Source organism: Anser cygnoides, chromosome 18 (genome assembly GCF_040182565.1).
Source record: "Anser cygnoides isolate HZ-2024a breed goose chromosome 18, Taihu_goose_T2T_genome, whole genome shotgun sequence".
NCBI classification, from domain to species: Eukaryota; Metazoa; Chordata; class Aves; order Anseriformes; family Anatidae; genus Anser; species Anser cygnoides.
In genome coordinates, this window is record NC_089890.1 from 1,094,991 (window position 1) to 1,155,982 (window position 60,992).

Here is a 60,992-nt window from a genome sequence, read left to right on the forward strand (position 1 = left end):
TGGGGTGGGAACTCAAAGAGATGGGAAATCTTCCCTGGGTTTGAAATCCTTGGGAAGCAAAAGCGTTGGGATGGGAAATCACTCCGGGGATGGGGAAGTATTGGGATGGGAAGTCTTTAATGGGGTGGGTAACATTCACTGGGGAAGGAAGTACTTGGAAAAGTAATCAGAGAGATGGGAATTCTTTGGGATGAGATCTCTTTGGATTAAGAAACGCTTCGTGTCGATGGGAAATATCTCGTATGGGAATCTGTTATCATGTGAAATTGTAAGGATGGGAAATGACCGTTAGGATGCAAAGCTGGTACTGGGACGGGAAATGCTTGGGACGGGGAAGTGTTGGTGTGAAACCGTCCTGGGCATGGCAAATGATGCGTGGGAGGGAAAGCCTGATGGGGATGGAAAAGTCTTGCGATGGGAAGCCTGCTTGGGTCCAAAAGCTGCAGTCCTCACCAAGATGGCGGCGAGGGGCTGGTCAGCCGTTGGGACGGAACGGCCGTTGCCCGCGTTCCCCAACCGACCGCCCCACTCTCCAGCCACCATGGCAGGTACAGCAGCCGGCTCCCGCTCCTCCCGGGGCTGCGGCCCTGCTGGCGAGCCCAGCGCCCCAGATCTCACCCCAGCGCCCTTTTTCCCACAGAGGGTTTCCCCAGACGGCTTCCGCGGCTTCCGCAGACGCAAAACTCCCCCTTCGTCATCCCAGCCGTGCCGCCAACGGTGGCTGCCTGGCTGCTGCCCTCCCTCCCCGGAGCGATGGCGCTGCCCTTGCAGCCCCCGCAGGTACCCACCCTCCCCTACGCGCTGCCCCAGGCCACCGTCTGGCACGTGGTGCCGGGGGTCCAGGGGCAGGTGCTGCAGCTCCCCGCCGGGGTGCAGCTGGCACCTGGGGGGCACCTCCCACCCGAGGGGCACCACCTGCAGCTGGGGCAGCTCCCCGCCGTGGGGCAGCTCCCTGCTGTGGGGCAGCTCCCCCACACCGCTCCTCCCTGGGCCCCCGTCTACCAGTGGGGACAGCCCGTGGGGACGGGGACGGTGCTGCCCCAGGATCCCCTCTGGCTGGGGCCCGGGGCCGTGCTCCATTGGGAGCTCCTGCACCCCGCAGGCACCTGCCTGCTGCAGGCCCCTGCCCACCCCGGCCCCCCACCCCTCCTCGTCCCGGGGCCTCCGCTGCGGGGGCAGGCGCTCCCCACGCCCCGCACCCTGACCAGCAGCCGGGGGCAGCTGCCGGAGCCCTGCGACCACGCCGTGGGGCTCAGCGAGGACCAGGGTCCCCCGCTGCCCGGCCCCACTCCCCCCGAGCCTGCCCAGGCTCCAACGACCGCCAGCACCCAGACGGTGACGCCCGACGGTGAGTTTGGGGCTGGCGCAGCCGGCCGCTGGGCGCCCCACACCCAGGAGCCATGGGAAAGCTGGCATCGCCCATCCTGGGGGATTTGCTTGCTTTTTCCTCAGCGGCGACAGTTGCAGAGGTGCCTGAGGAGCCCCTGGAGCTGCTTGAGCTGGGCCCCGATGCCTTCGCCGAGGCCTTTCCCCACCTGGCAGGGGACAGCCAGCAGCTGCAGCACCTGCAGGACCAGCTCCCGGCCGACCTGGACATCTCCAGCTTGGAGGAGCTGCTCAGCTGGCTCGATGCCGTGGAGCCCCAGGACGCCTTCCCCGGTGTCCCCAGCAGTCCTGTGCTCAGCCGCTTCCTGTCTGAGCTGCCCGACCTCTGCGAGGACATGGAGGAGCCGAGCACACAGGGACTGGCAGCCACCAGAGCGCTGGGTGAGGTACCCTCAACCCCTGGGGTGCACCCCGAGAAGGTGCAGGGTGGGCGGGCGGTGCAGCCCCCTGCTGTGCCGGCAGCGAGCTCCCCCCTCAAGCCTGCAGCCAGTCCCCAGCTCAGTGCCCTCAGGAGACCCCTGCCCAACCCTCCCTTCACTCTCCCCAAAAGGCCCCCCCACCCTGAATTCCCCACTGCCCTTAGCAGACCCCTGCCCAACCCTCCCTCGCGTCCCCTCAAGAGACCCCCCGACCCTGAATTCCTTAATTCCCTTAGGAGACCCCTGCCCAAGCCTCGCCTGAGTCCCCTCAAGAGCCCCCCCGACCCTGAATTTATTAGTGCCCTTAGGAGACCCCTGCCCAATCCCCCTCTGGGTCCCCTCAAGAGCCCCCCCGGCCCTGAATTTATTAGTGCCCTTAGGAGGCCCCTGCCCAATCCCCCTCTGAGTCCCCTCAAGAGCCCCCCGCCTGCCCCTGCGCCCACCGGCACCAAGTGGGGGGCCAAGCGCCCCGCGCCCACCAGCACCCCCAGCACAGCGCAGAGCTCCCAGCACAGGAGGCCGGCGACGGAGAAAACCCCCGGCAAGGAGAAGACGACGCTGCTGGGCCAGGGTGGCCAAGGCCCCAAGACGCTGTGCCAGGGGAAGACGGGTGGCCACAGCGCGGTGGCTGGCAGCAGCGGCCAAGCGGGCGGCGGCAGGCAGCAGCCGGCGAGCGACAGCACCAGGGCGCCCAGCAAGAGGGCCCGAAGCCCAGGGGCTGCTGGGGGGCAAGGAGCAGCGGCACCGCCTCCCCGGAGAGCGCTGCTGCTGCTGGAGCCCCCCCCCATTAAGCCCCGTGCCCGTGCCCGTGCCGTGCGGGCCCAGGACAGGCTCCGTCCCCAAGCCATCGGGGACACGACGCTGCAGCGCCAGCACCCGGGGACAAAGACCCCCAGCGAGACTTTGCAGCCGCTGGGGGCCAGGGCGAAGGCGCTGGGGCCAGTGCGCCAGCCGCCCTGTGTGCAGCCGCAGCCCACCTCCAGCGGCCCCAGCAGCATGCCCAGGGCCCCGCCGACGGTGCCAGGCTCCAGCGCTGTGCCCGCTGCCCCCCGGCCCCCAGCTGGCGACAAGGCCCAGGCGGTGCCGGCACCACCAGGCAGCACGGCGCGAGCGTGGAGAGCTCCCGTGCAGCAGGCGCCCAGAGCGCCGTGCCTGCCAGCCGCGGGGGGCCAAGCGCAGCGGGAGCCTCTGCCCACGCAGCCGCGCACGCTGCAGCGTCCGGCGCAGCCCCGCGTGGACTACGTGCCCTGCGTGGGGCCCTGGGCGGGCGGCGACGCGGCGCCCACGCCGCTGGAGGAGCAGGAGGCGTCGGTGCCCATCACGCCGCAGCAGCGTCCCGAGCGGGAGCGCCTGAAGAAGCTGGCCCAGGAGGAGCGGCAGCGGGCGGCCCACCAGATGAAGATCGGCCCCGTGCAATTCTTCGTGCAGCGGCAGAAGGACCACGCCATAGCCAAGTATTACGGCTACCCGTGACCCTGCGCTCCTCGACGGCCCCCGCAGCACCCGGGCCCGCTCAGCATGCAGGCACAGAGACCTCTGCAGGCGCCTGCTCCAGCTTCAGCCACGCTCCTCAGCCCTTGCCCCTCTCGCTTGCCCTCTCCCTTCTCCAGTGCTGGAGCTAGGCAGTGTTTGCCACTGTCAGGGATGGGCAACTGGGGCAATGGGAAATGCGCGCGTCACGAATGAACATTGCAATGGGAAGCTGTTGGGATGTTGGCAATAGCTGGGGTGGGAAAGGTTGGGCGTGGGAACTGCTTGTTGGGACACCAAATGGCTGAGATCCCAAACTTATTTCTTCGTTCGGGTCATTTCTCTTATTTAGTGCCTTCCTTATTAAATTCCTCTAGTGTAGGTGTTCACTCAGCAAGGCCTCTGCCTGCAGCTGTTCTGGCACTGGGATGCCGAGGGGATTTCATGCAGCCCGCTCCCGCTGCCCATGCTCAGTCCGTGCATGGATGTGGGCATGGCCAGCACGGACGGGAGAAAATGGGTGGACGGCTGGGTGGATGGGAGGGTGATGGGAGTTGGGAATTCAGCCTTGGGATCAGACACGGGAGGTTGTTGGGATAGGAAATGATCAGTGGGATGGGAAGTCACGATGGGGATAGGAATTCATTAGAATGGGAAAAATTGGTTTCATTTTTATTTCATTAAATTTACTTTATTGACTGTGTTGTACAGGATGGCATTTTTTTAGGTTCTCTTCCTTTTCTACCCTATTAAACTCTCTTTATCACAACGCACTGCTTTGTACTTCATTTTTCCTTCCGAGTCGTTCTGGATTCACTCAGGGTGGGGGGGACATTAGTGAACGCCTGTGTGCTTCAGATCCAAGGTCACCTTTGCCCTCAACTCAAGATACATATTTGCATCTGTTGTCATGATACAAAATTAACAACAACAAAATAAAAGTTAACTACTTCCAAGCACCAGCTGTACGTTTGCTGGGTCTGCTCTATGCATTTGAAGACCATTCAATACTATTCAGCACCTTCAGGAGGAAATGTGTGGTTCTAGGGAAATGCGTCTTGATCTGATGCAAACCTGCGACACACCCTGCAGCCCCTCCAACAACTGTGATTTTACCTGCAGCCCCTCCAACAACTGTGATTTTACCTGCAGCCCCTCCAACCCCTGTGATTTTTCCTGCAGCCACTCCAACCCTGGGACAGGCCCTACAGCTGGCTCCGGGGACTACCCCGTTGCCGTATCAGTCGCCAATACACACAAGATGAAGGAATGGATGCAGAAGTCATCTCGTTTAGGCAGGGAAGAAAGTCCTCCGAAGACGGGGAAGGAGCAATAGGCAGGCGAGGCAGGCGACCCCAATGTAGGGCCATCCCAGGGAAGAGGAGGCTGTTATAAAATAGAAAAGAGAGAAAAGCAGCAGTAAGCAGGTGATCCCCATCCCTGGGCGAGCTGCGAGACATGGGACAAGATTTCAGCTGTCATGCAGGCGAGCACATTGTCACCTGGCTGCTGCGATGCTGGGATAACAGCTCCGGGAGCCTGGAATCGGAGGGCAGGGAAGCCAAGCAGCTGGGATCCTTTTCTGGGGAAGGGGGCACTGAGAAAGCGATCGGAAACGGGGCACAAGCCTCTGGAGGCGGCGCCTGTCAGGCGTGAAGGAAAGGGATCCCTTCCAGGAAGATGCTGTGGGGTTGCTGAGGGTCGAAGAACAGCAGGTGTGGTGTTTTTCCTCAGCTGGGCAGCTGAGCTCCACCTCAACCGCTCTCTCCCTGCCCCTCCTCAAACGGAAAGGGGAGAAAATAGGATGGAAGGGGCTCAAGGGCTGAGAGAAGGACAGGGAGATCACTCCACAATGATCGTCACGGGCAAAAGAGGCTCAGCAGAGCCTGTTCCAGTCCAGGCCGGGCCTGCTCCTGCGGGGGCTCTCCACAGGCCGCGGCCTCCTCCAGGCCACATCCACCTGCTCCACCGGGGGCTCCTCCACGGGCTGCAGCGTGGAGATCTGCTCCGTGTGGGACCCGTGGGCTGCAGGGGGACAGCCTGCTCCACCAGGGGCCTCTCCCCAGGCCGCAGGGGAACTGCTGCTGTGAGCCTGGAGCACCTCCTGCCTCCTGCTGCACTCACCTTGGGGGCTGCAGAGAGGTTTCTCACTCCTCCCTGACCCAGACGCTGCTGTGCAGCAGGTTTCTTTCCCTTTCTTAGATGGGCTCTCACACAGGCGCAAACATCATCCGTTTTGTCTCAGTTCTGGGCAGCAGCGGGTCCCTCTGGAGCCTCCTGGAACCGGCCCTTATCTAACATGGGGCAGCTGATGCATTCTCCTCACAGAGGACACCCCTGCAGCCCCCCGCTACCAGAACCTGTCCTCGTAAACCCAACACAAGACACCGACCGAGCCTCCCTGATTCCCAGCAGGTGGGTCAGGCTGGGAACCCAGGCCAGTGCCCGGCAGACCCTCCTGGGCCTTGAAAAGAAAGCTTTATGGGGACGTAGCACCCAGAAAGAACGGAGTCACACAACAGGATTCATTTCCAAAACCGTCTCACAGACACCTGGGCCAAAGTGCAGGGCCTTGAGCGGGTATATCACAATGACAGAGTTCATTTCCTTCCCAGTAGCTGGCACGTGCCGTTTTTTGGGATTTCGGGGCTACAGTGTGCTGCTAAGAGGGATGTCTTAGCTCTTGCAGGGCAGTGCTTCCACTAAGGCCAGGACTTCTCTGCATCTTCTACTGCCCTGCAAGCGAGGATGCTTGGGGCACACAGGAAGCTGGGAGCGGACACAGCTGCAGGGATTCCATAAGGCACAAGCAAATGCAGCCTTGGCTTGGTGACACTTTCTCTTGATTACTGCTCAACACAAATTACCTCGAGCAAGTCTACTGTGAGGACTAAAGGAAAGAGACGTATGGATGCTGCTAAGCTCTTCTAGCTTGTACCAGGTAGGAAAGATACCTCTGTAGCAGGCGTGAAGAGGATAGCACTAATTAATTAGATGAGAAGCGGAGGAAAGGCACTTAGAGGTAGTGAAAAGCAGTTAATGTGATGTTCCGGGGAAGCTTCAGTCTGCTTAAGGAGTAGCAAGAACAAGCCTAAAGTCATAGCCAAATACAAGAAAGAGAGGAGGACACGCAGCATGAGAAGCTCCCGAGAGAAAGGAGCTCTGTTTTGGGTAAAAATCAGTCCCTTTTTCTATCATGGAGACATCCAAGGGCATAGGACACGTGCACTTCAGGGAACCAAGAGATGCTGTGCATTTCTCTCGTCCCCCTGACACAGCCACTAGGTGACGATGCTTCCAATTCTCTCTAAAGAAACCTTGCTTTCTCAGGCCCAGGTGTCCAGCTGCACACCAAGGACGTCCCTGGCTCCCAGGCACAGTTCCCAGGCCCAAGGCCGAGCTCCCCTCCGAACCCCCATTCCAGCAGACCTTGCTCCTGGCATTGTGGAGCAGCCATTTCATGTCAGCCTTTTCTCCTGGCAGTCAGCTTAGCGCCGTAACCTCTGCCATCGGGGCGCCCGAGAGCCGTGTGAGGTCAGCAGAGAGTCACTGTCAGCCTTTGACCTCACAAAGGTGGGTGGCCATAAGTGCCCTGAGCGTCCAGCTCGCATTGAGTACTGCTGGTGGCACTCGAGGCGTGGAGGTCTGCATGGTGCAATGGGAGACGCCGATGTCCTGCTGCTGGAACAAGAGACGCTGATGTGCTGCTGGTGCAGGAGGAGACGTGAAGGTGCTGCTGCTTAGAGGTGCTGAGGAGCGGGCAGCCTCAGCGGGCAGCTGAATCAGAGGGCAGGGAAGCCAAGCAGCTTCCTTCTCTGGGGAAGGGGGCACAGAGAAAGTGACTGGGAATGGGGTACAAGCCCTCAGCCTCTAAAAGCAATCCCTCAGATGTTTAGGCATAGTAAAGTTAGGTATATCTATTTGACTCTAGACCCCAACATGTTTGTTAGTGTTCTGGTTTGTCCACTGCTTTCTTGTGGGGGATTTGAGTTGGCCATTACTGTTTAGGTGAATGCTGACTTCGTATCTATGGTGCACTTTATTCTTAAAATGGGAAGTTTCTACCAATTTCCCGTCCAAACTTGCTCATAAGCCAACTGCAGTCATCATTTCAGATGTGTCTCCCAACTTACACATTTCCTATTTCTCCTTGATATTTACTCAAGAAATTCATATACGTAGAGACAACATATTCTTCTCTCAACTGGCATCTGGCTGGGCAGAATGATGTCCTTTCGTTCCCTTCCAGGCAATAGGCAACTTGTTCCTTCTGTCTTGTGAACTCTTCCTCCTAAGTTCAATGTGAATACAAGTGGCAGAACTGTGCCTCATGTCCCAAATGAGTGTCAGGGCTGCCTTTTCCAGTGTATTAATACTGGAGGGAAAAAAAAAATGAATAGCCATACACACTATATAACCACTAAACTTTTTCAGTCCTCCTTGTGCTAACAGTGCATGAACGTGAGGTTTTGTTGTCATTTTTGTTTGTTTGTTTGTTTGCTTGCTTTAAACTCCTGACTGCCATATAGCAAACATGACAAAAAAACACCCTTTTTTGAGAATCTCTGAGAATGGCTCTGCTTTGTATTATCACCTGTCACTTCACCTGAACCATTTCAATCACAAGCGATATCCTTCTGTCAGGTTTGGTAGGACTTCCCAACCTTATGTCCCCTGCAAATCTCAAAGCTCATGTGTAATTTTTAATCTTCAGCCACCATGTCCATACTGAACATATCTAACTTTGAAGTCAGCTCTGCCCTGAATAGGAGGTTGGGTTTTCAGAGGTCCCTTCCAGCCTACATTTCTCCATGAGTCTTTGCCTCCTTAGCAGCTGCAGTTTCAGAACTGTCTCTGAGAATTACCATAGGTAACGACTCCTTTGCTGGTAAGTCCCTCTTCAGTGTGAACAATTGTAAATTCCCTTTATTCACTTGCAGCCCCAAAGCCCAAATCCGTAGATAATGTATCAGAAGCTCACAGAAAGTGAAATAGATGTAATTCATCCCCTGTGTAGGGAAGAACTGGTCCTAGAAAGGAAAGCTATTAAATTATCTGGAAACAATTTAGCTCTGATAAATTATTTTGTAAATTACACATTACCCCCTCCTTCCCTGGTCTTAGCTGTTCTTGCTACAAAACTTTGCACGGTGTTGATGTCAAACTAACAGGCCCACACTTGTCTGGATGACTCTTTACCCTCTTCTGGACAGAAGTATATTTATTACTCTCCCATTCTGGGGACTATCCCCGATTTGCACAATTGTTATGCATTTTTCCTACTTGACTTGTTGTTCTGTGTGCCAATGCTGTTAATAGGCTAGGTAGATATCAGCTTTTCATTTTTCACTTGAATCACTATAGATTTTTATTTCACCCCAGATGATGTTGCGCCTAGTGCCCTACCCTCCTTTTCAGTGGGAGTCCTGTCACTGCCCTTAATATCACATTGTTGTTGCTGTTAGATGCAGGAAATCAGATTTGCAGCATTTGAGACATCAGTAACTTTTGACCTATTTTTGCCTCAAGTGTGCAACTGTCCTAATTTGTTCTCTTTCTTCCCCCTGGTTTCTGTGGCTTAAGTACCACTTACTATTATTGTTTAATTTCCTATGTGAAGGAGGTTTTTGGTCATTCTTACTTTATTTCTGCAGTTTTTAACCTCTGAAACATACCTTTTCTCATCGCTTTTTTCCTCTTTGAATTTTGAATTTTAACTATGCCTTCTCTGCACTCAAGTCCCAGAGCTGCTTAGTCAGACTCAATTATTCATTTCCTTAGATTTCAAGGTTTGCATTTCTAAGCCTCAGAACCTTCATTCTAAACCTGGTTTTGTCTGTCTTGAAATGTAAAATGAGAAAAGTCAGTTCATGATCACACTTTATTCAAATTTTACTACATTTAAACCCATACAGGAGCCAAGTCTAAAACGGTCTTGTATTTTTTCACTTTTGGGAAGAAAGCCATCACATAGTATACCTGGATGAACATAAGTGGTAATTATCTTTCAATCTTTTGCTGGGAAGTTAAAGTCTCCCATAATTCCCATTATTGTTTACGTGTCTGATAACTGTACAGAGATAATTCACTATTAGACTGGAGCTAAGAGCAAAGAGCAGGCTAGCAAGGCTGTCTATCTTTAGCAGTGATTTGCACAAAACCACTCTTTTGCTGACCCATAACATTTAATTTCTCTATCCTCTGCTTCTTGCTAACACAAAGCACCATCTTATTCCATCCATTTGCCTTGGTTTCCAGCCTTCCTGAGATTTATCGGTCCTTGTATGACATTCATGCCTTTGTTTCACCCTTCCTGTGTTGACACTTGTCATAACAGTTTTAGATCCTGAACATGATCATCTCAAAGTTTGCCTGACAGTTAGGTCTTCCTCACATTGTCATAGAGTATCAGGTCTCCACCACTTGAAATAGATCGTATTGGATTAGATTATTGGCACCGTCTCTTGTGCTGGTAGTCCATTATCTTCACAGTCCATACAACTGGCCATCAGTGAACATGAAGCGGCCTTATCCTGCCCGTTTACCTTTCTGGAAATCAGCCACTCTCTCTGCCTAGAGCAGGGAATGGATTTTCCTCACCTTTCTTCAAAAGCTCTGAAGTTTTCTGTGATCTTTCCAATTTTATGGTATGATAAGCTTTTGCTTCCACCGAAGGGTAGAAGTCATTATGAATAGTGCCAACAAAACAGAAACATAACAATGAAAACGACATTTTAATTCAGAATAGGTATTTGAAAAGTTCACCTTTTCTAGCACAAATGGGGAAAAGAAAAAAAAAAAAAAAAAGCAGTCCTAAAACATCAAAACTGTGGCCAAAGAATTAGAAGAAACACTATTTTTCCAAAGCTGCAATGTTTTCCATTCATCTGGCTGGGCCAGCAGAGCACTGGAGACCTGGATGCACTGCACTCATGGCTGGTTACCCTAAATGACCTGCAGGGAGATCTTCTTATCTCTATCCCTCTGTTTCTCCTTTCAATCTCTGTTTTGTCTGTTTGTATCACTAGCTCTCAAATCGCCACTGATATATGCACGTGCAGCACCCAGCACAACCTTGTTTCAGGCTCCAGCGGGACCTTTAGGCATTACCATCCTGTAAACAAATAACAATGATAGTGAGTGTAATTACAATCGTCAAACTATTCCAGCTCCACATCATTAGCCATGTCCTGAGCTAAATAACATTTCAATCAGTTCGATGTCATCTGTGGCTTTCTTCACTGTCACTTGCAATCCAGCAAACTCCTTCCTTCACGTTTCTAGATTAGACAGAGGGTTCTCAACTGCAGACATCCAATTCCCTGTTCAGGAAGCAGTGAGACCTTTCCTCTTCTCACAGATTTAAGATGATATCCAAGCATCATGAGACACAGTGCATATGTCTCCTAGGCCCATCCCATGAGAGCAGGACATTTACCACACATGAGAAGAAGACTTAATGCAGTGGCAAAGCAAAATACTCAGTGTCAAAGCCATGTCGAGATGATCATTAAAGACAGATCAAAATTACCCAATGCAGGAGGAAAATCTATCGTTTGTAGAAGATTATGTTCTCTGATTATTAGTTTCAAAATTAGTTTTTCCTTTGGATTTGCTCTGAACTTAAACTTAGTTTGGAATGCCTTTGGTTTTGAATATTTCTGAAATCGTATTACTTCTCCTAAGTAAGTTGCTAGTCTGTTCTATTTACGTGAAATTCAAATAATATTGTGAAGTATCTGCCATCAGTTTTACTGTGTGCCAGGCTGAGTTCCCTGATGAATTTCAAATTTCAGATATGAAACGGTAAATGTTAAAAAAAACATTTTTGTCGCCTGGAGCGACAGGACAAGGAGTAACCGCTTTAAACTGAAAAGTTAGATTTAGAATATATATTAGGAACAAATTCTCTACTGATAGTACCTCACATCCTGTGCATCTGCCAACTCCTGCATTTTATGGTTGCCTCCCCTACTTAAGAGAGGATATTGGAGTGCTGTGTGAAACACTCAGATCTTACAGGAACAAAACAATACCTTACCTTTTGCGTTCAAATACGTGCCCAGTACGTTCAGCTAAAACAACTTCTAACCTACAGCGTTTGGTCGAAAGTTCCAATTTCTGTCTCAGTTTCATGTACACCAAATTTTCAAGCAGGATTTCTGGGCCAGTGTCGTCTGTCTGTGATAGACTGCTTTGCTAGATCATCATTTACTGCTCCCTCTGCCAGGCACAGGCCTTTCTCTCTTAATCCCTTGTAAGAAAACTTGCAGAGGTATATGGGGTAGCAGTCAGCAGTGTAAAAGAATAAGAGACATACTGCCTTCGCACATATATATACAACACAATATCAAAGATCTCATCAAGGTCCACCAAGGAAAGGAAGTAATGCAGGAGAAAGAAGACAGGACAACAGGGGGAATGGAGAGCATAAGGGAGGAGGCAGCCAGTGGCCTTAAAAACAAAGCATAAAAATAACTTCCAGTAGTGGGACATAGTGAATTGGAGCTCTAAGGTCTGCATCTAGAGATGTCTTTTATCTTTATCATGCAGTTGTGGAGATGGGTCCTCTGGTTTTGGTCATGTTTTTGGGTCGAACCCCAGGGGTCGACCTCGAGTTTCCCCAGGTTCTTTCTGCCAGAGGCTCCAGGTGGGACCATTCTCTCCGGCTGCGGTGTAGAGCACATTCTTTACATCTGGTCCTGTTCGCACTGGCCCGAGGGCTACTGCATGAACTATTTCCTGCTTAATTTGTTCAAAGGCTTGTCGTTGCTCAGGGCCCCATTCAAAAGCATTCTTCTTACGGGTTACTTGGTAGAGCGGGTTTACAATCAGACATGTAATTTGGAATATGCATTCTCCAAAACCCCACGACACCTAGGAAAGTTTGTGTTTCTTTTTTGCTAGTTGGTGGAGACATAGCTGTTATCTTGTTGATCACATCCATTGGGATTTGACGACGTCCATCTTGCCATTTAATTCCTAAAAACTGGATCTCTCGTGCAGGTCCTTTAACTTTATTCTGTTTTATGGCAAAACCGGCCTTCAGAAGGATTTGGACTATTTTCTTCCCTTTCTCGAAAACTTCTTCTGCAGTGTCACCCCACACAATGATGTCATCGATGTACTGCAGGTGTTCAGGAGCTTCCCCCTGCTCCAGCGCAGACTGGATCAGTCCATGGCAAATGGTAGGGCTGTGTTTCCACCCCTGGGGCAGCCGATTCCAAGTATATTGGACTCCCCTCCAAGTGAAAGCAAACTGTGGCCTGCACTGTGCTGCTAGAGGGATGGAGAAAAATGCATTAGCGATATCAATTGTGGCATACCACTTGGCTGCCTTTGATTCCAGTTCATACTGGAGTTCTAGCATGTCCGGCACTGCAGCACTCAGTGGTGGCGTGACTTCGTTCAGGCCACGATAGTCCACTGTTAGTCTCCACTCACCATTAGACTTTCGCACTGGCCATATGGGACTATTAAAAGGTGAATGAGTCTTGCTGATCACTCCTGGGCTCTCCAGTTGACGAATTAGCTTATGGATGGGACTCAGGGAGTCTCGGTTGGTGCGATATTGCCGCCGGTGCACAGTTGTGGTAGCGATCGGCACTTGCTGTTCTTCAACCCTCAGCAACCCCACAACAGAAGGGTCCTCTGAGAGACCGGGCAAGGTAGACAACTGTTTAATGTCCTCTGTCTCCAAAGCAGCTATGCCAAAAGCCCAGCGGAACCCTTTTGGGTCCTTGAAATATCCTCTTCTAAGATAGTCTATGCCAAGGATGCACGGAGCATCTGGGCCAGTCACAATACGGTGCTTTTGCCACTCATTACCGGTTAGACTCACTTCAGCCTCCAATACAGTTAACTGCTGGGATCCCCCCGTCACACCATAAATACAGATGGGCTCTGGCCCTGTATAGCTTGATGGCATTAGAGTACATTGTGCACCGGTGTCTACCAAAGCCTTATACTTCTGTGCGTCTGACGTGCCAGGCCATCGAATCCACACAGTCCAATAAACTCGATTGTCCCTTTCCTCCCCCTGGCTGGAGGCAGGGCCCCTCTAGTCCTGGTCAGAATCTTCATTTCTGTGTTTAAAGGACTGCCTGCTGGAAGTTGGAGCAGCAAACCTTTCAGAGAACTCCTTTTTCCCAATTGTTTTCCTTTGCAATTCACGTACCCGTGCCTCTAGGGTCGCAGTAGATTTTCCATCCCATTTTCTCATGTCCTCTCCATGGTCACGTAGGTAAAACCACAGGGTGGCGCGGTGTGTGTGCCCACCATATTGTCTTCCTTGCATAGATGAACGTTTACCCCTAATAGCTGAGACACTGGTTTGTACAGGTGGGGAGGAAAATAATCTCTCTTCAAGTTGGTGGATCTTTTCAGAAAGTTTCTCCAAGGTATTCTCTTTTAGCTGGTGGACACTGGTTCGTTCAGGTGAAGGGGAAGATAATCTTTCTTCAAGTTGGTGGATCTTTTCAGAAAGTTTCTCCAAAGCATTCTCTTTTAGCTGGTGGACACTGGTTCGTTCAGGTGGAGGGGAAGATAAATTCTCTTTAAGTTGGTGGACCTCTTCAGAGAGTTTCTCCACAGCTGAGACACAGGCCTTTAGGGAAGAGGAGAGATTTCCTTCGTACTGCCGGAGTATTTTAGTCACTTCATTCACTGTGGGATTCTCCTCCGCTTTCCAGGCTAGTATTGCCAATGAGCTGGCATATGATGATGGGGCACTCTGTACAAACTTCCGCCACATGGGTAGTGTACACCGGACTGCATCTGGATCTGCGGATGTTTGTGCGTCGTCTAGGTCCTTATAAATTACATCCCGTACGGCCAATTCCCTCAGGTACTGAATTCCCTTCTCCATGGTGGTCCATTTGCTTGGTAAACATACAAGTTCTTCCTTGAAGGGATACCTTTCCTTCACAGCTGACAGGAGACGCCTCCAGAGGCTGCGAGATTGTGCTCCATCTCCAATTGCTTTGTCAATGCATGCGTCCCTAGCAAGGGATCCCAGCCGCCTGGCTTCCTTGCCCTCCAATTCCACATAATTGGCTCCCGTGTCCCAGCACCGGAGCAGCCAGGTGACAAGCTGCTCGCCTATACAGCGACCAAAATCTTTTCGCACATCTCATAGCTCACGCTGGTATAGAGTCCGGGTAATTACTGTTGATTTTTCGACATCCTCATCCTCATCTTCAGTCTTCTGCACCTTTGATGGCCGGTGTAGAGTCCGGGTAGTTACTGTTGATTTTCCGACATCCTCATCCTCATCTTCAGTCTCCTGCACCTTTGATGGCTGGTATGGAGTCCGGGTAGTTACTGTTGATTTTTCGCCATCCTCATCCTCATCTTCAGTCTCCTGCACCTTTGATGGCCCAGCCTCGTCTTCACTACGCCCAGACTTAGCAGAAGACTGTCTGCGTTTTAAACGACCTGAGCCTCTATACCATTTTTTCACCTTGTCTACAGGGGCAACTTGCACTGCTACAGCTCGTTTCTCTGACCCAGACACAGGGTCTGCCACAGGGGTTGGAATACCCTCTGCGGGGTCAGCTTGCACTGCTACAGCTCGTTTCTCTGACCCAGACACAGGGTCTGCCACAGGGGTTGGAATACCCTCTGCGGGGTCAACTTGCACTGCTACAGCTCGTTTCTCTGACCCAGCCACAGGAGTGGGAGCAGCTGCACGAGCTGGGGCAGCTGCAGGAGCTGGAGCGGCTGCAGGGGCTGGAGCTGGAGCGGCTGCAGGAGCTGGAGCCGGAACGGCTGCAGGAGCCGGAGCGGCTGCAGGAGCTGGAGCGGCTGCAGGAGCTGGAGCTGGAGTAGCTGCAGGAGCTGGAGCGGCTGCAGGAGCTGGAGCTGGAGTGGCTGCAGGGGCTGGAGCTGGAGCGGCTGCAGGAGCTGGAGCGGCTGCAGGGGCTGGAGCTGGAGTGGCTGCAGGGGCTGGAGCTGGAGCGGCTGCAGGAGCCGGAACGGCTGCAGGAGCTGGAGCGGCTGCAGGAGCTGGAGCTGGAGTAGCTGCAGGAGCTGGAGCTGGAACGGCTGCAGGAGCTGGAGCGGCTGCAGGAGCTGGAACTGGAACGGCTGCAGGAGCTGGAGCTGGAGCGGCTGCAGGAGCTGGAGCTGGAGTAGCTGCAGGAGCTGGAGCGGCTGCAGGAGCTGCAGCTGGAGTGGCTGCAGGAGCTGGAGCTGGAACGGCTGCAGGAGCTGGAGCTAGGTTGCTAGTAGCATCAATTGCAGCTCGATAGGCACAAGCCAGACCCCAGCACGCTACAGTGATTTGTGTCACTTTGGAACTGCCAGAGTCATGACACCTTTTTTTCAAGCATTCTGCCAGCTTTTTAGGATTTTGCAGTTGTTCAGGGGTGAATGTCCAAAACACTGGAGGTGACCACTGCTCTAGAAACCTGCCCATATCCTCCCACACTCCCTGCCACTCGCAACTATCCCGCCTCAAGACAGATCTCCGGATGAGATTCCTAAGTAGTTGTTTAACCCTCCACAAAATCTGAAGCGCATTCAGGAGACATAACAACAAGAGCAGGCTGGTCTGAGTATCCCAAGGATATTCAACATCTCGGAGAACCACCGTAACTAACTCGGGGGATAAGAGGGTGGTGGTGAAGGAGAAAGGGAGAGTGAACAGGTAGGGAAACATGTCTTCCCCTGTCCCCTTCACAGATTGGTTCCCTAACGAAAACAGGCAATAGGTGTAATTGCTAATAGTTTCCGAGATATGGGTTCCAAAGTATAGAGCCGACGTCAGTGCTGAGTACAAATACCAGGTTAAAGTCGTGACCAGATATTTCATCATTTCATAAGCCATTGCTACACCGCACAGTACCATAACAATCTTAAACCAGGGCCCGGAAAGGATAAACAGTGCAACAGGGAGCACATACAGAAAGTAACGCACCATAAAACTCAATTTGGAATACAGGTACAGCAGACTGGAGATTAAGGCAATCAACATCGTGACTAGCAACTATTAAGCAGGTCCAATACTTATACCAATTTTAGTTTAACACACTCTGGTCAGATTTGTCGATATCTCAACCCTTCGGGCCCCACGTTGGGCGCCAAAAGGACTGTTGTGGTTTAACCCGGCTGGCAGCTAAACACCACACAGCCGTTCGCTCACCCTCCCCCCTCCCTCTCTGGGATGGGGGAGAGAAACGGGAAAGTGAAGCCTGTGAGTTGAGATAAAGACAGTTTATTAAGACAGGAAAATAATAATAACAATAATAATAATAATAGTGATAATGGTAATAGTATTAACAATAATAATGTGTAAGAAAACAAGTGATGCACAATGCAATTGCTCACCACCCGCTGACCGATGCCCAGCCTATCCCCGAGCAGCCGGCCCCCCCACCCCGGCCAGCCACCCCTATATATTGTTTAGCATGACGTCAGATGGTATGGAATACCCCTTTGGCCAGTTTGGGTCAGCTGTCCTGGGTCTGTCCCCTCCCAGCTCCTGCTGCACCCCCAGCCTGCTCGCTGGCAGGACAGAGCAAGAAGCCGAAAAGTCCTTGGCCTGGTGTAAACACTGCTCTGCAACAATTAAAACATCAGCATGTTATCAGCGCTCTTCTCATCCTAATCCAAAACACAGCACCCTACCAGCTACTATGAGCTACTTAACTCTGTCCTAACTGGAACCAGGACAGATCAGTAGGAAAAAATCCACTGTTGCAATCAGTAGAGTTAAGAAGTTTTTCAAGTACATTAGAAACAAAAATTAGAGTAATGACACAGATCCAATACGGGATGGGTATTGCTTCAGTGAGAAATGATGAAAAAAAAAAACCAACATCACGTACATGTGTATGTGTTGTTGTGTATTTGGAAAAAAAACAGGTTAATGAAAACTGCATGCTCAATTAGACGATTTTTTTTGTTGTCATTGGTAGGGAATTGTGTGCTTTATAACACAATATGTGTTATATGTTTTTTATATATTTTTTAATAAATAGACTTTATTAGATAACTCATTTTGAATGTATAGCCTAGACGTTAGAAGAATTAACAACATGCAATATTACTTGTAAAAATTAACAACATGTGGTATCTAAATAATATTTAGAGATGTAAAGGTGTTTGGCATTTCAAAGTCTACTTCTCCAATGAAAAATGTGTTAGAGCTTCTGTTGGATGTAACGTAGCCTGCTCACTTCCTGCCCACCTCAGCAGGACAGGGGATAAAATCGGGGAAAAAAAAGGAACGAGAAAGCTCATGGGCTTTGATAAAGACAGGGATATTGCTTATCAATGATTGTTGTGGAAAAATCTCTCTTAACTTGAGGAAATTAATTTAATGCCAATTAATTTGTATAAATTTAATTACTAGTTCAGGTGTTGGGAAGCAAAAGGACAAACATCAAACCACATAGGGGTAACAAACACTTCTCCTCCTCTACTGGGCTCAACTTCACTCCAAGCACCTGTCTTCCACCTGCTGATCTCGCTCAGTCCATTCACTGGGGAAATGGGCAGCACAGGAGGAGGCTGTGGTTAATATGCAGCAGTTCTTCTCTGCCTATCCTTTCTTCTCGTTTCTACTTTGCTCCAGTGTGGGTCCTCCACAGGCTGCAGTCCCTGTCAGGAATATTCATCTGTTCTGGCATGGATCCTCCACAGGTTTCAAAGAATATCTGCTCCACCATGGAGCATCTACTTCTCCTCCTCCTATGACCTTGATGTTCCCTCTGTTGTTCCTCATTCTTTTTGTTCTCTCCAACTCTCTCCATCCAATATTTTCTGTGCATTCTCAGAGGCAACACACCTTGGCTTATTGTCTGAGTCTGGCCTATGGTGCATCTGTTGCTGTGTCCAGCACAGTGCAGCCCCTGACCTTGCTACCAAAACCTTGCCACAAATCTCAATACACCTGTTAAAAGAGACCCTCCTGTTTGTTGCCCTTCTTTGGACACTCTCGAACAGTTTTATATCTTTTTCTCATACTGTGGTGCCCAAAACCGCACACAGTACTCACAGTACGTGGAATAACAACAGAGACTGCCTGTAATTTTCTCTTCCCTGCAGAAGCTCTGTTGCTACCACTGTCCAGAAATCATCACTATCACAGACAGGAGTAGCATTCCCTCCTCCCACAGTTGGTTCTTTTTCCCCCAGACTTAGACACCATCCACAAAAGCAAAAACAAAACAAAACAAAACAAACAAACAAACAAAAAAGAGTCAAAAGCCCTCAGGAAGGCAGTGGTGCAGAGTGTGGAGAGCCTGAGTTCAAATCCTTCTTCTGCGAGGCTCTGAACCTATACCCCACCACAAGCTGTCCGCTAACGTATGGCAGGGCAAGGAGGAAGAAAGAACATTCCTCCTGCACTTTCCATTTATTGTTGGCTGACAATTCTGTAGAGTTATAAAGCCTCAATCAGTGCGATACAGGGTTCTTCTCACATTGTCTCACTGTGCCCTAAGGGGAACAGCTCTAATTTAATAGATGCTTCACCAGAAAATCATGAGTCATCTGCAGTTTTGAAGTTTTCTGGGATCAAGTCCCTTCAGACAGTTGAGGAATTTGCTCTATCACCTATGAAAACTGGTGCTCTAATAAGCTAGTGAGTGAACAAGAGAGAAATCCTCTGCTAGATGACTTGACAAATTTGGTCTGAAAACAGTGTTGAGGCAGAACAATCCACGATTTTTGCCTTGGATGCACAGAGAGATTGGGGGTAGTAGAATTCTTTTATTCTTCATTGATATAAACATTTTCAAAACAGGTGTTTGCTCAACCTTGCTTCCACTGAGTGCATGGGAGGGAGATAACTGAAAGTGGGGAGTGTTGCTTGAAACCTGCAAGTGGCTGAGGTCCAGTGGGGTTGGAGGCTTTCTTACTCCTTTTGGAAATGCAAAGCAACCTTGCGCCTACCCTGCACTTGCAGAAGGATCACGACAGCCCAAAGCACAGAGGCTTTGTAATTACTGCACAGGGATTGGGAGCAGGGGGCTGCAGGCGTGGCCTCTGTGAGAACAGTGCGGAAGCTGCCCGTGTCAGATCAGAGCCAGCTCCAGCCAACTCCAGAAGGGCCACGACGCTTGCCAGAGCTGAGCCTATAAGCGATGCTGTTTGCACCTCCGGGAGAGCAGATTTAAGAAGGGGGAAATACTGCTGTGCAACAGAAGCTGGAAGAGCAAGGAGAGAGAACCAGCCCTGCAGCCCCCAAGGTGAGTGCAGCAGGAGGCAGGAGGTGCTCCAGGCTCACAGCAGCAGTTCCCCTGCGGCCTGGGGAGAGGCCCCTGGTGGAGCAGGCTGTCCCCCTGCAGCCCACGGGTCCCACACGGAGCAGATGACACCTTTGACACCTTTGGTGGAGGCCTTGAAGGAACACACAAAGTGTGAAAACACCTTGTACTTATTAGGCCAAGGTAATTCCTCCCCACATGGATGGGCACATATCATCTCCAAGAAAGGGGCTCCCACCTCCACGACTCCCGTCCATCCTCCACCTCTCTATGTCCTTGGGGGCACTGAGAAAGCGATCGGAAAGGGGCACAAGCCTCTGGAGGCGGCGCCTGTCAGGCGTGAAGGAAAGGGCTCCCTTCCAGGAAGATGCTGTGGGGTTGCTGAGGGTCGAAGAACAGCAGGTGTTGGCTGCTCCCACCGTGCTGCAGCAGCGGCAAGGGAGAGACGTGGTGGTTTTCCTCAGCTGGGCAGCTGAGCTCCACCTCAACCGCTCTCTCCCTGCCCCTCCTCAAACGGAAAGGGGAGAAAATAGGATGGAAAGGGCTCAAGGGCTGAGAGAAGGACAGGGAGATCACTCCACAATGATCGTCACGGGCAAAAGAGGCTCAGCAGAGCCTGTTCCAGTCCAGCCCGGGCCTGCTCCTGCGGGGGCTCTCCACAGGCTGCGGCCTCCTCCAGGCCACATCCACCTGCTCCACCGGGGGCTCCTCCACGGGCTGCAGCGTGGAGATCTGCTCCGTGTGGGACCCGTGGGCTGCAGGGGGACAGCCTGCTCCACCAGGGGCCTCTCCCCAGGCCGCAGGGGAACTGCTGCTGCGTGCCTGGAGCACCTCCTGCCCTCCTGCTGCACTGACCTTGGGGTCTGCAGGGATGTTTCTCACTCCTCACTCTCCCAGCTGCTGTTGTGCTGTTGTTCCCTTTTTAAACTATGGTCTCACAGAGGCATGAACAACATCACTTATTGGCTCAACTCTGGCCAGCAGTGGGTCCCTTTTGCTGATATGAGGCAGCTTCTGGGCTCTTCTCACAGAGGTCAGCCCTGCAGCTCCCTGCTACCAAAACCTTGCCACGTAAACCCAATACGTGCATCAGAGCAACTCTAAATCCCAGCTGGGGTTACATGAGACCAAATTCCCCTCCAGTTCCCCAGACTGACACCCCCACATTCAAAGACAACCCCACTGCTCACAAGCATAGCAACATTTTTTGGCTGCCAAAGGGTTAGCATCAACCTGGTCCTAGGGAATAAGTATCATAGGACAGCCTGGACTGGGGCATGGGGCAGAGGAATACAGGTGTCCCCATAACCTTCTGCCACAGACCTCCATCTTGATCTACGTCTACATTGGGCCCTCTACCCCTGTGCCTCATCTTGGCTGCCAAATTTCATCTGGGACACCTGAGTCCCCTCCAAGCAAAGACCAGAGACAGGGAAAGGGATGGGGACAGCATAAGGGACTTCAGTGACCCCAAAGAATACTTATTTCAGTGACTGCAAAGAAGAGTATGAAGGTATTCGTGGGATGGGATAAGGAGAAACCAAAAGGAGGACCCTTGAGTGGTTTTCAATGGATGGGAACTGGAGACTGACAGCGACTGGATTGAGGGTGCTGAACGGATAAGATTATAGGAGATGAAGTGGGGGGAATTAGACATTCAAATACAGGTAATTTGGGGGTACCAAATAAAATGATTGGTGGGGAATGAAGGCAAAGAATTTGGGGAGACCAAAATGAGGGTACTGGGAGCCCCTTCTGCATCCCCAAACCCCCAGGGGACCAACATGTCTGGGTATCCCCAATCCCCATAGGAGGGGACCTCCCCCGAGGAGGGGACCCAACCACCAGGGCCCCGCCTAGGAACCCTCGTGTTCCCTGGAGACCCAAGCAGCTGGGCCCCATCTAGGAACCCACCTGTTCCCCGAGGACCTAGGCATATAGGTGCTATGGTTTGGGGACATGGGGTGGTGGGTTTCCCTCCTGCTGGTGCTGGCCCCCTGGCTCCCTGGACACCCAGGCATCCAACCAGTGGAACCTGGCCTGTGGCAGTGGGTAGTCCTGGTGCCCTGGCTTCCTGGGGTTTGCCCCTGCCTGCTCTGCTTTGGGCCTCCCATGCAGTGGACCCGTCTCTGCCATGACATCACCAGGACCTCCCTCAAGGGTCCCCAGCAGCAACACTGCCTGGAGGCACTTGCTGAGGCTGCTGTGCCACTTGCTCCTGTCACTGTAGGTGCGTGGTGGGACCCCCAGGGACACCCACCTCCCTGGGTACCCCATCCTGACTGGCATCCTCGGAACAAACATCTCAGTGGAGATCTCCACACTGAACAGGATCCCAGAGCCCTCTGCAGACTCCCCCATAAACCAAGGCCCTCACTCTGACACTGAACAGGACCCTTGGTAGCTGGTGACCCCTTTCCTAAAGAGGGACCCCACTTAGACAAGCATCCTGGGGACCTTCAACCATGCCAAGGTCTCCCCAGTCCTGACCTGGAACCCAGGGACCATGCTCTGGCACCCCTAAACTCTGTCTGGCACTCCCCCAACTATGACCTGGACCCCAAGTATCTCTGGGATTCCCAGCCTTGCCTGGAACACTGATGATCACCCAGCCCTGACCAGGAACACACTAGGGAATTTCAACTCCCAGCCCTATTGAAGAGACTGGGGACCCCCAGGGATACCTGACCCTTCCCAGAACCCCTAAACCCTGATCAGGATCCCAGCCCTTAGTGGAACCCTCCATCCCTGAACCTCCAATCCTGACCCTGTAGAGGTCCCAGTGCCTTGTACTGGTCTCAGGGTCAGGTCAGCGTGAGGCACTTCGGGAGATCATCATGGATGCCCTGCATTTTCTGGAGAAGCAGAAGGAAATAAGTAAGCAGCAACTTGTATGGGGATGAGACGTGAGAGGTTAGGGGCATGAGGGAGGGGATATGGAGGACATGAATGGGGATCTGGGAATATAGGATTTATGGAGGTCTGGGGTGGTGTAAAGGGATATTTGGGAAATCCTGGGGGCATACAAGCTTCAGCAGATAGAGAGTCTGGGGCTTTAAGGGGATATTTAGGGATGCATGAAACTCCAGGATGGGTATATTGGATCCAGGTGTGTTGTACAGGGAATCTGGGGAGTTGGGGGTGGAGGAGTGTGGGGTTGAGATTGGGGGATTGGGGGGGAACATTGTCTCACCTGGACATCTGGGAGCCTCCAGAGCCTTTTGAGGTGTCTCTGCAGGAAGCCATCAATATAATCTGGGTGAAGCTGAGCCAACTGGAAGAAGGTACGGGCCCAGCAGGGATTCCCACTCAGGAGTCCCACCTGGGTGAACCTTGGGACTCCTATCCCTGCTTCCATCTACCATTCCATCTACCATTCCATCTACCATTCCATCTACCCCTGCTACCCGTCCCATGCCAGGGACTGACACTCCCCCTCCCCTGGACATCTACAACCCTCGGACGCCCACCCTGGGCTTACCCTTCCTGGAGATGCCTCCAGGGTTGCTAAACCAGGGCTGGGTAAGGGCTGAGCTCATCACAGGGATATGGACCCCTAATGATCTCAAGTTTAACTATGCTTCCACCCACCAGCTCCAGCCTGCATCCCCCCCTGCGGTGAGTGCCTATCCCTCTGTCTTGCCACCCCCTTTCCCCTATTACACCTCCTGTCCCTCTGGGACCACCAAACATCTCCCTCCCAGGGTACCAGCCAGCTGCCCGCATCTTCCAGTGTGCAACCTGCCGCCTTGTGGACTGCCAGTTCCCCCTGGACTGTCCAGGTAGGGGGGCCGTTGTTGACCCAGATCATCCAGGCTGGGCTAAGAATTACCCCAGAGCTGGGCGCCTCAAGGGCCCTTGGGACAACCTGCCTTTCTGACATGTGGGCATGCCTGCTAGGCCCATCATGGGTGCATGAGAATGTTCTAGGATGCATGCCAGCCCATGCCCACTGTGAATGTATAAGCATGTGCATTCATACAGGAGTGCAATCATTTCTGTGAATGCATGAGCATATGTGAGTTAACATGCCTGCCAATGTTCCCAGTTCAAGATGTGTGGGTCCATGAAGATGAAGCCATCACTCTGCACTGTGATGTGCCCTTTGCCGTCCCTCCAGACCTGCCCATTACCTGGATGTTTGCCAAGGATGTGAGTAACTTATGCATGTGCAAGAGTATGTATAGACATTCATGAGAGGAGTGGGCATAGCAAGACCACTTCTGTGCTTGGCATGAGAACTATCAATAGATGGAAGTATTGCTTATACTGTAGATATGAATGCGCTATAAGTAGCACATGTGAGAGTATGCACAGGATGGAAGCAAGCTAGCACCCATAATGAAGGGTGAGTGAGCAGGAGGTGGAGCAGTCGTGTGTACAGATTCCTCTCCACTCATGAAGGAAGTAACTTGTGCATATGTTATGCTTATGCATCCCCATGTGGTACACACAAAGGCACGAAGAGCATGTGGGGGGCAAGGTGCAATGCACATGCATGAGACAACGGGCACAAGGAGCATAAGCGGGACATGACAAGCACGCACATGACACAGGTGCTTTTGCACAGCACATGTGCTATTGCATGATCCTGATGGAAGAGGCAATGTTGACATGTTCCCCCATGTCCAGATACGCACGCAGGACCTAGCACTGTTTGAGGAACTTCAGGAGAGTTTGGGGGAACCTCCCAGCCTGACCCTCCAGGACCCCACTCTAGGAACCATTGCCTGTCGCCTGGGGGCCCCGTCTGAGACCCTGGCCCGCAAGTACTTCTACCTCAATGGTGCGCACAGAAACCTGAGTCCCCCAAGGGCAGTGAGCAGTGTGGGATGGAGCAGGACCCCCAGACACCTGGGTCAACAGAAGAGGAATTGGGGTGTGTGTGCGCAGGGTGCCTGAACATTTGGATCCATGGTAGAGAGGTTGGAGTGGAGCAGGTGTTCGCCGATGCCTGGCTCCTCTCAGGGGCAATGGGGCACGTGGAGTGGGGCAGGAACCCTCAGATACCTGCGTCCGTGGGGGCTGTTATGTCTGTGACTGGAGCAGGGGCTGCCCGGGCACCTGGTTCCTGGGGAGGAGTACCCTTTGACCCTAGGTGCCTGCATCCCCACAGTATCAGGGGGAAGTGTGGAGGCAGAGCAGGGACTCCAGGCCCACTTCAGAGCTGTGCTGCGCTGGCCCCACAGCAGTACCCCCCTGCAGCCCACAGTGTCACTGGAGCTGGGGCTGGCACTTGGCCTCATGGGGCTAGTGCTGCTACTGGTGTGAGTACTCCTGACCTTATAAACTCAACCCTCAAAATCCCCATGCTTCTGGAGACCCTCACAGACCAGCATGGCATTCCTGCATCCCCCTGATCTCCCAGTCCCTAAGCAGGAATCCCTACAAATGTGAGGAAGAAGGGGGAGGGTGGGGGGGGTGGAGAGAGCATAGACTGTCGTGACTCATAAACTGACAGGGCATCATTCATATTTTCCCCTGGAACTCCCATCATCCTCAGGCCCATTCTGGGACTCCTTACTTGCCCAGGACTACCTCAGACCACTTTGCCATCTTGCTTCCCCAAGACTTAGGTCTTCCTAATTGCCCTTGAGACCCAGTCACTTTCACCCATATTCCCCAGAACTCCCATAATCCCTTTGACCCCTCACCCCCCCACACACACTTACATTTGGGGGACCCAGCTGCCCAAGACCCCCCAAGACCCCATACTTTCACCCTGAGACACCTCAGTGGCTCCCAGTACCCCCAGCTGCCCCATGATCCCCTTCCCCCCCCAGAAAATGGTGATATAGGGCCTCCTACTCTTTCTCCATTCTTCCTTCCTCCTCCCAGGGCCTCTTGGCGGTGTTTCCGGAAACCTCCAGAGCCTCCCAGACCCCTGTGACTCCCAGGCATCCCAAAGACCCAGACAGCAGGGACCCCAAGGAGAGTTCAGATTCACTTGGATTTACACCACAGGAGCTTGACACATGGATCAAATCCTGAGGATCAAAATATTTACAGCTGCTCTTCTTGCACATGGCTCATTCCCACTCTTTTCCTCTGTGGAGAGGTAGAGAACTTGACTCTGTTACAAAATTATAATTTATTACCTGTTAGCTGTTATAAGTCTGGTTGCATTCATGGTACCGTACTGTCATGATTACAAATTCACAAACAATGTAATACACCCTCAGTCTAGTCACATACCATGAACTACCATGGCCACACTTAGAAAGAGTTTGGTTGTGTTCAGTGAGAACTATTACGGCTAGATTTAATGAGCAGTGCAATTTATTGAAGCAACAGATATACAGGTTCTTTGGTTTGCTAGTGATAAATTCACTGTCTGAAAACCACGTGCAAATACCACAAGTATGAGTAATACAGCCTGGCTACAAACATGTTAAAAGACATGAAGCAACTCTATAGAGATTTCTAAGTTTCCTGATGAGGCACTTGGTATAACCAAGTGTTCAAATCTTACCCAAAGTCATCCCAATGTGGGGAAGAGAGGCTCAGTCCGTCAACTGATCCCAGAAGTCAGAAGATATCTTTCAAGATAATATCTTTTCTTTCGCAATGATATCTTCCCCAACACCCTCTCTCCCTTAAGCTAATTTATATCATTTTTTATCAATCAGGTGCAGCTTGAGTGACTCTAGTCATACATACCTTTGTTACACTTGGTGTTTATCTTATAAAAAAAAGTTACCAAAAAGATATGAAAAAAACAGGCAACAAACTCAGAAGAGTATGCCCATATCCTTTTGATTCTTATGGTCTCAAATAATTAGTAAAAAATCTTTCATCATCTGGATTCCTATCTGAATTCCTCCAAAGCCACAGGACACTGACAGCACAGCAGTCCTGAGCAAGGAAGGAGGAATTTCTCATCTTGCAGCTATCTGGTAACACAATGGGGCCACCTAGAGGCTGCACCTCATATTTCTGATTAATAATAATAATAATAATAATAATAATAATAATAATAACAATAATAATAATGCTTCCCATTAAGAACTCAGTGTATTTTTGTGATGCTTGCCTATTTCTTGTGCTGTTAAGAAGTGGACTGGGGAAAAAAGGAATTGCAATCTTTTCAATCACTGTTTTCCCTCAGATGGACAGCCAGGTAGTGTGAAGGGGCTATTCTGATCCTAAATACTGATGACAGGAACATACACAAGAAATGGAGGGTAACAGGAAGAGACAGCCATGGGGCATGGGCTTTCCCGTACTCTCAGACCTCTCAGGCTCTTTTCTTGTCTCTGTCCCATGCCACAGCAAGCATAGAAGGGGCTCAACATGTCATGGAGCAGCTGGGGGCAGAAAGAAGACTGGTTTGCTGCAGCCCCACAGCAGAGGACACCAAAGACAGGGACACCAAAGGCACAACCAGGGCAGTACAGGGAGCAGTCTGAGAAACATGGGGTAAAATATTTCTGACAACACCCAGGGAGATGTCTCCAGTGGGAGGCACAAACCACAGGCATGACCATGCCCACATACACACGGACAGAGCCTTCAGCTCTCCTGTTGCCCTCACACGATCAAAGGATGTCAGAAGCTTCTCAGCCAGCTGCAAAGTGATGGGACCAACCCTCTTCTGCCCCATGAGAGGGAACATGTTCCTGAGTACAATGGGGGCTCATGTGCTGATGCCTTTGTCAGCATCCTGCAGCTGCTTCATGACATCTGGCAGCAGATACTCCTTTTTCTTGCCTGTATTAAACAAAGGCAAACAAAATTTCCTTTTTGTGATGTAAGAAAGGATCACATTGGCAGAAATGCTCTAGTTATTAGACATCAATTTCCCCTCTGGCTTCCTAACAGCTGGCATAGGAATTATTGCAGCAGCCTCTTGACATGCAAAGATTCCTGGCACGGCCTTGAAGGTGTGGGGTGGTGGGGAGTATGGAGAGAAGAGAGGACAGCCTAGGCTCCTCATCACCTGATTGCCAACCGCTTTTCTGGCAGACATGAATAGGCAGCTCAATTAGTGATCAGCACTGTCTGAACAACTGCCCATGTAGTAACCAGTCCCCTTTGTGGTAGATTTGTATCCCATCAGGGCTCAGTATGCCAGTGCCAGCACTCTGTGAGTAATCACAGTTTGTGCATAGAGGATGCAGTGCAGAGCAGGGATCTCCATGCCAACACAGAGCATGTTGCAGGCCCTGGGTGGCACACAGCTGCTGTCTCAGGGCCCAGAAGCAGCATGTCATGTTAGCCTGGCCCTGTGCTTGGGCTCGTTGTCCTCATGATAACCTGTCAACATTGCTGAGCCACTCCAAACACCCTCCCTTCACCTGACCAGGCACTCTGGAAAAGGTATTTCTTCACAAGAAGTTTGGTTCAATATGAAATCCAGTTATCACATCACCAGCTTCTGGTCTAATGCTTCAGATAGTTTTCAACAGCTTTTCTGCCTTTTTTTCCCAAGAAAGAGCAAAATATTGGTTTTGACTGACGGAAAAGAGAATGCCAGGCATACTCAGAAACCACAGAGGGTTCCAGGACACCTCAGAACCATATGCAGAAGGCAAAGGCAGGCACTAGGAGAATGAAGAATTGCCTACTGTAGGAGAAGATCAAGTTTGAGACCAGGTAAGGAACCTAAGGAGGAGTCCAGAGTGTGGAGTGCAGAGGAGTCCAGGAAGGCTGGGCACTCTTCAGGAAGGAAATCTTAAAGGCTCAGGAGCAGACCGCCCCCACGTGCCCAAAGATGAGCCGGCGCGGAAGAAGACCTGAACAGAAATCTGTGGCTAGAGCTCCGGAAGAAAAAGAGGGTTTATGACCTTTGGAAAAGAGAGAGGACTATAAGGATGTTGCAAGGCTGTGTAGGGACAATATTAGAAAGGCCAAAGCTCATCTGGAGCTCAACCTGACTACTGCTGTTAAAGATAACAAAAAATGTTTTTATAAATACATAAACACAAAAAGGAGAACTAAGGAGAATCTCCATCCTTTACTGGATGCAGGGGGGAACTTAGTTACAAGAGATGAGGAAAAGGCTGAGGTGCTTAATGCCTTCTTTGCCTCAGTCTTTAGCAGCAAGACCAGTTATTCTCTGGATACCCAGTCCCCTGAGCTGGTGGAAGGGGACAGGGAACAGAATGTGGCCCTCATAATCCACGAGGAAATGGTTGGTGGCCTGCTACAGCACTTAGATGTACGCAAATCGATGGGGCCAGATGGGATCCACCCGAGGGTACTGAGAGAACTGGCGGAAGAGCTGGCCAAGCCGCTTTCCATCATTTATCAGCAGTCCTGGCTATCAGGGGAGGTCCCAGTCGACTGGCAGCTAGTAAACGTGATGCCCATCTACAAGAAGGGCCGGAGGGTGGACCCAGGAAACTATAGGCCTGTTAGTTTGACTTTGGTGCTGGAGAACCTCAGGGAGTGGATTATCTTGAGTGTCATCATGTGGCACTTGCAGGGCAACCAGGAGATCAGGCCCAGTCAGCATGGGTTTATGAAAGGCAGGTCCTGCTTGACAAACCTCATCTACTTCTATGACAAAGTGATACGCTTAGTGGGTGAGGGAAAGGCTGTGGGTGTGGTGTACCTTGATTTCAGTAAGGCTTTTGACACTGTTTCCCACAACATTCTCCTCAAGAAACTGGCTGCTCATGGCTTGGACTGGTGTATGCTTCGTTGGGTTAGAAACTGACTGGATAGCCGGGCCCAAAGAGTTGTGGTAAATGGATTTAAATCCAGTTGGAGGCCGGTCACTAGTGGAGTCCCCCAGGGCTCAGTATTAGGGCCAGTTCTCTTTAGTATCTTTATCAGTGATCTGGATGAGGGGATCGAGTGCACCCTCAGTAAGTTTGCAGATGACACCAAGTTAGGTGCATGTGTCGATCTGCTTGAGGGTAGGAAGGCTCTGCAGGAGGATCTGGATAGGCTGGACCGATGGGCTGAGGCCAAATGTATGAAGTTCAATAAGGCCAAGGTCTGGGTTCTGCACTTGGGGCACAACAACCCCAAGCAGCGCTACAGGCTGAGAGATGAGTGGTTGGAAAGCTGCCTGGCAGAGAAGGACCTGGGAGTATTGGTTGATAGTCAGCTGAATATGAGCCAGCAGTGTGCTCAGGTGGCCAAGGTGGCCAACAGCATCCTGACTTGTATCAGAAAGAGTGTGGCCACCAGGACTAGTGAAGTGATTGTCCCCTTGTACTCAGCTCTGGTGAGTACTGTGAGGCTGGAAGTTTGTACAGCACGCTGGCAGCAATAATTTGGGAAGAGGGGCTGGGGCCAACAGTGGATGCTGTGTCCAACCAGCTTCATAAATATGAAAAAAATCTCTCTCCCCCAGTATGGGCCCGCATTTCAGCCGTGGAGAAACTGTCCCAGCAGTTAGAACACATAACTTCCTCCTCATCTAGATGGAAGAATCTTTCAGCCATTAAGTGCCAGCATTCTCCAGCTCAAGCAAGGGAGAATCCAGGACGCAAACCACGGGGCACCTTGTGGTTTTATTTATGTGACCATGGGGAAGATATGAGGAAGTGGGACAGTGAACCGACCTCGGCCCTGGCTGCTCGGGTACGTGAACTGCAGAAAGATACAGCAGCAAGAAAAGAGGCCCCTAGGAGGATTGCTGCCCCAGTTTCTGTTGGGCAGTCCCACAGAGGCAGTAGAAGGGCTAGTATTACTCCTGAACCTGATGAAGAGACCTCTGCTTCACATTTGGAAGAATTGACAGATGCTCCAACTAGGACTAGTGGTGCCCTGCCTCTGGCCAGGTAGGGGAGAGGGACAACTGGATTTACTGGACTGTGTGGATTCGATGGCCTGGCACACCGGAACCGCAGAAATATAAAACTCTAGTGGACACAGGTGCACAGTGTACCCTAATGCCATTAGGCCACCAAGGGGCAGAACTCATCTGTATCTCTGGAGTGACAGGGGGATCCCAAGAGCTAACTGTATTGGAAGCTGAAGTGAGTCACCAGAGCCAGCGTGCTGGCATGTGATAAGGGTGCAGCCCGTACAAAATTCCGCCACATGGATGCTGTGCACTGGACTTCATCAGCGTCTTTAGGTGTCTGTTCATGGTTCAAATTACTATAAATCTTCTCCAGCACAGCTAATTCCCTGAGTTGCTGGAGACCTTTCTCTATGGTGGTCCACTTGCCTACTTGATATACAATATCTTCCTTGTGGGGATACCTTTCTTTCACAGCTGCCAGGAGTCGCCTCCAGAGGCTGAGAACCTGTGCCTCTCTTCCAATTACTCTGTCAATGATCCTTTCTCTAGAGAGGGATCCCAGCTGCTTGGCTTCATTGCCTTCTAGTTGTTGGCTATTGGCCCCAGTGTCCCAGCACTGAAGCAGCCAGGTGAGGATGTGCTCACCTGGATGACGACTGAAATCCTTTCATATTTCTCACAACTCACTCAAGGATAGAGATCAGGTGGTTTCTGATTCGTTTATGATTTCTGTCTCTTCTCCCTGATGTTGTTGTGATGACGCTGCTTTAGAGCTGCCTGCCTTTTCCTCTTCTCCCTCCTCCTTAGGGGGAGCTTCTTCCCTTACTAAACAAGCTGACTTCTGTTTCCATTGTTTTGTCTTGACTATAGGGGTGACTGGTACCATAGATGGTTGGTCCTCCGGGGTGGTCACAGTGTGTCTTATCTCGTCATCGAATTCAGAAACTTCCCCATCCCCTTGAGGGTGCTGGGCAGTGTTAATTACCATTTGATAGGTGTAAACCAGACCCCAGCAGAGTGCAGAAAGCTGGCGGAGTTCTCTGGTATTGCCAGGGTCAGGGCATAAGTCTTTCAAATATTCTACCAGTTTTTTTGGATTTCGCACTTGTTCAGGGGTGAAGTGAAAAACCATTGGAGGAGACAACTGTGACAGGTACCTGCCCATATCCCCCCACACACCTTGCCACCCACAACTACTTTGTCTCGGGGCAGGTTCTTGGATGATATTCTTAATGAATTGTTTGACCTTAGGGAGGAAGAAAAACACTAGAACTAGTAATAGGAGGATGACATCCGACCAAGGGTATTCAAGATACTTAAGGCAGTGTAATTCTTAATATTTCCAAAAAGATAATCTCCAGGAGACCAGAATGATAACAATGCAGGGCCTGAGTACCAGGCGAAACTGAAGGCCAGTATGTTACAGCACAGTGTGGTAAAGAAACCAAAAACAGATTTTTAACACATTCTCTGGTTGGATATAGAGGAGAAAAGAGAACAGAGTACGGATTACATACCACATAGTCACACAGAAAAATATTAACAGCAAACCTAACATTGTGACTAGCAAGTATGTTAGTTGTAAATACTTTAATCAATTTTACTGTTATCTCAACCCTCGAGCCCCACATTGGGCACCAAAAAGGACTGTAGTGGTTTTACTCAGGTGGGCAGCCGAGTTCCACCACGGCCGCCCTCTCACTCCCCCCTCCTCAAAGAGGAAGGGGGAGAAAATATGACACAAAGAGCTCGAGGTTTGAGATCAGAATGATTTAATTAAAGGGAAAGGGGTTGGGAAAAAAAAAAAAAAAAAAAAAAACAAGGCCGCGCGGAAGCACAGAGAGAAAGGGAAAAAAAAAAGTTATTCTCTACTTCCCATCAATGAGCAATGTTCGGCCACATCCTGGGAAGCAGGGCCTCAAAACGCGTAATGGTTGTTCAGGAGGACAGCCCCCTCCCCTACGGGAGTCCCCCTTTTATTGCTGAGTGTGACATCATGTGTTATGGACTACCCCTTTGGTTGGTTTAGGTCAGCTGCCCTGACGATGTCCCATCTCCATCACTTGCCCACCCCCAGCTTGCTGGCTCTTGGGGGCTTGGAGGGAGTCCTGATGCTGTGCCAGTACTTTGCAGCAATAGACACAACACTGGAGTGATACCAATGCTGTCCCAGCTACGAGTGCAGAGCACAGCACTGTGTGGGCTGCTGCAGGGAAAGGTGACTCCACCCCAGACAGACCCAGCAGAGGAGCAGCTGAGGGAGCTGGGGTTGTTTAGCCTGGAGAAGAGGAGGCTCAGGGGCAACCTTATCGCTCTCTACAGGTACCTTAAAGGAGGCTGTAGCAAGGTGGGCATTGGTCTATTCTCCCACATGCCTGGTGATAGGATGAGGGGGAATGGGCTAAAATTGCGCCAGGGGAGGTTTAGGTTGGATATTTGGAAGAACTTCTTTACCAAAAGGGTTGTTAGGCATTGGAATGGGCTGCCCAGGGAAGTGGTTGAGTCACCATCCCTGGAGGTCTTTAAAACACGTTTAGATGTAGAGCTTAGTGATATGGTTTAGTGGAGGACTTGTTAGTGTTAGGTCAGAACTTGGACTAGGTGATCTTGAAGGTCTCTTTCAACCTAAATGAGTCTGTGATTCTGCGATTCTGCGATTCTACGGGTACACAAGTACATGGGACCTGATGAGATACATCCACAAGTCCTGAATGAGCTGGCATATGTAATTGGTAAGCCACTATCCATCATATTTGAGAAGTCATGGCAGTCCAGTGAAGTTCTCACTGACTGGAAGAGGGAAAACGAAACCTCCATTTTTAAAATGGAAAGAAAGGAAGACCCAGGGAACTACAGGCCAGTCAGTCTCATCTCTGTGCCCGGCAAGATCAAGGAGCAGATCCTCCTGGAAACAATGCTAAGGTACATGGAAAATAAGAAGGTGATTGGTGACAGCCAACTAAGGGCAGATTGTACCTGACAAATATGGTGTCGTTCTATGATGAGGTTCCAACATTGGTGAATAAGGGAAGAGCAACTGATGTCATCTACCTGGACTTGTGCAAAACATTTTACACTGTCCCCCATGATATCTTTGTCTCTAAATTGGAGAGACGTGGATTTGAAGGACGGACCGCTCAGTGGGTAAGGAATTGTCTGTATGGTCACACTGAAAGTGTTGCGGTCAACAGCTCAATGTACAAGTAAGAGATCAGTAATGAGTGGTCAGTATTGGGACAGGCACTGTTTAACATCTTTGTCAGTGACACGGACAGTGGGATCAAGTGCACCCTCAGCAAATTTGCCGATGATACCAAGCTGTGTGGTGTGGTTGAGACACTGGAGGGAAGGGACAGGATGCCATCCAGAGAGACCTGGGAAGGCCTGAGGGGTGGGCCTGTGTGAGCCTCATGAGATTCAACAACGCCAAGTGCAAGGTCTTGCATCTGGGCCAGGGCAATCCCAAGCACAAATACAGGCTGGGCAGAGAATGGATTGAGAGCAGCTCTGAGGAAAAGGACCTGGGAGTGTTGGTTGACGAGAAGCTTGACATGAGCTGGCAATGTGTGCTTACAGCCTAGAAAGCCAACTCTACCCTGATCCGCATCAAAAGCAGCATGGCCAGCAGGGCGAGGGAGGTGATTCTCCCCCTCTGCTCTGCTCTTGTGAGACCTCACCTAGGTTACTGTTTACAGCTCTGGGGTCCCATGCACAGGAAAGACACGGAAGTATTAGAATGAGTCCAGAAGAGGGCCACAAAAAATGATCAAGGGGCTGGAGCACCTCTCCTTCAAAGACAAGCTGAGGGAGTTGGGGCTGTTCACTCTGGGGAAGTGAAGGCTCCAGGGAGACCTTATATCAGTCTTTCAGTACCTAAAGGGGGCCTACAGGAAAGCTGGGGAGGGACTCTTTGTCTGGGAGTGTAGTGATAGGACAAGGCGTAATGGCTTTAAACTATAAGAGGGTAGATTTAGATTAGATATTAGGAAGAAATTCTTTACTATAACGGTGGTGAGCTGAAGGGATGAAAGACACAGACTCCAGATGGCTCTTGAACAGAAGGCCTTTATTGCCATTTTTCTCCACTACATATACTTTCCCCGTAGCCCCATGCGCTGTCCACATGCCCAAATCTGTCATACAATTGGTTAGAGACCCTCAGACATGCACCTCAAGCCAGCCAGCAATTGGCCACTGCCCAAAGTTCATCTTTAACACTGCAGCCAAATTATTTATCTCGACCTTGCTCAAGTTTTTGTTTCTACCGTTTACTTCCTCATTACAGGGATGTGTGAAACAGCGCAAAGCCACCTGCAAATTCCTTCCCCTCAGCGAGTGTGGTGGTTTTAACCTACTGGGTAACTAAACTCCAACACAACCGCTCTGTCATTCCCCCTCCTCAGAAGAAGAGAGGAAGAAGAAAGCATGATGGAAATTTTAAAAAAGGCTTGTGGGTTGAGATAAGGATAATTTAGTTAAAAAGAAAAGCGGGGGGGGGGGGGGGGAGGGGAAGAGAGAGGGAAACAAGCAAAGGCCAAGTGGAAGCACAAAGAGAGAAAAAAAAAATCGCTACTTCTCATCAATGAGATAGCCACATGTTTGGCCACATCCTGGGAAGCAGGGCCTCAGTAGGCATAGTGGTTGTTTGAAAGGACAGACGTCTCCATAACAAGAGCCCCCTTTCTCCTTCTCCTTCCACACGTTTTATTGGTGAGTGTGACACCATACAGTATGGAATATCCCTTTGGTCAGTTTAGGTCAGCTGACCTGGTGATCTCCCCTCCCCACGTCTTGCCCACCCCCGGCCTACTGGCTGTGGAAGGTTTGGAGAAGTCTTGATGTTGTGCCAGCACTGGTCAGCAACAGACAGAACATTGGTGTGATATCAGTGCTGTTCTCACTACAAGTGCAGAGCACAACGCTATAAGGGCCGCTACAGGGAAGGTTAACTCCATCCCTGACAGAACCAGTACAGTGAGACACTCAAACACGTTGCCCAGAGAAGCTGTGGATGCCCCATCCCTGGAAGTGTTCAAGGCCAAGTTTGATAGCGCTTTGAGCAACCCGGTATAGTGGAAGGTGATCCTGCCCATGGCAGTGGGATTGGAATTAGATGATCTTTAAAGTCCCTTTGAATCCAAACCATTCTATGATTCTTTGCATTTTTTCTTTAATATCTTTTGCAGCTGTTGCTACCTCTTTACTGAAGGCAGAAGTGGTAATAAGGACATTTGCCCAGTGAGAGCACAGCAGACAGCAGGCACAGATAATGCTGAGCTTCTGTAAAGTGTCTGATAACACAAAACCAGCTGCTGTTAGACTGAGGAACTAATTGATGACTGCCTGTATGATGTGTTGAAACCTATGAATCCCCAGGACTTGTGGGTGCTGATACACCAACAGAAGAGCATCAGCCAGGAGCTTTGGGCCTCATAAGGTGAAGCAAACCCACTCTCGGTGAGGGAGTGCAGGGACCTCTTCCCAAGAGCTAGGGCAGAGAGGGACACCCCATCTGTCACCCACATAGTCAGCAGTGCACAGCAGGACCTGGGCAAGCTAGGCATGGAGTGCCCTTATTCACGGTCCTGAGTGCCTTCCCCACCTCCAGGAGTTTGTTGGTTATGTCAAGAAGTTTAGCTGGTGAGTCTGCAGGCAATACTATGTATGAGTATTTATTTGTCAGACCTGCTAATCTTTGCCACATTGTTGTGGTTTTATCCCGGCTGGCAGCTAAGCACCACACAGGCATTTGCTCACCCTCCCCCCTCCCTCTCTGGGATGGGGGAAAGAAACGGGAAAGTGAAGCCTGTGGGTTGAGATAAAGACAGCTTATTAAGACAGGAAAATAATAATAGTACTACTAATAATAATGTGTACAAAACAAGCGATGCACAATGCAATTGCTCACCACCCGCTGACCGATGCCCAGCCTAACCCCGAGCAGCCAGCCCCCCCACCCCGGCCAGCCACCCCTATATATTGTTTAGCATGACACCAGATGGTATGGAATACCCCTGTGGCCAGTTTGGGTCAGCTGTCCTGGGTCTGTCCCCTCCCAGCTCCTGCTGCACCCCTAGCCTGCCCGCTGGCAGGACAGAGCGAGAAGCTGGAAAGTCCTTGGCTTAGTGTAAGCACTGCTCTGCAACAATTAAAACGTCAGCATGTTATCAACACTCTTCTCATCCTAATCCAAAACATAGCACCCTACCAGCTACTAGGAGGAAAATTAACTCTATCCTAGTTGAAACCAGGACACACATGCTGGGGGCTAACGCAACAGTTATCAGGCATCCAGCAGTACCAGTACCCTGATGCAGGGCTGGCCCTAGATCAAGTGCAGTAACCCTGTCCTACAGGACTCTGATTCCTTATTCCATGCTCTGGAGCCATTTTTGTGTGGGGACCTCAGCTATACAGCAGCTGATGAGGCAGCCTTGCTACAGCTCTGGCACAGAAGCCATCAGCTGGCAAGCACAAATTCCAGTTCCTGAGTCTGGCCAAAGGGACTGACCCAGGGGAACAGTATCTCATGGCTCACAAAGGTTAGGACTGACTGAGGCTCTCAGTGATGAGCTGGTCAGGGTGGACCCTCCCAAGAGACCTGGGTAGCTCTCAGGCTTGGCTACCACTCTAGGGAAGAGGATGTCAGTGCATCAGAGGGTGTACCTGCAACCCCAGAGGTGCTGCGCCATGCTCTGCACCATCTCCCTTGCCAACCAAAGTAGAGGAATCCACAGAGGTGGATTCCTACCAGCCCACGTTCCTCACCCCACAAACAAAAACATAGATAAAAACAGGGGACATGCTTTTATTATATATATTATGTTTTTATTTTTACTATGAACAAGAAGGAAATCAAGCAAAAGCAGTGGAAAGTTTGCACAAATGTGCAAGGAGTACCTGCCTGAAATCAGACATACAAAGGAAGTGTACAAGAGGAGAAAGGAGTTGGTGACCCTGAAGGAATAAAGAGATACTAATCAATTACTCAAGGATGGGATTAGAAAAGCCAAGGCTGGCTTGCAGTTAAATCTATCAACAGATATGAAGGGCAGAAAGAAAGATTTCTACAGTACATGAACAGAAAAAAGAAGACTAGGTAAAATGCAGGCCTGCACGAGTGCTGAGGGGAGTGGCAGATGTCATTGAGAGGCCACTCTTGATAAACTTTGATTGATAAAGGTGACTGGCAGAAGTTTCCAAAAACTGGAGGAAAGTAAATATCAATCCTATCTTCAAGAAGGGCAAAAAGGAGAACCCCGGGGAGCTACAAGCTAGTCAACCTCACCTCAATCCCTGGGAAGCTGGTAGAGCAGCTAATCTTGGATACCATGTCCAGGCACATGAAGGACAAGAAAGTCATTATTAATAGTTCACTCACACACACATCTTATCTTGCACTTATACCATGCAGCACAAACACATGGGATAGAGTGTGATTATGCAGAGAAAGAGAATTAAGACAAGATTTAATAAGAAAATATACGAAGCTGATATAGACTGCGGTGATCAGGTGCAGCACTCAGCCAGATAATCATACTGATACAGATAATCATACCAGCCCTGTATTACATGTAACCAACCCCTTTTATACTGTTTTCTACCTACCTTTGTTCCTCCCTGCTCTCCTTACCCTTGCACATTCCCTCACAGGTTTGCTGAGCTCTACTGATTCCCACACCACTTCCAGTCCAGGCCCCCCTGACTTAGCTTGATTCTCCTCGAAGTGGGGCCTATAGTTTCTCTATAGTCCATCAATCAGTATGATTGAGAGTTGTGTTTCTTGTCACTGTCTCCATGTTTGCTTGGTCGGCTCTGTATCTCGGTATATTTTGGTTTCTGGCTTCCCCCGTTTTTCCTTTCCTGATTGGCAGGGTCTCCAATCAGATAACCATGCTGGAATACTCGTTCTCATACTTTCACATGCCCTCATCAGTTAATATGACTGACTAGGCTTGGTCTCCATCTCTGCCTCCCTTATCATTTCTTGGTCACATTTTGGTTCTTGCATGTTCTTGTTTATGGCCTCCTTCGTTTCTTATTAGCCCTTGCTGTAATGAACAAGGTTCTTGACCAGATACCCTTAAAGGAACACTGTCCTTCTACATACCTGTGCAGATGCACTCCTCAGCAGCTTGGTTTAGCCAACCTTACTTGAGGAATGCCAGAAAACACTTTACCCAAATGGAAGCAATGAGGCTTCACATGACAATGAGTTTTCACAGCACACTTACAAGGTGCCACCTCACAGCACCCCTTCCTCTGACCCTTCTGGATGGTCACACCCTCCAAAACAATCCTCTAGTAAACTCCAGGACCTCCCATAGTTTCGTGGCTTCTGAATTTCCCTGGAGCAACCAGACCCTTACCCTAACCCAACCACTCTCACTATTGCAGATGGGAGGAGGACCCATGGGAGGGCAGTAACCCAAGAGACCTTAGAGTAACCATGGCACCTGAGCACCCAGAGAATCTATCCTTCTGTCCTAGTTATGGAAACACAAAGCTGTAATTGATTGGCAGTTGAGAACCTTGTGCTTCCCTGTAGGAAGGGAAGACCCAAGGCAGTTGCTGGCCCCAGTAGCCATCCAGGCTTGCTCCCCCTACCACAGGTTGTTCTGAAGATTCCCATGCTACTGGTTGTGAGGGTGAGCTGCTGCCAGTGTCCTGAGTCCTTTCCCCCTTCTAGGAGTGTACTTGTCTGAGTTAAGGTGTTGAGCTGGCCAAGTTCAAGCTCAGCTACTTCACTGAAACAAGCTGTTCTGAAAAAAAAAAAAAAAGAAAAAAAAAAAGAAAAGTTAGATGTGAGGGCCTTCCCCTTTTTTCCCTTGAAAGCCACTTTTAAGCTGAGGCTTTGCCACTGGCCCCCACCAGTGCTACACAGCAGCTATGAAGCAGCTATGTCTGTGCTGCGTCTCCTACTCAGAGTTCTGGTCCTGATAGCACCTGCTGGCTTGGCCTCCATCCTGTACAAAGAGGTCCCTCCCAGGGCCTCTGGGATGATAAGTTTTGCAAAGGGAAGCAGAGTGCATGAGAAGGCAATAGAGGGATTGAAGAGCACCTGAGGGCAGGCAGAGGACTCTGGCATTAAAAGGAATGCAAATGTAGGCCACTAGGATGCAGTGCAAAGAAAATGAGGGGGCTCTGTGCTGCACCAGAAGGCAAATGGAGGAGAGTCTGACATGTGTAGGAGGGAAAATGGAGGCCTCTGGATGGGTGCAGCCAAAGTAAATGGGGTGAATCTTAGAGGACCAAATGCAAGCCTCTGCATTGCACCAGATGGCAAATAAAAGACCCTGCCCTGGGGAGCATGAGAGAGAATATTACAACTATTCATTAATCTCCATGTTCAGTCAGATGCTCTCCATTTCCCCCTGTACATGTCCAGATCCCCCTCCCTTTTCCTCAGGGCACTCTCTATTCCCCCAATTGTGGTCTCTTCCATTTTTCTCTGTGCATGCTCAGGTTCCCACCGTTCTTCTCTGTAGGCCCTCAATTAGCCTCCATTCCCTTTTCAATGCTCATAGCTCCTCTCTGCTCCCTTACCCAGGCCTCAGAACACGACAGTTCCCATCCATGAATGCTCAGATCTTCTCTGCTTCCCCCTTGCACGCTCCAGTCCCCGTCAGTCATTTCTTAGTGCCTTACATCCAAACCATGCACCCTCAAATTCAAACCATGCACCATATACCCTCAAATTCCCTCTGTTCCCTTCTGAGTGCTCTTAATATTCCCTCTATCTTACTCCATTCACCCTCAGATTCATTCAGTTCCAACATTTTTAGATGACCTCCATTCCCCATCATGACCTTCCACACCTCTCCAATTCCCCACCATGCACAGTCAAAACTCCTTCGTTCCCTTCCAGCCACCTTCACATCCTTCCAAGTTCCCTCCTCACGCTTGCTTAGAACCCCTCTGTTGTCATCCTTGCACAAACAGATCCCTTGTATGGTTAGGTTTCCTCCATTTCCATCTGCATGCACTTCTGCTCCCCTCATGATGAGATTTCCTCTGTTCCTTTCGCTGTGTGTTCAGTACTGCCCACTCCCCTCTGTGCAGGCTCATGTCTCCCTTTTCCATGACAAGTGCCCTCAGATTCCCACCACTGCCCTCCAGCAACTTTCAGATCCCCTCTTTAGGCACTCAGTACCTAGGTTCAACCCCCCACCCCACCCCCCACCCCTTTAGATCTCCTCCATTGTTCTCTGTGCATGCTCAAATTTTCTCCATTACCCTCCGTGCACGGTCAGGTTTTCTCCTTTCCCCCTTGCACGTTGAGACCACGCCCTCCCATTTCCTTCTGCACATGCTCAGAACCCCAGTGCTGCTCTCCATTACACCCTCATACTCTCCATTCCTGGGCAGAAGCTTGCTTTCCTCTGTAGCCGTCCATTCTGAATGACTGGTCTCCCAAACCCAGTGCCCCAGAGACCACAGCTGTCTTGACTAATCAACAGTAACCTTTAAGTCAGTCTCTTTCAGCAGGCTCCTTGCAGCTCAGGACCATTGCCCACTGGGGAATAGAGGGCTCTCCTGCTTTCCCCTGACCACCTCCACCACACCCCTCTGTCTGCTGTCATGCAGTGCAGAAACCATCAGATACTTCAAAACTCTGTCCCACAACAGCCAGTCTCTCTGGGAGCCTTGAGGCTGCTGAAAATTCCTCACCAAGAGCTAGACTGGGCCTGATAAAAGCACATTAAACAAGAACCACTTGACTTGGCAGTACCTTTGCTGAAATGGTGGGGGGTGGGGGCATCCTCAGTGTTTGCTTTCCATGCTGAATGATGACTGTCATCCAAGCACTTATTTACTGAGCAGCGCTCTTCAAAGCTCCCAGATACACTGCTCCCAACAGAAATCTCATCCAAGGAGCAAAGCACTCACAGAAGAGAACATTCCAAGGACTCTTACTGGCACAGGTACTATTTTCTTTCCAGCTCAGAAAGCTATGTACCAAGAACCACAGTCACCTTCTTCTCAGGTCGTGTTTTCTAAGTGGGAAAAAAAAAAAAAAAAAAAAAACAGTCTGATTTCCTCCTCCAGGAGAAAAGAAGCTGAGAAGGGGTTGGACCCACTCACCCCTCCCACTGCACAGGACACTACAAAGGCCTCTGTGAGACCTGCAGCTCCACATCTGTGTGCTTCAGAAGGCATTCCCACACCGACGCCATGGGTGAGTGAGGGACTGGGAAGAGGGGGAACACCTTGCTATCAATGGGAGCAGCCCATTTGCTGGGAGCAGCAATAGGGCAGCCCAACAACAGGGAAACACTCTGTGCACTGTGCCTTTCATAAATCGGTGCATGGTGGCACCAGTGCCCTCTTAGGGCACTGCTCACCTGACATCCCTTCATATACCAGCACCCCGCTGTCCGACTCACCCCAGCCAGTTCCCTGTTTTGGAGGCTAGGAATGTTTCCCTGTGAGAACTTGGCTCGTTCAGCTGTTGGGTGCTTTGCTCCAACTGAGACCGTCTCATACATGGCTTTTTGAGAGCTGGCAAAGGAAAAAAAGGTGAGGATACTTACCCCTTGGGTAAAAGAGATTAGGCCTTTTGGCATGCTCTCCAGCTTGCACAGACCAGTCTGATGCTACAAGCATACGTGGTGCATTCCAGCATCTCAGATGGTCATGATACACTGTGCAGTGCTGGAGCTACGGGATTTACCACTTCTGTGGAGGGAGGGTCACATTTCATCTTTTCTACATCTTTTCCCTTTCTAGTAATGCAGTGCCTTCTACCTCTTGCTTGTGTTCTGGTCTTGGCTGCCCCAGGTCTCTCCATGCCTATACAAACCCTAAACATCTTCAAGACAACTCTCTCCAACACTTCGGCAAGTGCTCTGAAGAAAACCAGTACGTAGCATCCCATGGGCCTCACAGTGCTCTCACCAATCCCATTTCAGTTCTTTGGTATGGGCCAGCCCAGCTGGCACAAACAGTGCCCTCAGTCAGTGGTTGCTTGATAAAGTAACACATGGGGGAAAGTGCGTGACAATGCCTCAGATCCATAAAACTCGTCCATAGTATATACAGGTAGGCAGGATGCGGAGAGGCAGCATCAGCCCCAGGCTTTCCTTCTTTAAGGAGAAGATTTCTGCCCATCTTGCAGGACAATCTTAACTGCATTGGGAGGGTGCAATCCTAAACCAAGTGAGTTGAAGACAAGGGGAGATCACACGAGCCAGCACAGGGTGGATCCAGTATTGCGTGCTCATGTACTGCCAGGTCTGGCTGGAGAAGAGCCTTATATCATCCCTAGCCCTGACCCTGCTCCAGGATAAAGGGCGGTGGATATGAGGAAGCATACCCAGTGCAGGCTGCAGTACTCTGTGTGTGTTTGTGTGCACATACATCGTGCAGGCTGATGAAGGTGTATGTGTGCTGGAAGGGGCCATTCCTCAGTTCCCTAAGTTGCTGGCAGGGGCAAGATCTTCTTTGCCTCCCTGCCCAGCATGACCCCGTTTTAGCCACACAGCCTCTTTTTCAGGAGACCCAGAGGAGCTCACCAGTGTCCCTATCAGTCTCCTGGCCTAATACCAACGTAGCCCAGTGGGACTAGGGCCTTTCTATTAGGTATCCTGTTAGGGAAAAGGAGCAAAGGGCTGAGGTCAACCCACTCTCACCCCCAGCGAAGCACATTGACCTTTAAGGACTGGGGCAGCTGAGCATCTCCAGGGTATTCTGGCCATGTGTCCATCCTGCCATAGGGTGAAGCATGGTCTTGTTCTCTTGCACAGGTTTTTGTTAAAGCACTCTCTCTCCTGTCCCAGGTTGGCCCAAAGACTGCAGCGAGCTTGTCTCTGGCAGCCCCAGTGGCATCTACATAATCCAGCCCACAGGTCTCCACCCCATCATGGTGTACTGTGAAATGAATGTGACAAATGGGGGCTGGACGGTCATCCAGAGGAACCAGAAAGACACAGCTGTCACCTGGGCTGAGTCCTGGAGCACCTATAAATACGGCTTTGGGAATGTGCGCAGCGAGTACTGGCTGGGCACCGAGTACATCCATCAGATCACCAAGCAGAAAGTCTACCAGGTCAGATTTGTCATCTGGGATGCCTCAAACAACATCAAGTTTGCAGACTACAACCTCTTCAGTCTGGATGATGAGTCTCATGGCTACCGGCTGAGGCTGGGCTCCTACACAGGGACAGCAGGGGATGCCATGGACTCAAACAATCCCAGTAAGGTGCACAACAACATGAAATTCTCCACAAAAGACATGGATCAAGACACTTCAAGAAAGAACTGTGCATCCCACTCTGGGGGTGGGTGGTGGTACTCGGCATGTTATTCTGTACGGCTGAATTTCAAAGGTGGCATGACATGGGGTAGCCTGTGTAAAGGGGACTGCAAATCCTCCCTTATCCTCATCAAACCATCTCCTTACCGCTAGCATTCTTCTGCACTGGACATGGCCAGATCAGTGCTCTGCTGGGCCACTCTTTATTGGCTGGGGGGCTGGGGGTGAATAGGGGTGTTCCAGCATATCAAAAGCTCTTTTCTTTTCCTCTTCTCCTGAAAAGTAGTGATGTTCCCTGCTTTATCTATGGCCTGTCATCTGTGATGCATTTTTAGGATCATTAGTAGAATAAGACTTTATAAACAGTTCAGTTTCCGAGTATGCTGCTTCTGGGGAGAAAACTGTGCTAAAACTGTCCTGATCCAGCAAGGGCTCATTCTCTTTCTCCTTTGAAGTTAGACATGATGACCACTGACTTAAGCAGAAAAATATCATTCATTACTTAGTAACCTGTCCTAAGGTGCTCTGAGGCCAGGCAGGCCATACCTCTCCTGTAGCCTGTGTTCATCTTGCAGAATAAAATTGTTTTCAGAACCTGCACAGATGCGAAAATGTCCTTCGTCTGATGCCTGCTTCTGCCAGGAGGCTCCTGGTGCAGTAAGAAAGCAAAAGGGAAATTTTTCACAAGATTCAAAAGGGGAATTAAAAATAAAACTTGCACTTAAGAGAGCTGAGTTTCAAGGTATGGATCGTTCAAATAGGGGATGCAGTACCACATGGCCAACAGCTAGAGGTGAGGGTAGGAGGAAGCACCATCTCAGTTCAGCCATACCCATGTTGACCTGGAGACCTAAACAGGGCTGCCAGGCCAGCATCATCTTGCCTTGTAAGGTTTGTAAATAATGGTCCTGACAAATGAAGACAGAGAACTGGTAACAACAGATGTGGAGAGAAGGCAGAGGTACTTAACTTCTTTGCCTCAGTCTTGACTAGTGGTCAGGCTTCCCACGTCTCATGTCCCCGAACCTCTAGGAAGGGCTGGAGGAGCAGAGTCCCTCCTACTCCAAGCAAAGAGCAAGTTCAGGACCTCCTGACGCAACTTAAGAACTACAAGTCTATGGGCCCTGATGACATCCATCCCAGGATCCTGAGGGAATTGGCTGATGTACTCACCAAGCCACTCTCCATCATATTTGAAAAATCATGGCAGTCAGGCGAAGTCACCAGTGACTGAAAATGGGAAACATCACTCCCATTTTTTAAAAGGGTAGAAAGAAAGACCCGGGGAACTACAGACCAGTGAGCCTCACCTCTGGGCCTGGGAAGATTGTGGAACAAATCCTCCTGGAGGCAGTGTTAAGGCACATGCAGTACGAGGAGGTGATGTGGGACAGCCAGCATGACTTCACCAAGGGTAAGTCATGCTTGAACAATTTGCTGGCCTTCTATGATGGAATGACTGCATCAGTCAACAAGGGAAGACCGACCAATGACATCTACTTGGACTTCTGTAAAGCCTTTGACACAGTCCCACATGACATCCTGGTCTCTAAATTGGAGAGATATGGATTTGATGGGTGGACCATCTGGTAGATAAGGAATTGGCTCGATGGCCACACCCAGAGAGTGGTGGTCAATGGCTCTATGTCCAAGTGGAGACAGGTGATGAGCAGCATCCCTCAGGGATCTGTCTTGGGACCGGTGCTTTTCAATATCTTCATCAATGACATAGATGATGGGATCGAGTACACCCTCAGCAAGTTTGCAAATGACACCAAGCTGAGTGGTGCAGTTGATACGATAGAAGACCATTCAAAGATAGATGCCATTCAAAGGGACCCGGACAGGCTGGAGAAGTGGACCCCTGTGAACTGAATGAGTGTAAGTTCAACAAGTGTAAGCACAAGATGCTGCAGCTGGGTTGGGGCAATCCCAGATAGGAGTACAGACTGGGTAAAAAACTCATTGAGAGCAGCCCTGTAGAGAAGGACTTGGGGGTTCTGGTGGACAAAAAGTTCAACATGAGCCAGCATTGCGTGCTTGCAGCCCAGAAGGCCAACTGCATCCTGAGCTGCATCAAAAGAAGAGTGGCCAGCAGCAGGTCAAGGGAGGGGATTGTCCCCCTCTACTCTGCCCTCATGAGGTCCCACCTGGAGTACTGTGTCCAGGTTTGGGGCCCAAGCACAAGAAAGATGTGGACCTGTTACAGCGAGTCCAGAGGAGGGCTACAAAGATGATCAGAGGGCTGGAGCACCTCTCCTGTGAAGAAAGGCTGAGGGAGCTGGGCATATTCAGCCTGCAGAAGACGAGGCTCTGGGAAGACCTCATTGAGACCTTTTAATACTTAAAGAGGTCTTACAAAAAGATGGAGAAGGACTCTTTACTCGGGTAGATAATGATAGGACAAGGGGGAATGGTCTTAAACAAAAAGAGGATAATTTTTTACTAGACATTAAGAGGAAATTCTTCACTGTAAGGGTAGTGAGGCACTGGAACAGGTTGCCAAGAAAAGTTGTGGATGCCCCATCCCTGGAGGTGTTCAAGGCCAGGCTGGATGGGGTCTTGACCAACCTGATCTAGTGGGTGGCATCCTTGCCTGTGGCAGTGGGGTTGGAGTTAGATGATCTTTAAGGTCCCTTCCAACCCAAGCAATTCTATGATTCTATGATTCTTTCTCAGCCAGCACCACCCTCATGTGTTCATCTTCCCATACATGGGGGCTGCAGGCCCACCGATGACCCCAGGACAGCTAAGGCTGCCTGTGCTGCCACCTCAGAAACACAGTGCTGCCATAGCTCTGCTGGCTGCCCTGAGAACTCATGCAGAGATCTTGGCCTGAGAGTCCAAAGCTGTTCAGAGTTCACAATTGCAAACCTTCCCAGAGCTCAGCTTTTATTTCAAAGACACAGGAGAACAGTGGCTTCTTTCAGGCCTTAAGTTCAAACTTTCCCCCATTGCAAAGGAGATCCATAGCCACATTCACCCTCTGCAGTACAATGGGACTGACTTACCCATGCCACCTGTCCTGCCCTCATGCTCTCAGAGAGCCAACCACCTGCTCCACAACCCAGTCGGGGGGTGTGTATGTGTCTTCCCATTCCCAGCATGGAGCAACCACCCAGCCATGGACGGGGCAGATGTGGGGCAAGGGTTTTGTGATACCATGGGTTTTGCTGGCCCTGTTGACTGATAATAGCCTTACAGCCACAGTCCTGTGCACAGTGGCTGGAACAAGTCATTGGAAGCATCCAGAGACCCGAGAACCAAACCACAGACAGAACAACAGCGAGGTACGACAGCTGTACCTAGCTGTGTACAACAACCACACCAGAGGGACAAATGTTTATGTTACAGGCTGGTGCTGGGGAGAGTCAGTAGCAGGGAGAATTGCCATCAGGCCTTTCACTGAGGAACATTCAAGCATTTCATAAAAAGAGAAACATCAACACAAAAGCTCTGCAAAGCACACCAGCTCTTCACTGGCTCAGCTGAGGAGGAAAATCAGCTCCACAGCTGACCTGGCCCAGCACTGCCTGAAAAAATCATCTTGAAATGAGCAGCCACCATGCTAGCCCTGGGGAACGTGTGCGCTCTATGTTCCAGGGAAATTTGGAATCCCTTAGGCAGGTGTATGTCCTTGCCTAGGAGGGGATCTATGGCAACACATGTGCATAATGAACCCACTATCCCCCAGGTCCACCATACTGAAGGACTAGACAAAACCATCCCCACACGCACACTTATGCACATTTCTGACGCAACAGGGAGACAGAAGGCAGTGAAGTCTGGCTCCAGGGTTTATTGTAGCTGATTTCTTCCACCATGGTTAGCAGAGCTGAGGGGCTGATGGGGCCTGAGGAGTGAGCAGGCTCTGAGCAAAGCAGGGATATACCAATTGCACAGGGAATGGAACTTGCACTTCTCCCCTTCATCCACCCCAAACCAGTGCCCCTGTTTCAGTGCTGGCCAGCACAGTAGCACTGGGTAAAGCTGCCCACATGCTCAGGGCTCCAGGGGATGGCTCCTGAGCCCCAGAGCTGTGGTGTTTCAGCTGATTACAGTGCAGGAGCTGCAGGCAGTGCAAGACAAGCATTAGGGCTGGCACAGAGCTGCTGACAGGCACAGGAACAGGGCACTGGACTGCTGGCACTCCTGCAGCCTCCTGGGAGGCTGGCCCCTTCAATACAGGTAACACACATCTGTGGGTTTGACCAGGATGAGGGAGGATGCACAGTCACCACTATCGCAGAATCCTGGCCAGAGGATGTGGTTTTTGGCATTGAGCAGGACATTCTGGCATCTGTCATACCACCAGCCCCCGTAGCTGCTGGCACAGTTCCCACTGTACTGGTCCTGATCTCTGTCGGTTGTGCTGAACTTCATGTTGTCGTGTATTCCCCCCTTCTTGGGGTAGTAGCTGGTCAGATAGTCATCCCCATCACCAGAAAACCGACCCAGCCTCAGTGGGTATCCAGTGGCCTCGCTCTCCACACTGAAGATGTCATATTCAGCATAATGGGTAACATTGGCTTTATTCCGCACAACGAAGCGGACCTTGTAGGTGCCTTGCTGTGTGAGCAGGTGCAGGTACTCGGTGCCCAGCCAGTGATCACCCTGCACATTCCCGAAGCCATACTTGTAGGTGGTCCAGGATTGCTTCCAAGTGAGCTCAGTGTCATGAGAGTTTCTCTGGACAACAGTCCATCCCTTGCCTTCGGTGTCCATGTCACACCACACCACCCGTGGGGGAGACTTTGCTGGCTGGATGACATACACCCCACTGGGGCTGGTCTTGCGGAGATGGCTGCAGTCTGCGGGGAAACCTGCAAAAGCAGCTGTGGTAAACAGAGAGTAGGGTGGGAAAGAGAAGGGCCATATGAGTCTGTCAGGGCAACAAGGAGCTCCTACAACAGGGAGTAAGGACCCAGAACAAAAAGGGCTGTTTTTATCTGTGGTCTGTTCTGCATAGGTGCTTCCACTGGCTCATCCACAGGGAGACTGAAGGCCTCTAAGAAAGTAAAGTGATATTATGTGCCCTGGGATCTGTTGCTCATGACTTGATATTTCATTTGGAGCCTGCTGATGCATCTGGACAAGAAGGGAGGGGGAAAAAATCTTCCAGATACCAGTCACATCTTAGAAGCATAGCTGACCTGCACACTGAGCCCTTGATATATTGAGCTGCAGTTCCTGCAAAGATCAGAAGTGTGCAAAATGCTCCACTGGATGAGGACATTTATGAAAATTTATGTTTTCCCTGGAGGTCATGGCATTGCAAAAGGAGACTAAGAACTAAGAGGTTTTACCTAGATCTGGTGGGGATGTCTCCCCCCAACTTGTTGCAGTTTATCTGTTAGCAGGACTGATCTGTCATTATTAACTTACCAAATTAGTTAGCCATCTAATTTGTTTTTATTGTTTTGTGTCTGATGATGGGCAATTTTCTGTGGGTACTTCAGCCTGCGAAATTCTGCTTATCTTGGGCACAAAGGTCTTGCATGGAATGTTACCGTCCCTTCAGGAAGGAAGGGAAGACTCCTAATCAACAAGAGCTACAAAAATAAATGGATGGATGGATGGATGGATGGATGGATAGATAGATAGATAGATAGATAGATAGATAGATAGATAGATAGATAGATAGATATGCTGTGAGGATCTCTGATGGAGCTGAGGTGTAAAAAGAAAAAAGCACTGCAGAGCAATCCTGCCAAGTTACAGTGTTTAGGCAGAAACACCTTGGTTTCAGCCTGGAGCCACCAAGGGTTCTAGGGTGGCTTAATGGGTGTCAGGCTTCTTACCTTACAAGATATGGTCCAGGGGTTAGTGCGCATGAGGAGTTGTTGTGTTGTGCCTAAGCCTGACTGCATGATGGCCTATCTGGCACTTAGCAGACGCATGGGTCAGTGCTGAGCCAAGCAGATACTTTCCCGCCTTGGTGCCCAGCCATTGCCCCCAGTCTAGTCCATCCATACTTACCAGTCCGGGAGCTGGCAGTGGGTACTGCTGGGCCTGCACTCACACAGAGGAGAAGCATCACCATCACCACAGGCAGGAGGACAAGGTTCCTGCGGAGCAGGCGTGTCCCAGCCTGAAGCCCTGGGGATGGGAAGGCCCAGCACTGTCAGGATCCCTGGGCAGCCCTCCCAGCCCCTGCCAATGTCCCCCAGAAAGCCCTGACCAGAGAAGGCAGAATCACAGGACCCAGATCCAGAGGATGGGTCCTACCGTACACGTACCACCACCCAAGCAGACATGAGGAAGTCTCCTGGTCCCACACACTGACATGAGCCCAAGCCCTCTGTTGCTGGCCACCAGCACACCCCTAAGCCCTGCACCATCTCAGTACTGGGGGAGATGCCAGTCCTGCCTGGGGAAGGACCCCTGTGCAGCCATAAGTGCCACATGCATCGACCAGGAAGGAAAAGAAACAGGTTGGAATTCAGGGCTCCACACTAACCTCCCCTGACAGGACAGGGGAATACAGGGCATAGGTAGCCTGGAAAAAGCATAACCTGGCACCATGAATGTGTGTTGTCTGGTGCTTTGGTTTTGTATTCCTTCCGCTACCATGGTGCCTGGCCTTGCATCACTCAGGCAAGATCATGGTCGCAGTCCTGACAGTCATCTTGCGCCTTTGTATACTCACCCTTTGCAGGTCTCATTTGAGCCCAGCACCACATATGAATGCAGTGTGCCTCTGGGAAGGTAACTCACCCATCACAAAAGCACAGCTGAGCAGAGAGCAGGAACTCAGTGATGCAGCCTCCCATGCCAAGCTTTGCATGGTGATTTTATAGGCACTGCACCCACTTGTGGTCACAGTTGTTATTTGTAGAGGTACTAGGAGACACTTATAGACTGTGACTCAAGCAGCTTTCAGATCCCATGACAGCATAAGTAAGCTCACTGGAGGGAGGGAGTCATGCCCTTCCATCCAGAGAAGTACAAAATAATCCCCTCCATAAGGAGGGATTTCAGTTATTGACTCTTTCAGCTACACAAACACTACATGTGAATTGCCCACTTGGAGCAATTTCTGGAGAGCCATGATCAAACTCAAGTGGAGAGAGCCAGCTTTTTAAGGACACAGACTATCAAGGGAGGGGAGGTTAGGTTTCCATTTGTCCAGTTCCAAAGGTGACCTTGGAAAAATAAGTACACATCTTCAAGAGACCCTCCTGCTTGCTAACTCTCCACTGGCAGGTTTCAGGATCAATGAGTTAAGTCATTGGGCTGGAGCCAGTGTCCAGCAGCCAGAAGTTATTGCATACAGAATGTCCCAAGGCACCACAATCTGCATGATCTAAGCAGAGGGCATGGCTCCAGGTGACAAACAGGTGTCTGTGGTTCCCTTTTCCATTCTCCTTCCAAAACCCTGTCTTTGGCCTGGCAAGGCCCTTCAGAGCCCCCAGCCCCAGTAATGTTGACCAAGGGTTGCTCCCTGTGGCAAAACGCTCTCAAAACAAGTGGTTTGGGAGAGCTGCTTTTTAGGCCAGAAGGTGCAGACAATTCCATCACTTTGTCAAGCCAATTCTAAGAGTGTAAAGATATGGCCCTTCTGCTTTCTTCTCCTGGCAGACAGGCACTGTTTTCAGCAGTGTATAGAGCAGATCTATTGTCTTCTCGTCACAGCTTTAAACCCGGTGTGCAAACCAAGCCATCAAGCTGAGGCTCCCACTGAACTTTCCATACTGCAGGAACCCATGTCAAGTAATGCAACTTGCAGGTCTGGATGGACACTGGCATCCAGCCTTCTCTGAGGTAAGGGCTCCTTGGATCAAATTCCATCTGCACCCTTACATCTCACCCCTTCTTGCTTGGTTAGAGAGTGGGAGTCTGAACATCCCAATCCCCTTGCCCCTAGCCTTCTTTAGTTTGAGAGAAGAATAAAAGCAGCAATTCCAAGTCCATAGGTGGAGGAAGGCCCAGGTTACCCTGAGAAGAAGGACCCCAGGTAGAATGGCTATGCTTCCGTTCTGTGTAGGCAGGGGAGGGAAGTGGGTGACTTAGGGGCTCCCATGAGCCACCTTGTGTCAGAGGCCATTGGAGGTGAGAAATGCAAGGCCTTGGGGTGCCTGTGCCGGGGCTGGCAGGCGAGCTGCTGCTTTGACTACTGCTCACAACAGGATTGCCCAATGCAGAGGGAACACGAGCCCCGTGGGGCATGGAGAGAAAGTCCTCCCCTGCTCCTCTGCATAGCAGGCTCCACTAGGCTGTGCCAGATGAATGCATATGGTATTTCTTTCAAAGAAGCAGTGTGTCAACAGGACAGCTTATCTGCAACTCAGCAAATAACAGACAACTCTGTTGTAACTTTAGCTCAAATATTCCAGTCAATGGTGTCTTCAAGGCTATAAAACAAGGGTTTTCTAAATCACTCTGAAGTGGGATCTGTTTCTAAGAAAGATGCAAGAGAAACTCTGAGAAGATAAAAGTTGGAAGCAGAGCTGAGGTCAACGTCCAAACACTGCGCTCCAGAGAGGGAGAGCACACAGCACTGTGCAGGACTTGAGAATGAGCTACATCTCTGGGAGAAGCAAAGGCTGGCTGCTCCTTAAGGGCAGGCAAGTCAGGAGCTCTGTCAAGAAAAGAGTACCCTCACCAAAGGGGCTCTGTGTTGCAAGGGCTGAGCACAGCAGACAGCTGAGTGTTGGCGACACCCCTAGGCAAGGCAAACCTGGTTGATTAACCAGGTCCAGGATACTGGACAAAAGGACAAAAGGCAAGAGACAGGTCTGGAGATAAGCTACAACATGGATCTGAGTGGTCAATCTAGGAGACAAACTACCTACAGTATAGGTATAAGATCCATCCAGAAAGCAAGGCCATAGACAAGACTGGAGCCCAGTACCCATACAAGTATTTCAGGTCAGGACTAAAGGCCCAGGGCTGAGCTGGGACTTCATGGATGCATGGATTGAACTAACTGAAGGTCCCAGGTGGAGTTGGTGCCAGGGGAAGCTGAGCCATTAGGGCACACTAATGTGCTCAAGGCCATGCCAGTAGCAGTTAATCCTAAAAGGGTAAATCACACCTGGCTGTACAAGTCTCTCGTGCTCCACAGGCCCTCAGACTGTGTTCCCTAGCATTTGCTGTTGCTCTTCACACTGATAAAGTGCCTTTTCCTGGGAGTACAACGCATGTTCTGCTGCATCCACCTCTGTATCTTGCACAAAGCCTGGAACCATGGCTGTAGTTGTGAAGAAATACAGGGACATAGGGGCTGAGGAAGGAATGCTCTTCGGGGAACTAGAGAAACATGAGGTAACAAAGAGTGGGACAAACTTTGAATGTTGCTGGTCTGACCTCTAGGCCAAAGCAGGGAAAACTTAGAATGGGTTACTTGGGGTCATGTCAAGTGGTTTTTGTTTGTTTGTTTGTTTGCTTTTCCCAGTGTTTGTACAGCCTCAGGATAATACTTTTTTTTAAATCTAATTTTAATTTCCCTCCCTTCTCTTGTGTCCATTGCCTCTCATCCTGTCCCCATGCATCTCCAAGCAGAGTCACAGAATCACAGGGTCATACATTAATTTAGGTTGGAAGGGACTTCTGGAGGTCATCTAGTCCAACCACCTTGCCCAAAGCAGATCTATAAAGTTCACATCCTTGTCCAGTCAAGTACTGAAAACCTCCAAGGATGGAAATCTGACAGCCTCCCTGGGTACCTGTTCCAGTGTTTGACCAACTTCATGCTAAAAATAGTCCCTATTTCTAACTGGAATTTCCAATATTTCAAGTTAGATATATTGCTTCTCATCCCATCACCATGCACAAGAAGAACAATCTGGCTCCGTGTTCTCTGTATCTCATGAAGTAGTTGTAGACAGCATTAAGGTCTCCCCTTTGCCTGCTCTTCTCTCTAAGGTATTGATCCCTAGAAAAAAAAGATGGACTGGAATTTTCTTTAAGAAATACATGCTGTAACTTGCAGAGAGAGGCTTGAACTGAGACCATTTACATCAGTGCCATGTCACAGTTCCTAAAACTCCCTTGTGACTGCTTCAGGGGCAGTGATACCAGGGACAAACACAGCACATGTTGCAAAAGAGGCAGGGTGGTTGTGGCAGGCATGTCAGGAGACACCTGGAGTAGTACTTTCTGAAGTTCAGAGCTTAGATAAAAAATGCAAAATTTGCCAGGAACACTTGAGTACCTCTTTGCTGAACATAGCAGAGGATCTAAATGGGTCCCCAATGGCTGTTTAGCTCAATGCCTACTCTGGAGAGAGCAATTTACCCATTGACATTTGATTTCCATCCAGGAGGGGAATGTCATCTGGGTATTTACTTTCAAGTTGAAATGTTCAGGGTGCTCAGAGGATACTGTTCCCTGGGGAAACCCTTCAAGCAGGAAAGTGGGGGGAAGGAGGGGGGAGGCAGACATTGTAAATTGAGGTTGTTCAAGGCACTATCTCATGAGCTCTTAAGAGCTTTGCCTCTGAAGAAAGATCTTCATCTTTTTAAAACACAGCCTTCTTTGTTTGAGGACATATTACATAATGATGAAGAGCAAATAAGCCATAAACCACTGGTGCTGTTGCCAGCCAGACCATAAGTGCTGTGGTTTGGGTCTCGTGCCTCCACCCCCTTACCTGCCGAGACCTATAACTTTCAGGCTGGACACCCCTCCAGCCAAGCCAAACCTGCCTGGCTTCCCACTCTGCAGGGTCCCCTCAGAGACAGCATGGGTGAGTGTGGGCTGGGCTGGGAGGGAACGGCACCACGCTGCTGAATGTGCTATGGATCCCAGAGCACTTTGTCTGCTGCAGGGCTCGCTTCTGCCCACACCCTGGCTATTGCAACACTAAGTCCATTAGTCTGCCCAGACTCACTGTGCCCTGGGGTGGGAACTGGAGCAGAAGACTGCATTTTCTGCTATGTGCACGCTGTATCAATGTAGCCTTGCACTGCCAGATAGCCCATTTTATAAGATGCAAATTTACCAAGCATTCTTTGTAATTTTCAGTTCTACAGAGAAAATATTAAATACCCTAGGACAGAAAATGGATTATTATTTTTTTTAGATATTCTTATATAATATTGAACAGGTATCAAGATCTAGAGTTTAGATGATTTGAAAGCACACTGCTGTCCCCAGAAGAACACCCAGGAGTGGCTGTTCCTCTCCTTTGCATCTCCATCCTAGCCAGACCTTTCAAGACTATTTATGGAGGAATGGGCCAGCAGTGAAAGGAACATTGCTTCTCTGGCGGCCTAAAGACACGATATCTTTAAACAGGTCCCTAAACACAAGTGCATCAAGACACTAAATGTTAGATAGCAATTGAGAAACAAATCAATTGGACTGGAGAGTGATTAAAAGAGCTCTGGTGTAGAACTGTATCCGGCACAAACCATTTGGACAACTCAGCATTCCCAGAAAGGGGTGTTTATGTCTAGGATGACTGCAATCACACATACTAGCGCCAGTCTGGCAATCCCAGCTTGAACGCTTTCCTTCTCAGTCATCTCTAAGAACCATGCCAAACCTAGGTATCCCACGGCAGTGCTGGGATAGGTTTGGCTCTGCTCCTGTTCAAACAGTAAAGGATCATACTAGTAATCTGACAGGGTGAGCTATATCTATTATATCATGGATTTGTTTTCCCTCTGGGTAGGTATCTCCATAATGCCCCACTGTTCAGGAACCATGATAAATTTTCTGTCATTTTATTTAGATTTAATATTTCAAAAAGTGTGCTGGTTTCCCTAGCTTCTCCAAAAAAGAACAAACTGGGTCAGATGGCTACATGTGGACTTTTTGAAGTAGCCATATATAAAGGAGATAATTTGCAACAGCCAGGCAGTGGCTCTTGCATGTTTCTTCTGCCTCCTCCTACACATCTGGGTTCTTACTGCCCACCAACCTGGGCTGGTGGCAAGTGTACTCCCAGTTCACACCAGAGAATACATGTGAGTGGGAGCTGGGAGGAAAGAGGATACCTCCTTCCATCCTCACCCTACTTGTTATCTCTAGCCCCAAGACTTGGTTTTCACAGGGATTTCTGGTTACAGTTACTTTGGGTTTGGACCAGGTTTTCACACTTTATCTGTCTCAAAAATCACCAACATAAGCTGCCACTGCTGATGACTCCTGTCAATGAGTATTTGATAGTTCATCTAAGGTAGTGAATTGGGACTTTGAGCTCCAAGAGGGAGCTCTACAAATAAAGAAATTTATTTTTGTATTTTACTCTGCAAGAGTCAAGTGGGATTCATGGAAGAGTTATGTGCCCTTTCTTCTTCTTCTTTTTTTTTTTTTTTTCAATTTCTTCCCATTTTAGCTACTCGGTACCTTTTTCTCCTGATTTGCACCTCCCTGCTGGCTCCAGCAGCACTTCTTGCCTTTGACATAAAAAACTTACATCTCTGCAATGGCACACTGGACGAAATTATGAATCTTCACCCAGAGTCCTTCCAGCTTGGTAAGTATACCACTGTAACAGGGAGAGGCAGACAAGGTCATGTTCAGTAAGATCCTATATAGCTCTCCACCCCAACCTGACCCCACCCCTGTGCCATGGAGGAAGGACTAAATATTACTCTATGTACAGACAATACCAATTTGCTACCAATTTAGGCTACTTTGCTGGAACAAGAATAATCTCAATGTCATCCTCTGATTGTAGCCTGTCTCATCTTCTGTGTGGCATTAAGTTCTTCTGCCCATATGTGAGTCCAATAGTCCAAAACCCAGAGTTCCCAGGATCACAGAAGAAGGAACAGGTCCAATCTCACTGGCAGGAAGACCAAGGCAAGGGTGCTCTGGACAATGGGCGCTTCCTTGGAGAAGTAGTGTTACAGGTGTTGAAGCAGTGTTACAGGTGTTAAACCAAACAATCACACTGTTTTGATGACAGCAAGAACATTAGCCACCTCTGGAAATCACAAGGTCAGCAGAGAGAGGGAATTCAAGAGAGAATTGAATGCAGAGGAAATGAGTGAAGTTACAACAGAGTCTGTAGTAACAGTCAGAATCTGTAGTAAGTAGTGTCACTGACATAGGCCAGTCAGATGACAGCATTGAGTAATTTATGAGTACCAGGGAGCATTGGAGCTATGAGGAAGTCTCCTAGAAAAAATGGGTGGCTGTGTGAGCAGAAAGAGCTGGTTCACTTACAAGGGAATAAGAGTTTTTGGCAGAAAGGGACAAGGTCCAAGTGTTCAACACTGGTTTCACATCAGCCTTCACTGCAAAGATCATCTGTCAAGAAAATGCCAACATGGAGAGCATCTATGACTGAGCGCTTGGCAAGCTTCCCTGAGAAATGCCAAGTCTGAATACAGAAAAAGAGGTGTGCTCTGAGCTTCACCCTCATCTCTCACTCAGACCACTGGTATGGTGCTCTAAAAACATGACCAGTGTGAATGTAAGCTAGGTAAGCAGGGAGACATGCCAGATAAGACAGGCTAACATTTGAAAGTTTTTACTTGTGGAGGTATGAATCCAAATGGACAGGAAGTGAAGGCAGAAGAGAAGAGGGGCAGACTTTAGCTTACACACAAATGTTAGTGAACAGCTTCATATTGCTGTAGTAAAAGTAAATACCCTGCTGAGAAAGTGCACAAAACCATGTTACAAGTGTGTTTTCCACTCTACACAGGCTCAGGCCAGCCACCACATTTACTGGTGAGTTTCAAGAGATATTTGGTGAGAGTTGCAGAAAGGGGGTAAGAAATATACCAGGTAGACTGTGCCAGGGAAAACGGAAGAACTGAATCATCCAGCTCCAAAATCACATGACTGTGGAGGAGGATGTGTTAGCAATATACAGTCTAGCAGCAGGAAGAAGTGTACTCTGGGTATAGCAAGAGAAGGAATGGGCTTATATACTGTGAAAGAGGATTAAGTTAAACATTTCCTGAGAGAGAGGGGATACGAAAGCACTAACTGAGAGAGAAAGCAGGAAGCAGATATTTGAGGATGTCAGAGAGCAGCAGCTGTAGGGTTAAATGTCTGTTTCAGAGAGGGGACTGGATTTTTTATTTATTTATTTGTTTGTTTGTGATGGGCATGGATCACATAAGCCTGTGATCCATGCCTCTGTTTTTAAACAATCATTGGATACACACAAAGTGTCTTTGTGAACAAATTGCATTATTTCACTATGAACCATCCTCTCCTCCAGCAACACCCTTCAAATTCCTTTCTGAGCAAGCTGAGCAGAGCTCCTCTTAAAGTTCCTGATACCAGAACTGGTTTTCCTGTGTCATCTCTCACATTTCTTTCCCCTCTAATCCCTCTTCTTCCTGAATCCCTTTCTAACTGCTTCTACTGTAAATTAGCAACTGTCTTCCCACTGTTGCTACCACTATTTAAGGTTCTTCCCACACAAAGTGTGCTCAAACCCTTCTCATCAAGGAAGCATCTGCCCCATGCTAACATCATGTAAATTACAGAATCACAGAGAATGGTTCAGATTGGAAGGGACCTCCAAAGATCATCTACTCCAAACCCCCTTGCTCAAGCAGGGTCACATAGAGCATGTTACATAGGATGGCATCCAGGTGGGTTTTGAATATCTCCAAAGTAGGAGACTCCACAGCCTCTCTGGGCAGCCTGTTCCAGTGCTCTGTCACCCGAACTGTAAAGAAGTTCTTTCTCATATGGCAATGAAACCTCCTGTAGTTCAATTTATACCCATTACCCCTTGTCCTATCACTGACCACCACTGAGAATAGTTTGGCCCCATCCTCTTTACATTGTCCCGTCAGGTATTTGTAGAGGTAAATCGCCCTGAACTACCATCTGGCTGATATCTGAAGTGGTAAAGGTATGCTCCTCTGGAGTGAGGAGCAACAACAACCAAAAAATGGGAATATCATCTGGAGAAGATTACATTCTCCCAGTAGGTATTTGACATGTGTACTCTCAACACTCACTCCTGTCTCCTCTGTTCTTGTTAATTCAGATAAGGATGACAAACATGTTCGACAGGTCAGAGACATTGCCCCTCATTCACAAGTGGCTCATGGTAAGTCTGTTCTCAAGAAGTACATCTGCTCACAAGATTCCACCATTATTAAGAGCCTAGAGGCTCATGAAGAGTTCTCAGCCACCTCAGTCCATATCCGACATGTATACAGGCTCCTCCCAGGAAAAATGTTGATTTTCTGATAGGCTACAGAAGTGTCACAGCTCATAATCTCAGATGGACCCTAACACCAGCCACGTCCTGGACTTAGTGATGAGGGATTTTAACATGAAGTTTCTATCTAAAGATCCAAACTGTAAAGTCATGATTTATTATTTGCCTTCAAGTTGTGGTGTTTGGTTATTATCCTATTTTTGCCATTCATTTGATGACAAGGCTGGGTAAGAAAAGGACTGACTGCGTAACAGAACTCACTAAGTCAACATCAGTCCATATGACCACATGATAAGGTTTCACTGGGTAGAAATAACCACTGGTACTGCTATGTGAGTGAACACATTGCTTCATTGTTTAAGGGGCTGACAATCTAGGGAATGGAAAGACTGATCAAATGAAATAAGTCAGGAAACCTCTAAAGAGCTCTTGGGTAAGCCCAGAGAAAACCAGTGGACTTGTCCTATTGAGATCACAAAGGCTGATTTTGTTATGAGCAATATGGATGTCTGGACCACACTCTAGGTTTTCTAAGATAACTATAAATCTCTAATCCTTCCGTGCAAGTGGCTTTAGAATCCAGATTTGCATTTATCTCTGTGGTGATATATCACCAACATGCTACAGGTGAATCACCACAGCACTGCAGTGGTGTGGTGACAGAGACTCTGACCTGGACAAAGTTGTATTGTGTGCTGGTTGAAGGCAATGTTTTTGATTATTTCAAGACTTTAATTTACCCCTGTGGAATATGTCAGGAATACAGCCCAGGAGTGTGTGTGCAATAAAATATAGGTACAAAAGAATTACCAGGTGCTTTCAGTGTCTCATTGTGTGCAATGTAATGCAATAACCAGCTCTGTTTCCTGCCCCAGGCTGGCCCAAGGACTGCAGCGAGATCCCTGCTGGTAGCCGCAGCGGTGTCTACATCATCCAGCCAAAAGGACTCCACCAGCTCGTGGTGTACTGTGAAATGAATGTGACAAATGGGGGCTGGACGGTCATCCAGAGGAACCAGAAAGACACAGCTGTCACCTGGGCTGAGTCCTGGAGCACCTATAAATACGGCTTTGGGAATGTGCGCAGCGAGTACTGGCTGGGCACCGAGTACATTCATCAGATTGCCAAGCAGAAGGTCTACCAGGTCAGGTTTGTCATCTGGGACACCAAAAACAACATCAAATTTGCAGACTACAACCTCTTCAGTGTGGAAGATGAATCCCATGGCTACCGGCTGAGGCTGGGCTCCTACACAGGGACAGCAGGAGATGCCATGACTTCAGACAATCCCAACACTATGCATGACAACATGAAGTTTTCCACAAAAGATCGAGATCAGGATACTTACAGTAAGAACTGTGCCTACAGCTATGAGGGCGGGTGGTGGTACTCGGCATGTTATTCTGTACGGCTGAATTTCAAAGGTGGCATGACATGGGGTAGCCTGTGTAAAGGGGACTGCAAATCTTCCCTTATCCTCATCAAACCAGCTCCATACTGTTAGTGCTTCTTCCCCCTCCTGTATGCACTGGGTGCTCTCAAAGGCTCTGCAGACCTCGAGCCTTTCTGGAGCAGAGAGAAGAGCCTAAGAGTATCAGGGTTTTATTGAAATGTCACTTTCTTTTTTCTGTCTCTGAGTGCAGTCTTCCCCTTTCTTCAGCTCTTTCCTTGTGCTTGCCAATGATTACTTTTTATTATGTTCATAATCAAGGAAAAAAAAAACTGAAATTTGTGGATTCCGCATATACCTTCCCTGTTGGAGGAAGACACTGAACCCTGGAATGACTTTTCATCAGTGATCATAAGTTGCCTCCAGAATTCACAACAAGCAAAAAAGCTATGTGCCACAAATTCCATACACTCTGTGTCTCTCTGTGGTGTCTGGTAAAGCAGCCAAATAAATTTGCTTCCTTGAGCTTATTCTCCATTAATGAATGTCTGTTCTATATCTCTGATGTGCTCCCGCTGAGACCAAAGAAATCCCATGTCAGGTGCTAGGACTGGAGCAATGGGGTTTATTGAGAGAAAAAGTCTGAAGTGTTTCTCACAGAAATGGATGTAAGAGAATTTAAAACTAGTTACACTGAAATATAGGACCTGTAACTCTGTGCAGGAGGGTTCAGAAGGGATGTAGCACATGAAAGAACTCTTTACACATCATCACCATGTTCACAGTCCAGTGTCAAATTCTGTGGTGATGTCCCTGTGATGAGGACCTCATCCTCCTGGGAGTCTGTGTCTGTCATGAGTTGGTCATGGCACCTGCCTGTCTGCACAGTCATGCTTCGATCCTATAGAAAAATGATTTCAAAGATGTAAGTACATCTTTCTGCTGTGACCAAGAAGCACTGAACATAATGGAAGCAAAAGAAAGGTAGGTTAGATGTTAGGAGTTAGTTGAATTAGGACAGATTATAATGAGGGAAGAGCCTATTACAAGAATGAGCAGAGTGTA

General features: G+C 49.6%; 5 protein-coding genes across 12 annotated transcripts in view; 4 read left to right on the forward strand and 1 right to left on the reverse strand.

Annotated features, from left to right (window-relative positions):
• LOC136786601 (proline-rich protein 36-like) overlaps positions 1–5,316 on the forward strand; it is a 5,425-nt gene extending 109 nt beyond the window's left edge. The window contains exons 1-2 of the mRNA XM_066979647.1: positions 1–1,348; positions 1,453–5,316. The exon at positions 1–1,348 is cut by the window's left edge and continues 109 nt beyond it. Coding sequence (XP_066835748.1) covers positions 415–1,348; positions 1,453–3,278 — 2,760 coding nt within the window. The 5' untranslated portion in view covers positions 1–414 and the 3' untranslated portion in view covers positions 3,279–5,316. The remainder of the gene's footprint in view (positions 1,349–1,452) is intronic.
• A 15,524-nt stretch (positions 5,317–20,840) lies between these two features.
• SPACA6 (sperm acrosome associated 6) lies at positions 20,841–25,882 on the forward strand. Of its 6 annotated transcripts, XM_013170851.3 has the most exons (9): positions 20,843–21,719; positions 22,292–22,366; positions 22,705–22,773; positions 23,084–23,107; positions 23,194–23,271; positions 23,538–23,641; positions 24,122–24,275; positions 24,606–24,756; positions 25,328–25,878. In XM_013170851.3, exons 1-9 carry the CDS (start codon positions 21,449–21,451, stop codon positions 25,377–25,379), a joined length of 978 nt encoding a protein of 325 aa, XP_013026305.1. In that variant the 5' UTR covers positions 20,843–21,448; the 3' UTR covers positions 25,380–25,878. The 6 variants fall into 6 exon arrangements, with proteins under 6 accessions (XP_013026309.1, XP_013026304.1, XP_013026305.1 ...); XM_013170850.3 differs by lacking the exon at positions 24,606–24,756 and having other exon boundaries at positions 20,842–21,719; positions 24,122–24,368; positions 25,328–25,880; XM_013170853.3 differs by lacking the exon at positions 24,606–24,756 and having other exon boundaries at positions 20,845–21,719; positions 25,328–25,876.
• Positions 25,883–40,982: 15,100 nt separating this feature from the next.
• LOC106041023 (fibrinogen-like protein 1-like protein) lies at positions 40,983–46,222 on the forward strand. Of its 2 annotated transcripts, XM_013189246.3 has the most exons (4): positions 40,983–41,116; positions 41,241–41,370; positions 41,922–42,053; positions 42,971–46,222. In XM_013189246.3, the coding sequence occupies exons 2-4, from the start codon at positions 41,367–41,369 to the stop codon at positions 43,597–43,599; spliced, it is 765 nt and encodes a 254-aa protein (XP_013044700.1). In that variant the 5' UTR covers positions 40,983–41,116; positions 41,241–41,366; the 3' UTR covers positions 43,600–46,222. The 2 variants fall into 2 exon arrangements, with proteins under 2 accessions (XP_013044700.1, XP_047906023.1); XM_048050066.2 differs by having other exon boundaries at positions 41,241–42,053.
• Positions 46,223–46,708: 486 nt separating this feature from the next.
• LOC106041097 (fibrinogen-like protein 1-like protein) lies at positions 46,709–50,667 on the reverse strand. The gene is made up of 3 exons (XM_048050109.2): positions 50,164–50,667; positions 49,426–49,545; positions 46,709–48,269 (listed from the first exon to the last, which is right to left on the reverse strand). The coding sequence occupies exons 1-3, from the start codon at positions 50,231–50,233 to the stop codon at positions 47,626–47,628; spliced, it is 834 nt and encodes a 277-aa protein (XP_047906066.2). The 5' UTR covers positions 50,234–50,667; the 3' UTR covers positions 46,709–47,625.
• A 407-nt stretch (positions 50,668–51,074) lies between these two features.
• On the forward strand, positions 51,075–60,457 carry LOC106041098 (fibrinogen-like protein 1-like protein). 2 transcript variants are annotated; one of them, XM_013189346.3, is made up of 4 exons: positions 51,075–51,210; positions 55,733–55,873; positions 58,361–58,423; positions 59,413–60,457. In XM_013189346.3, exons 2-4 carry the CDS (start codon positions 55,843–55,845, stop codon positions 60,039–60,041), a joined length of 723 nt encoding a protein of 240 aa, XP_013044800.1. In that variant the 5' UTR covers positions 51,075–51,210; positions 55,733–55,842; the 3' UTR covers positions 60,042–60,457. The 2 variants fall into 2 exon arrangements, with proteins under 2 accessions (XP_013044800.1, XP_047906065.1); XM_048050108.2 differs by lacking the exon at positions 51,075–51,210 and adding an exon at positions 51,296–54,136.
• The last annotated feature ends 535 nt before the right edge of the window (positions 60,458–60,992 follow it).

What these genes read in the sequence shown, in the direction of transcription:
- LOC106041023 (XM_048050066.2), top strand. Translation starts at nt 41,786, where the DNA reads ATGCTACAAGCATACGTGGTGCATTCCAGCATCTCAGATGGTCATGAT. An exon ending in AAGTGCTCTGAAGAAAACCA is followed by an intron (nt 42,054 to 42,970) that starts GTACGTAGCATC and finishes CTCCTGTCCCAG; the next exon opens with GTTGGCCCAAAGACTGCAGC.
- SPACA6 (XM_013170850.3), top strand. Translation starts at nt 21,449, where the DNA reads ATGGGGTGGTGGGTTTCCCTCCTGCTGGTGCTGGCCCCCTGGCTCCCT. An exon ending in ACTTGCTCCTGTCACTGTAG is followed by an intron (nt 21,720 to 22,291) that starts GTGCGTGGTGGG and finishes TACTGGTCTCAG; the next exon opens with GGTCAGGTCAGCGTGAGGCA. An exon ending in CCTGGATGTTTGCCAAGGAT is followed by an intron (nt 23,642 to 24,121) that starts GTGAGTAACTTA and finishes CCCCATGTCCAG; the next exon opens with ATACGCACGCAGGACCTAGC.
- LOC106041098 (XM_048050108.2), top strand. An exon ending in CCCAGAGTCCTTCCAGCTTG is followed by an intron (nt 55,874 to 58,360) that starts GTAAGTATACCA and finishes TTGTTAATTCAG; the next exon opens with ATAAGGATGACAAACATGTT. An exon ending in TCATTCACAAGTGGCTCATG is followed by an intron (nt 58,424 to 59,412) that starts GTAAGTCTGTTC and finishes TTCCTGCCCCAG; the next exon opens with GCTGGCCCAAGGACTGCAGC.
- LOC106041097 (XM_048050109.2), bottom strand. Translation starts at nt 50,233, where the DNA reads ATGCAAAGCTTGGCATGGGAGGCTGCATCACTGAGTTCCTGCTCTCTG. An exon ending in CAGCTGTGCTTTTGTGATGG is followed by an intron (nt 49,546 to 50,163) that starts GTGAGTTACCTT and finishes TCCCATCCCCAG; the next exon opens with GGCTTCAGGCTGGGACACGC. An exon ending in CACTGCCAGCTCCCGGACTG is followed by an intron (nt 48,270 to 49,425) that starts GTAAGTATGGAT and finishes CTGCTTTTGCAG; the next exon opens with GTTTCCCCGCAGACTGCAGC.